Source organism: Dipodomys spectabilis, unplaced genomic scaffold, assembly GCF_019054845.1.
Source record: "Dipodomys spectabilis isolate Male_0828 unplaced genomic scaffold, ASM1905484v1 ptg000137l, whole genome shotgun sequence".
Taxonomy (NCBI): Eukaryota; Metazoa; Chordata; class Mammalia; order Rodentia; family Heteromyidae; genus Dipodomys; species Dipodomys spectabilis.
Window position 1 is genome coordinate 8,843,998 of NW_024870814.1, and position 72,089 is coordinate 8,916,086.

The 72,089-nt window shown below is 39.6% G+C and overlaps 2 pseudogenes; both read right to left on the reverse strand.

Moving 5' to 3' along the window:
• Positions 1-17,204: 17,204 nt before the first annotated feature.
• LOC122116779 lies at positions 17,205-49,992 on the reverse strand (annotated as a pseudogene).
• Positions 49,993-66,088: 16,096 nt separating this feature from the next.
• Positions 66,089-72,089, reverse strand: part of LOC122116780 — a 16,346-nt pseudogene continuing 10,345 nt past the window's right edge.

The window sequence follows — 72,089 nt, forward strand, 5'->3', positions numbered from 1 at the left end:
CCACTTATGCATGCCTGTGAAGGAAGTCTGAGGTCACCCTGGGCTGGGTCCATGTGGTTACAAGAGCTGGTGCAGAAAGGCACGCACCACATTGCAAGTCTGGGGTCCTTTGCTACTACCAACACAGTCACTGCAGCCTCAAATTTGGTTGGGCTGCTTCTGCAGGTTGGGGAGAAAGATGCAGGGCCAGCAGTCTAGGGTGCTTGCTGCTGCTGCTGCTTCTGCAGCTGTCCGGCCTTGGCTGACAATGCCACTCCAGCCTGGGCTGGGCCACTTGTGCAGGCTGGTGCATGGAGGCTCTGTGCTCTGCAGCAAATCTGGAGTGGCCCAGGGCTGGGCCCAATGCTTAGGAGGGCTGGTGCAGAAAGATCGTGTGTCACGCAGGGAGCCTGGGGTTGTTTGCTGCTGCCACTACTGTGGCCTCTTCTCCAGGCTGGGCTGGCCTGTTCCCACAGATGGATGTGGAGAGGCAGTGTGCTGCACATCTGGGGCCTTTCATCACAGCTGCCACTGCCAACGCCGCTGCTGCCTCTGCTGTTGATGACTGCTGCTCCAGGCTGGACTGGGCTGTTTATGCCTTAGTTCCAACCCAAGTACCACCAAATTGTTCCACTTCACAGTGTATTTGTATAAGTTTCAAGTCTCTTCATCTATGGCTACAGCAGATTTCAGCCCTGTGTTTTCACTGTCTCACATGTCTTCGAATCTCATTTCAGGACAGTTCACAACAATCTCCTCTGACTTTGACCATGCATACCCAGATGCTTCATCTTTTTTCTCCTCCTCACATTGTCAAAAATTATCATATAAAAGGGAGAATTTCATTTTGTTCTCTTCCTCCTTTTCATTTTCTGCCTCTTCCTTCTCTCAATGACTCCATTTTGAGCAAGTTAAATATATAACACAAATGGAAAGCCACTGTAAAATTAGATGATTTAAAAATAATCTGTTGGTCCATTTAATTTACCATTCTACAAGATTAGGAATAAGATAATAGTTGTATAGTAGTTAAAAATATTTTAAAATTCTACAACTATTCATGATCATTCAAAAACCTTTCATGTCTAAGGAGGACAGAAATAATGGAAAAACACCTTACTGGTTTAAACCATATATAAAATTTATGACAAATATCATACATAGTATTGAAATAGTTTGACCTTTTCCCCATCAGATTGTATTAAATGCTGAAATGCTTACTATCACTCCTTCACATACAAAATTATACAGGATGTCTTCCTCCAAATTCTATAAAGCAAGAAATAAAACAAGACATTAAATTGAGAAATAGAGTAGCAAATTATCTTTATTTGCTAATAAGGAGTATAAAAATAAATTAATGGAAATAATAACAACTGTGTAAAGTCTGTGGAAACACAGTGAATAGAGAACTACCCCGGTTGGATGGAGGGAGACATAGCTACTTGAAAATATTTCCATATTCATAAATGGAATACAACATCATTTTTCTGTTTCTGTAATTTAAAATATCGAATTAACACAATGCAAAAGTAAAAATCCTCAAAGGAATATTTAAAGTATAATTTCCATGGCAATTCAACAAACTCAGGATATCCCAGAATGTCTTTAAGTTCAGAAATCTGGCATTATGTCTTCTGACTTTCCTTTCCTTCTTTGCTTTAAAGCTACCATAGTTCAATCAGTGTACTGGAAGTAGGTGCAAACATAAAATAGTCAAGTGACAGCATAAAGAGTGAGGAAATACAAATGATCTTACTTTTGTGTACAACTCCTTAATAATGAAAATAAAAAGTCAAGAGTTAGGGACCAAATGGCTGACTCCTCTAATCCTAGCTATTCAGGAGGCTGAGATCTGAGGACTGATATTTGATGTGAGCCTTGGTAGGAAAGTCTATGAGACTCTATATACAATTAAGCAACCCCCCCCCAAAAAAAAAAACAAGTGAAGCTGTGGCTGGAGTGGTATAGTGCTAGCCTTGAATACAAAAAGCTCAGGACAGCACCTAGGCCCCGACGAGCACACACACAAAAACACATCAGGAAAAGGACCAAGCAGTGCACAACAAGGTGATTTCTAACAAAACAGTAGAGTGGGCATTAGCTTGTTGTAATCATTGTTTTTCTGTGCATGTGCAGCTTCTCTCATCATTTACTTCTGGAAGCCATTTTCACCAGTATTTCCTAGAGAGTTTCTGCTTGAGGAGTCCTCACGAAGATGGAAAGTTAGAGTTTGCCTTAGAATGCACTGAAACCTGCAACAGACACTGGGGTGGAGGGGAGGATTGAAGTCACCTGTCTGGACATACAAGCAGTTGAGAGCATTGTTACCCACCCCTGTGCTTCTAGACTGGCCAAAGTAAGGACCTAGGTGAGGAGGCTTCCAGTTTCACAGGTAGATGATCTGGGGTCTGAAGGAACAGCAGAGAATACTTCATTTCTGTATTTAGCTTTACTCAGTAATGTAACCCAATCTTTGAATGGAAGTAGCTTAGAATAAATTTCTTGTATTCGATATAATCAACTTGGATTAGCTAGCATCTTCCTACTTTCCAAATGAACCTCAATTATTGCTTTCACAGACTCCTCCCATGCTGTGAGTTATGTGCTCTATTGAATCAGCAGAAGCAATGCCATGTTTGTATTGCTAACAGCCAGTGTAGAGAGTATTCTGTCCAATCACCAAATATTGCAGTGACCCTCAGAGAAGAGTCTGAGAAGCTGTGTCAGCAGGTGGAGGCAGCCTAGCCTCTCACTTCTGCTTCCCTGGGAGGTTTATGTTATGACTTGTATCACTGTGTGAGGAAGTTTATCATACTGCAGACAGTAATAAGTGGCAACATCTTCAGGCTGTAGACTGCTGATGGTGAGAGAGTAATCTGTTCCAGATCCACTGCCACTGAACCTGGATGGGACCCCAGAGATCAAACTGGATGTGTAATAGATCAGTTGCTTAGGAGCTTTCCCTGGTTTCTGCTGATACCAGGCTAAATACTTGTTAATGCCCTGACTGGCCCTGCAATTGATGGTGACTCTGTCTCCTGGAGATGCAGACAGGGAGGATGGAGTCTGGGTCATCTGGATGTCACATCTGGAACCTGGCAGTGGAAACATAAAAACAAATATCCACCTTGATAACCATGGTACAAGAGGCTTCCCTGAAGTAGGAGGCAGCCCCAACTGTACTAGTCTGAGTTAATCCCCAGCATTGTCCTTCCTTACCTGGGAGGCAGAGCAGCAGGAGCCCCAGGAGCTGAGCAGAGGTCCTCATGTCCATGCTGTGTGCTGACTGGGACTGACAGCTGCACAGGGTGTGAGCAGCCTATGAAGATGTGTTCAGGGCAGTGGGCTGTGCTCTGAGCACATGGAAATCCGCTGGTTGCGGGCAGGGCTGGGCACAGCTGCAGGACTGGCTCAAGTCAGTGAGTCAAAACAAGCCTTGAATCCACAGGTGTCCCAGACCAAACAAGAGAAACATAAATTTGCCTGCAGAGAATGTGTTTGTCCTCAGAGAACATTTGACTGTAGAAGACATTTTTAATTTTATTTTCAAAACATAATACACAGAAACAACTGACGTAACCAAATATTTTATAATTATATTGAAACATATTCTTGTTTCTACTTAGATCTTTTATTCACTCTCAATAATTCTGCCTGGAAAAAAACCCACATTGTGTTCTCCATATGAAGTAATTATACATTGACAATTCTTTTCTTTCTTTTCCACGTTCATCCTTCTCTTCTCTTCTTGTCTCTTCTCTTCTCTTCTCTTCTCTTCTCTTCTCTTCTGTTCGCCCTTCTTCCCTCCCTCCCTCCCTCCCTCCCTCCATTCCTCCCTCTCTCCCTTCCTTCCTTCCTTCCTTCGTTCCTTCGTTCCTTCCTTTTAGTTTAGATTTTTGTCCATGGGTATTGAACTCAGGGTCTTGGTGCTGTCCTTTAGCTGTATACTTTAAGGTTAACATTCTACCACATGAGGCACACTTCCATTTTGTCTTTTTAGTTATTAATTGGATATAAGAATCTCAAGGACTTTCTTATGCAGGATGACTTTTAGCAATCATTCTCGTATCTCGTGCTCAAGAATAGGTAGGTTGATAGTTATTAGCCATTGGCACCTGCAAAAAATGCTTTCTTTCTTTTCTTGTCTCTCTCTCTGTATATATACTCTTCCTGGGATATGAACTCAGGACTGGGTTCCATCCCTTAGATTTTGGGCTCATATCTAGCACTCTCCTAAACCACTTAGCCACAGCTCCACTTGCAGATTTTGGATGGTTAATTGGAAGTAAAAGTTTCATGGACTTTCCTCCCTGGGCTGTCTTCAAATTGCAATCCTTGCAACTCAGCCTATTGAGTAACTAGGATTTCAGGCATGAGACATGGTGCTCAGTGGTCTAAGTTCTTTAACTAAAGAGATAGTATGAGACATACTGAATGTATTGAAAAACATTTTGTGGTAGTTTTAGTAACGGCTATGACAATATAAGTTGAAGCAATTTTTGCAGATACATTTTTACTCTGATTTCTCAATAATGACTCACAAATATGTCACCATTGAAACTTTAGTTGTCTTCTATCCTCAGTACTAAATAGACAGTATTTTATCTTAATCTAAGACTTTTCATATTTTGTCACCTTTGTGCCATTTGACATTACCTCTCACAGTTCGTCAGCATGAAGTGATGTGTTCATGCTGGGCATGATTATTTCAGTGAAAATCACTGCTACCCAACCATACATGCCTCTGTCATTATCCTCTCCCACTGAGTGGAAACACCATGCCTGCTCAGGTATAAGTATCTATGCTTGCATCTCTAGGATAAAGTTCATATCTCTAGGAGAGGGGGGTGGTAAGAGAGACAGAGAGAGGAGAGAGACAAAGAGAGACAGAGAGAGACACAGAGAGACAGACACAGAGAGAAATAGAGAGACAAACAGAGACAGAGGAAGAGAAAGAGAGAGACAGAGACAGAGACAGAATGTCCCTTCTGAGGGATCAGATAAACTCATAAAGAAGACAAAGTGTACATAATGTAAAACAGAGGAAAAAATAGAAATAACTGCATATATGACATCAGAGGACAAAAATGAACTAAAGCAACAATGATATTCACTGGACACTATTTTGGAAATGAAATTTACAACTTGTGGGGAATAGTGGGGATGGATAAGTGGGAGAAAATGAGACAGGAGGTAAGAGTTTAAAAAGAAATGTACTCATTCTCTTACTTATGTAACTGTAATGACCTGGTTCATCACCATTACAATAAACAAAAGATTTTTTTAAACAAGTCCAGCTCTGATCACCCTGAGCATGTGACTTCAGGAAAACAAACAACAAAAAATAACAATGTCATGGCAAAAATGTCTCTGAAGAAACGTTGGATCTGGATAAAACATAAATAGAAATTTGATCAATGTCATGCCTTTTCCTTGGACATCTCAATCCAGTTTCACACGAAGAGGAACCATCTTTGCCTTCATCATGCACACCCCAGAGTCTAGGAATTCTGAGAGTCTTAGTGGTGCATCACAAGTATCTAAGTAGCGTGAAGAAGGCAGATGCCATGGACAACTTACTGTGGTGAGGTTGGAACAAGTCAGGACCAAAATGTAACTATGAAATTGTTATAATTGTTCATGTGGTTTTAGGGAGTGTGGAGATGTGAAGGTTGAGCTAAACTTTCAGGTACTGGAAGAAAGTGGAGATTTGGATCAGGAACCTCTGTCATTCTTGCTCTGGGCTATAGAAGAAGCAGTCACCCTCCAGAGTGATGAAGCTGAGAATCTGGGGTTACAAAGGTCCTTCCCTATGGTGGCCTTGGATTCAGTGAAGGAAAATGCTCACCACTCCCTGGAATTGAACCCAGCTGAAAGGGCATGACCAGGTTGAAAGACTGAGTCATCAGGAGCTCAGAGATTTGCCTGCTCTGTGGGACTGTCTGACTTCCCTGCTGTTCTCACCAATCATAAGGAAAATTTGCAAATGTCCCTCTTGCAGAGTCTCCTCTCAGCCAGCATGTCTTCTGCCTAGACACATCAGGAGGACGTGTTGATCAGGTTGTAAAATTTACATCTATTGTGTGTCTTGCTCTTTGCTGAGGATTCTGAAAAACAGGTTCTGGGATAGCACTAAAAATTCAAAGTCTTTCCATTTCCAGTTTCTTCCACATATACTCAAATATCTCTTTCCTGAATCTCTTTGAAGGTGAGGACTTCAGTGTGTTCTGTCCTACTGAGAATCCACACTGCCAGTTCATGCTGACTCTGCACACATGGCTTGTAATACCCCAGAGGGCCAACTTGTTCTTAAACATTTGGTCTCCCATTGAACTGGAATTCTTACTTCATTCCCAGAATCCTGGTGAAAAGGAGCACTATTTTCAGGGTGTGCTTATTACAGATCAATTAAAGTAGAAAATATTCAGAAATCCACACATGGAGAACCATGGCAGTATGAGTAGTATTTCAGGAACATGTTCACCATGATAGCTATGCAGTGAACTTGCCAGCCTCAGGCAAGCATTACTCCTGCTCTCCACCATCTTTCAAGATCTGGACTCCAGGACTTTGCTGATTGTGAGATTGGCCTGCCCTCTGGTGGCTGACTTGTGACAGAGCAATATCCAGGATTTTGAGTCTGGCAAACCAGTGTCTAGACTGTGAATCTTTCCTCCAATATTCACAAAGTTGGTCCTATTCCATATGTCTCAAGGCCTGATTCCATAGAGAATTCAAGTGAGTCCTGTCCTCACACATTTTACAGCAGTTCAAGAAAAAAACTTTGAAGTTCTCCATGAATTCTGAGTATTGAATGGCCATTGTGTAGTTGTTGGACCAGGATGTGTGTCCCCTATGCCACTTCTAAGACGTGATTTTGGTAAAGAGGAAGGGCTTCTGAGTGCTACTGAAGATTACACTGATGGGCTGATGGCTCTGCCTCAAGTCTTACAATCCCGCCTCATGCTCTGAGTCACAGAAACCATTATTCCTCTTACTGTGTCTTGGTGTTGACAAAGGGAATCAATTAGCTGGGAACACACACATCTATGTTTTCAACACTACATCCTTCCATTATAGGCTGTATCTTTTTCCGTATGGACCAATTGTAGCAGTTGCCTTGACTTGCATTTGAAGTGGAGTTTGCAACATTAGGATCACATAGTGGTACTCAGGAAGCAAAGACTGGTCAAAGGCTGGTCAAAACAGCTGAATTTTTTGATTTTTTTTCCAGTGGCACAACTTGTTTATATCACTCACATTAATTTATTTGTCTGAATTATTAAAAAGAGATACTATGATATCAGAACAGAAGGAGGAAATAATAATATTTAATAGACCATAATTAAAGAGCTTTTTGGGAAGAGAAAAGGCTTAGCTTCTGAGTCTTGTGGTCAACCTGAAAATGAAATATTTTTCTGGAATGTCCCTTGAGGCAGATCATGAAAAGTCTATGCTAGGGGCGAAAGGAAAAAAATGGAAATCAAAACTTTCATACTTTGGCATTTTAAAAACATTGGGTTTATGTTGGTGCAGTGACTTATAACTGCAAACCCAACTTCTTTGATCAATAGAGATAAGAAGGATGACAATTTGAGATCTGTTTGATAGATTAGCACCATTGACATGAAGTTTTGTATCAGATCAATGGGAAAGATACACTGAGAGCATCTCAGACATTGGCTAAACACTCATCAAAAGGTTGGAAGTTCTTTTTTTATTGTGAACATACTGTACAGAGGAGTTACAATTACAGGGGCAAGATAATGAGTACATTTCTTATCAAGCATTGCAGCCTCCTCCTTTGTTTACCCTTCACATCCCTTCCCAGCCTCCCACTGTCCCCCCCCCAATCCTCCTCCCCCCCCAAAGTTGTAAAGTTTGTTTTCAACATGACAACTTGTACTTCTCATTGTTGCAACGGGTCCACCTGTATCCTTAAACGACTTGTTTTTCCCCTTCTCCTCCACAAATTATACCGACATCAAATATAGTGAAAGCAGGGGTTATACTGTGGGGGAGGGACATACAAAGCAACAAAGAGATAATCTTATAAATGCATTAGAAACAAATGCATAAAAGAAAAAAAAACATTTAAATACATATCTAAGGGTTCATTTTCATAACATCACATTATCTGACCTTTTCTGCTTGACTCATACATATACTAGATATTGCAAATAAGGGAGAGGCAGATCATGAATGGTCTATGCTAGGGAGGAAAGGAAAGAATGGAAATCAAACTCAATGTTATGTATAATGATGCTTCATACTTTGGTATCTTAAAAACATGGGGTTTATGTTGATGTAGTGACTCATAAGCCCACCTCCTTTGATCAATAGAGATATGAAGGATGACAATTTGAGATCCGTTTGATAAATTAGCACCATTGACATGAAGTTTTGTACCAGAGCAATGAGAAAGATACACTGAGAGCATCTCAGGCATTGGCTAAACACTCATCAAAAGGTTGGAAGTTCTTAAAAGTGTGAACTCATGTGAAAAACTTCCCCTTGAGAAAAGATCTCCTCCATGCAACAAGCTCATAGAGGGACTTCTGGAAAGTCATTTCACTGGGTTTCATTCCACCAGAATCTCATTTGCAGGCAAGCTTGGGCTATTTGCAGAAGAGAGGAAGAGTAAAGAAGGCCCAGGAATAAACCCGCATAGCTATAGCCGTCTGAATTTTACCAGAGTCAAACCTACACTGGGGCAAAGAGAGTCTCTTCAAAAATTGGTGATGAAGGGGCTGGGAAATTGGCTCAGTGGTAGAGTGCTTGCCTCACATGCATGAGGCCCTGGGTTCGATTCCTCAGCACCATATAAGCAGATAAAAACCAGAAGTGGCATTGTGGCTCAAGTGGTAGAGTGCTAGCCTTGAGCTGAAAAGCCGAGAGACAACGCCCAGGCTCAGAGTTCAGGCGCCATGATCAATAAAAAATTAGTGATGAGATAACTGGGTATGTACATATAAAAGATGGAACCTACTTTCCTAATCTCACCATTATAAAAGTCAATTCAACGTGGATGAAAGATACTAATGTGAGACATGAAACTATAAAACTACTATAGGAAAATCCTTGAAGAAAAGGGCACAGGTGTTAATTTTTAAACAGTACTCCTGTTGCCCAGGAAATAACGGGAAGAATTGATATATGGGACTGCATTAAATTTAAATGATTTTGCCTATTTGTAGGGAAATATATATATAATAGTTATAAGTATATATGTATGTAGATATGTAAGTATATATAATATTTATAAGTATATATGTACATAAGCATATGTATTCATATATATGTGAGAACTGGGACATGAGTATATATGAGTATATGTATAGAAGTGTATAGATAAATATATAATATTTATAAGTATATATGTATACAAGTATATATATGCGAGAACTGGGACATGAACTCAGGCTTGGATGCTGTCTCTGATCTTCATTTTGCTCCAGGCTTGTGCTCTATTGTTTTAGCCAAACTCTACTTCTAAGTTTCTTGTAGTGAATTGGAAAGAAGTTTCCCCAGGATTTCCTGCCCAGGCTGGCTTCAAACCTTCATCCTCAGATCTCAACTTCCTGAGTAGCTAGGATTACAGGCTTGAGTTATGGGCACACAGCAGGAAAATAATTTTTACACCACATAATTTATTTTCAATTTTTATGTGTTGTAGTATTATTTTGCATCTAATTTGTTTTATTAAGAAAGTTCTTTCAACTGTTTGTTGCTGTGTGACATCACAAACAACTTGTGATATTTCATATGATTTCCAGCTTTTTATAGTTTCCTCCAAAACTTAATGAATTTTTTTTGTATGATCCCAGATTGTTAGACAAAACTGAGATTCAAATTTAAGTGAATTCTAGTGCCATGACTTAGGGGGAACATTTTGAGAGTTTAGGTAAAAGGCACCATCCTGGGAGGTCAGCTATCTCAATCCATCTTTATGATCCTTATGATTTCCTTTTGAAGCCCATTTTTGAAATCTCCTTTCCTTCTCTAGTTTCTTGCAGGATTGTGTCATTACAGGACTTTCTATGAGATTTGGAAAATAGGAGAGAATTTATTATTTCTTCACACAAGCAGAATGACCTCTATTCAGGAATTAAGAAAGTAGTGATTAAACTCATTTCCTGTATTAAAACAATTCCTGCCAGGCTCCAGTGACTCACACCCATGGCTCACACCTGTAATCATATCTGCTCTGGAGTCTGAGATCTGAGGGTCGTGATTCAAAGCCAACCTTGCAGGAAAGACTATGAGATTCATTATATATATATATATTTCGTTATTTATTTATTTTATTGTGAAAATACCATACAGAGAGGCTACAGTGACATGGGCAAGGTAACGAGTACATTTCTTATCAAGCATTGTTGCCTCCTCATTTGTTTCCTCTTGCCATCCCTTCCCATTCCCTCCCCCCTACCCCGTTTTCCCCCCTCCCCCCCAACAAAGTTGTAAAATTCGTTTTCTTTTTTTTTCTCTGAATTCTGTAGTAATTTTATTTTTATTTTTTGAGGAATCACCATGATTTTTTTATTGTGAAAATACTGTATAGAGGGGCTACAATTATATGGGCAAGATAATGACTCCTTTTCTCATCAAGCATTGCTGCCGCCTCCTTTGTTTCCCCTTCCCATACCTCCCCATCTCTCCCCCCTACTTCCCTTTTACATCTCATTGTTGCAATGGGTCCACCTGTATTCCTATTTAAACAATTTGTTTTTTCCCTTCCCCTCCACAAAGTCTACCAACATCAAATACAGTGAAAACAAGAGTTATACCATGGGGGAGATACATACAAAGCAACAAATAAATAATCTTATAAATATGTTAGAAAAATTGCAAGAAAGAGTAAAAAACTTTTGATTCCTTATCTTATGGTTCATTTCGCCTAACATCATCTTATCTGACCATTTCTGCTTGTCTCAGACATATACTAGTTATTGCAAATAAGGGAAACCATGGGACCTATGTTTCTTGGGTCCTGGATTACTTCACTTAATATTTTTCCTAAGTCTTTCCATTTCCTAACAAATGGGGCAATGTCATTCTTTCAGATGGAGGCATAGAATTCCATTGTGTGTGTGTGTGTGTGTATATATATATATATATATATACACACACACAGACACACACACAGACACACAGACACACACACACAGACACACACACACACACACACACACACACACACACACATATATATATATATATATATATATATATATCACATTTTCTGGATCCATTCATCTACTGAGGGTCATCTGGCTTGGTTCCATATCTTAGCTCTGGTAAATAATGTGGCAATAAACATATTTGTCCTGGTAGCTTTAGTATGGTCTTGTTTGTGTCATTCAGGTAAATGCCCCAAAGTGGTTTTCTGGGTCATAGGGGAGCTCTATGTGGAGTCTTTTGAGGAACCTCCATACTACTTTCCAAAGTTCTTGAACAAGTTTACACTCCCACCAACAATGCAGTAAGGTTCCCTTTGGCCATATCCCCTCCAGCATCTGTTGTTATTAGAGTTCTTGATTATAGCTATTCTCACTGAGATGATGTGATATTTCAATGTTGTTTTGATGTGCATTTCTTTTATGGCTAAGAAGGTTGAGCATTTCTTCATGTGTATATTGGCCATCCTTTTTTCCTCTTCATAGAAGTTTCTCTTCAAGTCTTTAGCCTACTTATTTATTGGGCAGTTGTTTCTTTGAGGATTTGTTGTTGGAAAGGATTTAATTTTTTGAGTTCCAGGTATATTTTAAATATGAGACCTTTGTCTGTTGTATGGCTAGTGAAGATCTTCTCCCAATCTGTGAGCTTTCTCTTGATCTTGCTAGCTATGTCTTTTGCCATGCAGAAGCTCTGCAATTTCATGCAGTCCCATTTGTCCAACCTTTCTTTGATTTGTTGTGTTTCTGGGTCTCCAATTACCCACCAGAAAAACTGAAGTGGCACTGTGGTTCAAGTGGTAAAGTGCTAGCCTTGAACACAAGAAGCTCAGGGAAAGTGCTCAAGTTTGAACAGAGTTCAAGCCTCAGGACTGACAAAAAAATTCCTGCTTGGAGAATCTTGCTTTTTTACTGTATGAATACCAAATGATGCCTTTATATGAGAAGCTACATGGCATGGCCATGTCTGTGCTTCTGGGGTAGATGAGGAGAAAAAAAGAGATACAGAGGAACATATGTAGAAATTTCAATGAATAGCTTATAGTAGCCAGATGCTGATGACTCACACCTGTAATCCTAGCTCAGGAGCCTGAGTTCTGAGGATTGTGGTTCCAAGCTAGCAAAGGCAGAATTATTCCAGTGAAACTCTTATCTTCAGCTAATCACCCCAAAACTGGAAGTGGCATTGTGGCACAAGTAATAGTGAGCTAGCTGTGAGCACAAAGAGGTTTAGGGGCAGTTCCCCGGCCCTGAGTTCAAGTCAAACAATTTACTAAAAAAAAGCGTGCACTGGTGTTTATAGCCAGACTGCATATGATGCATATGTGAATCTCTGTCAGCAGGGAGAGGCAGGAGGAGGAGCAGCTGGAGCAGCCCAGTCTCTCACTCTCTCACTTCTGCTTCCCTGGGAAGTTTATGTTCTGGCTTGTATCACTGTGAGAGGTCTACTATAATATTGGTGACAGTAATAAGTGGCAACATCTTGAAGCTGCAGGCTGCTGATAGTAAGAGTGAACTCTGTTCCAGATCTACTGCTACTGAACCTAGATGAAATCCCATGTTGTAAATTAGATGCTCCATATATCAGGAGCTTTGGTGCTTTCCCCGGTGTCTGCTGATACCAGTATAAGGAACTGCCAATTCCCTGACTAGCCCTGCAAGTGACCATGACTGTGTCTCCTGGAAATGCAGGGAGGATGGAGTCTGACTCATCTGGATGTCATATCTGGTCCCTGACATGGAAACATAGAATAAAATATCCACATAAATGCACATGATTCCTGAGTATCTCACAGAGAACCAGATAGAATTGACTACATTGAGCTGATGAACTTTCCATTGCTGTCTTTCCTTACCTGGGACCCAGAACAGCAGGAGTCCAAGTCCCAGAATGTGATTTGAGGCCCTCATGTCCATGCCGTGTGCTGACTAGGACTGACTCCTGCACTGGGTGTGAACAGCCTATGAAGAACTACTCAGGCTGTGTGCTGTGCTCTGGGCATATGCAAATGTAGGGGCTGGGCATCACTGGACACAGCTGCAGGGCTGGCTCACTTCAGTAATTTCACACTGGTCAGGTGTACAGACATGTAACAGGATGCACCAGGGCAGCCAGGGCTCTGCAGGCAGTGCTCTTCTCCCAGAAGCCATTTCATTATAGCAGATGTTTGGAAGACTATAATTCTAGCGCATAATACAGGAGCATTAGATGGAGTAACTTATCTAATAGTGTGATGTAATGCAGGAACATATCCTTGTTTGTAGGGAACACACAGAATAGTCTTCATGGATGAGCTATTCAAATTTTAACTCCCTCTCAGTAATTTTTTTTATTTTTATGTTTTTGTGTTGATAATGCGGCTTGATATTTAGGTCCTGAGTGCTGTCTGTAAGCTTATTTGCTCAAGGCTGGCTCTCCACCATGTGAGTTATACATCCATGTCCTCAAAAAATTCTTATGGGAAAAAAACACTTTGTGTTCTTACACAGTTTATGAATTTAAACATCTTACTCTTTTAAAGTGCAATGATAATTTACTGGAAGAAGTCAGAGGAGAAGGAGAAGCACCATAACTGTTACAATGTGACTCACTGAACAGCTCTACCATCTTCTAAAACTGTAAGAATCTTTCCTGTTCTGTATTAAATGGGCTACACAGTTTTCTTAATTAGGAATATTCTATGTTCTGCAAATCTTCGGCTATGTGTTCTGATTCTATTTATCGCCGTGAAAGTGTGACTAGTGATGTCACACCGGTACACTTTGGCAAACATCTCTGAACTCTCTGCCCATCTTCTCCACTCACCATAAATGTCTCCAGTGTTTGTTTTTCTTGTTAGATTTTGGATTCTTTTTATACTCAGTCGTAGTGAGGAGGGATATCAAACTGACCCAGACACCCAGACACCTGCTTTGTTGTGGGCACCTCTAGGAGAGAATCTGGATCTCTTGTTAAGCCAGGGCAGGTAGATTAACATCGAGAAGGGTCTTGAATACGGAGAAAAGTTGGACATACACTTGACCATTTAAAATGTCACTTCTGGGGGCTGGGAAGGTGGCTCAGTGGTAGAGCGCTTGCCTTGCATGCATGAGGCCCTGGGTTCAATTCCTCAGCACCACATAACCAGAAAAATAAAGCCGAAGTGGCACTATGGCTCAAGTGGTAGAGTGCTAATCTTGAGCTGAAGAGCTGAGGGACAGTGCCCAGGCCCAGAGTTCAGGCCCCACGCCCGGACCCCTTCCCCCCCAAAAAGAAGACTGTGTCAGGAATGAGCACATTCAGAATTTCCTCAGTGCTGTTGAGAGGATAGGTGGTGGATGCATACCTGAATCCCTCATGTTAGTGAGACTAACCCAAAGGTATTTGCAGTCATTTTCAACAATAGATAGTAAATAGTTTGCAGTATGTCTTTATTGGTCCCATTCCCTTTTCTGCATTTCTTCCTTCCTTCCCATTTTCCCACTGGTCATAAATTGTGGAGACTAAAAAACCTCTTAGAACCAGTGACTGAGTGTAGTGTGAGTGAATGGTGCATGTGGAGAATGTCTCATCAGAGAACTGCTGGTTTGTGTGCTGGCCTCATTCTGTTTACACAATTCTGAGAGATTGACATTACAGAGCAATCCTATACAAAGACAGGATGAGTGGGGGCTCTTTAGTGAGTTTCAAATTTCCTATACCTTTAGATCCTTTTATGTACCTTATGGATGGTGCTTTTTGGTCTGTGAACAAATCTGGCCCAATCTAACACGTCTCTTACACACTGAACGTGGAGGACAAGGCAATTTGGGAAATTGAAGGGAACTGTCTCATATTATCTTTATCTCTCTTGTCAATATGAATATATGTGCTGAGTAGTTTTCCTATGCATGTTGTCCACTGGATAGAATTGGCAATACATATCCAAACTGTATCAGAATCTTTGATATTTGATATATCCTAAAACATTCATCAAAGCATTATGTTTGGATGACAACTTTTATTTCTCAAACATGAAATATTAATGACCACATTTTGTGTCTTAATACATCTTTTAACATAATGACATAGTCCTAAAACAAATATTTGAATGTAAAGTTGGAAAAGGTTAAAAGTAACAGCATTTTATTTTATTTATATGTATTTTTATTGTAAAGATCCTATACAGAGGCATTACAGTTACATGAGTAAGGTAATTAGTACATTTCCTATTGAGCATTGTTGCCTCCTCCTTTGTTTTTCCTCTACCATCCCTTCTCCCCCTCTACTCTGCCTCCCCCCTCCTTCCTCTCACCCCTCCTCACACCTGAAGTTGTAAAGTTCCTTTTCAACATAGTGTCTTGACCCATTGTCAACCTGTATTCCCATTTAAGCATTTTGTTTTTTACTTTTCCCCTCCTCAAATTAGAAAAATATATATACAAGATGCAGAGCACTGGAATCAAATACAGTAAAAACAGGGGTTATACCGTGGGAGAGGAACATACCAAAGAAACAAAAAATTCATGTAGTACATTATAAATACGTTAAAAACAATAGCAAGCAAGAAAAAAAAACAATTGTGTCCCTGTCTTGAGGTTCATTTTGCTTCACATCATCTTATATGGTCATATGTACATAGCTTTTGACCTTTTCTGCTTATCCTGAACATATACTAGTTATTGCAAATAAAGGAAACCATAGGACCTATGTTTCTTTGGGCCTGGCTTACTTCACTTAATATAATTTTTCCAAATCTTCCCATTTCCTAAAACATGTGGTGATGTCTTTCTTTCTGATGGAGTGTGTGTGTGTGTGTGTGTGTGTGTGTGTGTGTGTGTGTGTGTGTGTGTGTATGTTTACCACATTTCTTGATCCATTCATCTACCTAGGGGCATCTGGGTTGGTTCCATATCTTAGCTATGGTAAATAGTTCTGCAATAAACATATTTGTGCTGGTAGCTTTTGTATGGTCTTGTTTGTGATCATTTGGGTAAATGCCCAAAAGTGGGATTGATGGGTCATAGGGGAGATCTATGGGGAGTCCTTTGAGGAACCTCCATACTGCTTTCCAAAGTTGTTGAACAAGTGGTAACAGCATTTTATTCTAGCAGATACTGGAAGCTGAGAAAAGCAGACTTCATGGACATACCAAACCAATTCCTCAGCAGATCTGATAATAGTAAAATGTACTCTTTTTTCAAACTGAGGTAAACAATTCATACTGCCAACTTTGTATGAAGTTTGTTACAGTCTTCTCCTGCTCCTTTGTATCCCCCATACTGTAGGTTTCTGATAAAGACCTCATTGTGGTGTAGTGACCATTCATAACTTCTTTTTGTGTTGAGGAGAGCTGTTCATCTAAAGATTCTTTTGTCCACAGCCTAGGCTAGGATCTGGAAGGATCTACTGCTCTGTCTCTAAATCTTCATTGGCAAGCTTTTTGAAGACAAGTCCTCCAAAATCATAATAAGAATTGATTCATGAAGCACAAAAGAGATAAAGATCTGTTTGAAACTAATGGACAGGATATGGAAAAACAAAGGCTGGGCATGAGGACACATTCTTGAAGCTGGAGTTGGTGACGAGTGATGAGGTCCATCTAATGCCTGTCATGCCCTTCAGGATGAATAATAGGTTAAAATATACCCCAGTCTCTCCTGGGTAGTGAATTCTCTGATGAACCAAAGCAGTCATTCTTCTGGGATAATATACATAGTGTGGAAAACAAAGTTATGTATACACACATACATATACATTCTCTTCTAAAACTCCTTAAGACAACCTAATAGAGTGATCCATAGAAATGTACAAGTTCATCCTAGTTCCTATGTTTATAATATAGTTACAACACTTTTTTTCTAGAGAACCTTTACATGGAAAGAATTGTCTCAGTGAGTGCATAGTTTCTTTCACATTTGTGTTCTTGTTGTTTTGGTCTTCTGTTGCTTGATGAAAAAAATGACCAAAATAAAAATAACCATAATTGTGTGAAATTTCATGTTAAATATCAACATTGTCTTCAAAGTTCTTAAAGTCCTAAAAATGGTTGCATGTGTTTCTTTTTTTCCTTGAGTTTCCTTCTACTAGTGGGGATGGATGTCCATGCCCTGTCTGCCCACACTGTCTACAGAATTCAGCACTGTGGGGATCAGTGCTGACATGGACATTCCAGGGTGGGTAGTGTGCTCTCTGTGCATCATCATGGTTGGGTCGATGGGATGGCTTGGCAAATATGAATGCAGTGGGTGTCTCTGTCTTAACTGAGTAGGGTACGGGGTCATCTGGGGAGGAAAGTAACTTGGCTGAGTCATAATCACTCTCACAGGACCATCCTGAGAAATGTAGTCCCTTGGCATGCTCTGCAAACTTCCTCCTTGCCTTGTGATTGCTTTCCATGGCAAAGGTGACATGCAGTGCTATTGCCCACCCATGCCAAAATTCATGTCCATGCAACTCATAGGTCCAGTAGGTCGGACCTCAGTAGGCTAACCCAGGAACTGTATGCTGCTCCTGGGCTCACTTGTTTTGACAGGCTGGTTTTGTGCTGCATTGTCCCCTGGCCTCAATAAACCAGCTGCATACTTGTAGAATTATAAGTCTTGTGTCTTGCACTAATTGTTTCTTCTGATCTTCAGAAAGGTAGGGATGTATGAGGTGCTGGAAGAGTTATGATCTCATATTATTTGTTGCTACTTTGGGAAAATGCTTTTTTTCTTCCCATGTTTTTGTCCTTGTCTGGATGAGCACTGTTACCTGTCCAGGTGAAGCTACACTGTTGTCTAAATCATCCCCTTGCTCACTACTGTTGTGTCCACTCTGGGAAGCATGGCCCCACCTGAGTGTCATGGGGTGCCTGCTGAGTGGGGGGAGGCTGCATCTTCATGATGTTGAGGAGGGTTAAGGGTTATGGTCAGTGAGATTGGTGGAGGAGACTGACACTTCTTCATTGTGTGACTTTGAGCTGCCATCTCTTTCATCAATGATGAAGTTGATACTCATTTTCCCCTTCAAACTGCTAAAGTACCAGTGTCAGAGGTTATCATACAGCTCATGGACTTTTACTACCTGCAAAAGATGAAACGTTCATACCTGTATTGCTGTATTATCAAATTATCCAGCCCTGATTTTGATGAAAAGAGGGGCTTTTTGGTTGTGGAACTGCTTGGTGAAGGCTGCGATGTCCTCCTTGAGGGAGTGGGAGGGGTAGATGTCCCTGCTGGTGACACCAGGTTCCCAAGAGTGCAGATTGTCAGCTCACTCTTCTCAAAGAACAGAGTTAACATGGGGAACAGGCACTTCCCATCAATTGTATCCTTGTCTTGCTTCGTCGATTTTGACAGCTGACCTCATGCTGGCCTATATGACATTGGGGCATGCCCTCTAGTGCGGAGTGATCTTCCAGGTCTTCTCTTTTGTTCCCATTTATTTCTCATAGACACTTCTAAGTTGGTGAACAGTTTGTTAGTTAATTGTGTGCTAGTTATCCTGAAGATATTTGATTTGTGTCCTCTGTCCAAATTCAAATTTGAGTGTAATTACTCTCAGGTTACTCACAACTAGAAAGGTAATGCCAATTATTCATGTTAATCAGGAGATGAAACGACTGTGAAGGGTTTGGAATTCTAGTCATAAGTATGTATCTGTCCATATCCATGGGGCTCATATCTATCATTCTCACTACTCAGAGGAAGCTGAGATCGAGAAGGTCAAGGTTTAAATTCATGCTATGCAGAAAATTCTCCAAGACTACTCCAAAATAACCAGCAAAAAATGAAAATATGAAGCCTTGAGCTCAAACCCCAACATACAGACTGAAAACTCTGCTATGGTCAGGAAGTGAGCTCTCAGAGACCAGATCTGGCTTACATGTAGAAACTCCACAAAGAAGTGTTTGAACTTGGATGGCAATCTTATTTGAATTTTTAATGTGTTTTATTGCAGGCAAACATAATTTTGCCAGCAGAGAATGCGTTTCTCCTTGGAGCCCATTTGACTAAAGAAGTCATTTTTAAGACAATTTTCAAAATGTTTAGTGCACAGAAACAACTGATGAAACAGGATATTTCATAAATATATCGATACATTTTCTTGTTTCTTCTTATATCTTTAATTCATTCTTAGTAATTCTTACAGAAAAATCATTTTGGTTTCTCTTTACCAAATAATTATACATTCATAATTATTTTCTTTCTCTCTCTCTTACCTTTCTTCCTTCCTACTTGCTGTCCTGCCTTCCCCCTTTCTTTCTTTTCTTTCCTTCTTTCCTTCCTTCCTTCTTTCTTTCCTTCTTTCTTTCTTTTCTTTCCTTCTTTCCTTCCTTCTTCCTTCCTTCCTTCTTTCTTTCCTTCCTTCTTTCTTTCCTTCTATTTTTTTGTTAGTCATAGGGCCTGAACTCTGGGCCTGCGCACTATCCCTGAGCTCTTCAGCTCAGGGATAGGATTCTATCACTTGAGCCATAGTGCCACTTCCGGCTTTTTTCTGCTTATGTGGTGCTGAGGAATTGAACCCAGGGCCTCATGCATGCAAGGCAAGCACTCTACCACTGAGCCACCTTCCCAGCCCTTTTTCTTTCCTTCCTTCCTTCCTTCCTTCCTTCCTCCCTTTGTTCTTATGTTTCTTTGTTTTTCCATCCCTTCCTACCTCTTTCTCTCTTTCATTTTAGCTTAGTTTAGTTTTTGTAATTGAGGCTTGAACTCATGCTTTTCCCCTTAATGTTAATCCTCTGCTACATGAGCCATACCTCCATTGCTGCCTTTTTATGTGGTTAATTGGAGTTAAGAGTCCCATGGAATTTTTTGAACAGGCTGTCTTTGAACAACCATTCTCATATCTCACACTCCTGAGTAGATAGGTTGACAGGTATTAGCCATCTCCACCCGGCTAAAATGTTCCATTTCAAGTGTGTGTGTGTGTGTGTGTGTGTGTGTGTGTGTGTGTGTGTGTGTGTGTGTGTGTACTCATCCTGAGATATGAACTCAGGGCATGGGTGCTGGCCCATAGATTTTTGTGTTCAAAGCTAGCATTCTGTTATAATACATTTCTTATCAAGCATTGTTGCCTCCTACTTTGTTTCCCCTTCCCATCCCTTCCTATCTCCCCCCCAACCCCCTGCACCCCTCCACACCAAAGTTGTAATGTTTATTTTTCTTTTTTGGGGGGAGGTGGTCTGGCTTACTTTTATCTTACTTTAACTTTTTATTGTAAAAATACTGTACAAAGGGGTTACAATTACATGGGCAAGATAATGTGTACATTTCTTTTCAAGCATTGTAATCTCCTCCTTTGTTTCCCCTTCCCATCCTCCCCCTAACCCCCCCCACCCAATTGTCACCCCCACCAAAGTTGTAAAGTTAGTTTTCGACATAATGACTTTACATCTCATTGTTGCAATGGTCCACCTGTATTCCTATTTAAATGATTTGTTTTTCCCTTCTCCTGCACAAATTATACCAACATCAAATACAGTGAAAACAGGGGTTATACCGTGGGGGAGAGACATACAAAGCAGCAAAGAAATCATCTTATAAATATGTTAGAAATAATCACAAGAAAAAGGAGATAATATAAAACATACTGAATGCATTGAAAAGTATTTTGTGGGAGTTTCAGTCACAGCAATTAGAATATAAGTTGAAGCAATCTTTGCAGATGCAGTATTACTTTGATCTTCAATGATGACTGACAAATTGCTAAGATTGAAACTTTAGTTTCTAAATAAACTGGACTTTTTCTTAATCTGAGACCTCTCATATTTTGCCACCTTTGTGCCATTTGATATTTCTCCTCACAATTCACCAGCATAAAGTGCTAAGTTTTGTTGCTGGACATGATTATTTCAAAACAATCACTGCTACCCAACCATTCTTGCCCTTGTCTTTTATCCTTTCCAAGTGAGCAGAAAGAGTGAGGAGAAAAGAGAGAGGAGGTAGGAGAAGGGGAGAGAGGAGAGAGATAGTCAGACAAACATACTCAGAAAGACTACTTGTCAGTTTTGATCTCTTCTCAAGCCAGTAAAGATGTGCTGGAAGGAACACCTTGGATCTGGAGAGTAGAAACTTGATAAATCTGATATCATATCTTGCTTTTTTCTTGGACACTCAGAGCAGTTTAAAAGCAAGAGGAGCCATCTTTCCTTTCATCATGCACACCCCAGAGTCTAGGAATTCTGAGAGTCTTGGTGATATATCACAATATATCTAAGTAGGATGATGAAGTCAGATGTCATGGACATCTTACTGTGGTGAGGTTGGTGAGGTGAGTATGAACTCATTTTTCTAATTATGTGGTTTCAGTGAGTGTGGAGATGTGAAGGCCAACCTTAACTTTAAGACACTGGAATAAACTAGAGGGGTTGGGATCTGGAGCCTCTGTCCAGGTCTGACATTCTTGCTCTGGGCTGGAAAATAAATAGATTCCCTCCAGAGTGATGGAGCTGAGAACCTGGGGTAACAAAGGTTCTGCCATGTGGTGGTCTTGGATTCCGTGAAGGAAAATACTTACCACTCACTGGAATTGAACCTAGCTGAAAGGCCATGGATCCTACAAGAGAAAAATCTGCCCCAGACCTTAGGCTTGGCATTGATATGGGGTCTTAACAGCAGGACAGAATGGGAGGAGCATGCAAAGCATCTGGAAAGGGCCAAGCTTAGCTTCCAGATTAGAGCCATTTGCCTCTTCTTTGTTTCAGTAGAGTTACTCAACACCAAGTGGTTATGGGAGAAAATACCTCACCTTAGCCTGACTGCATACTTTAGTGCCTGTAAACTCCTAACTCATCTATCAACTAGAATCAGCCAAAAACTCTTTAACATAATCTGTGGAGAGGAGTATAAATGATGATAGTCTTTTTCTCTATCAAGCACTAAGGCTTCCAGGTGCTTAGTGCTTGATTGGATGAGGTTTAAACTAAGAATGGGCCAGAAGTTAATACTGCACAGCCATCTTACATTTGCTGTTGAGTCATCTTTCATGAGGGCCTTGAAATTGCCTCATTTGTTAATAGAATTGGTAAAAACCATCACTCTATTGGCCACAACAGCTTGTGTGTGTGTGTGTGTTTCAATAGCACAGGAGAAGTGGGCCTTATCTGACCCCAGAGTAAATGGCATTATCTCCCTGAAGATATTATTATCTATAACTCTATATTCAGGTTCTTACTCCATAAATTTAGAGAACCACATTCATTGCCCTGGTCCATGAGGAATCCAGGTTGTATTTTCTTGCTCCTCCAAATTGTGGTAATTGGGTATCCATGCTTTGTCCAAGGACATCTGCATGTGCACTCAGAGCAGCACTTTGCCTGTAGCTCTGGATATCATTCCTCCTTTGCTTTCCATCTGCTTTATGTATCTCCATAAAAGTTTATTTGTACTATTTCAATTCCAGAACTTCTTTGCACACTCAAGATAAAGGACTTCATTCATAATCAGAGTCCACCTGTTATCATGCAGGGCCTAATTGAAAGCTGGGTTAGGATCATGACCCCATATGCTTAGTGACTGTGTGGTGCCAATCCAGTTCCTTAGCCTGTCTTTCCCTCAGTGTCCTCATCTGTGTAACGTTAGAATAATTTACTGAAGTGAGAGTGCAGCTCAAGTGGGAGAATGCCAGCCTTGTGAGCTCAAAGCCTGAGTTCCAATCCCAGTACCAGGAAATTGACCAGTTTCAGAATACATTCGTGTGAGTTTCAAACATTTCTCATCTGATTACAGTTGATTACAGTCCTGTGTTTCACTTCTCACTTGTCTTTGAATCTTATTTCAGCTTACTTTACAACAATTTCTTCTGACCAACTTCCTTTCACCTTCTCAAATTGTCAACCTTAATGTTAAGAAAGGGAAATTTCATCTTTTTTTAATTATGAAAATACCATACAAAGGGTTTAGAATTACATGAGCGAGGTAATGTGTACATTTCTTATCAAGCATTGTTGCCTCCTCCTCTGTTTCCCCCTACCATCCTTATCTTTTTTCTTCTTCCTCTTCTTCCTCCTCCTTTTCTCCCACCTCCTTCTCTCAAGGACTCCATTTTGAGCAGTTAAATATATTGCACAAATGGAAAGCCATTTTAAAATAAGATGATTTTAAAAATAATCTATGGTGATCTACCTAATTCACCATTCAAACAAGATTAGGAACAAGATAATATGAGTTTAGTAGTTGAAAATATTTCTAAAAGTCTACAGCTTTTCATGATAATTCAAAAGATATTTATATTTAAGGAAGACAGAAATAATGGAAAAATACCTTAATGGTTTGAAGCATATGCAAATTCTATGACAAAGATCACACTCAGTCCTGAAATACTTTAACATTTTTCCATTAGACTGCATTAAATGCTGAAATGTTTACTATCACTTCCTCATATACAAAATTGTATAGTATGACCTCCTCCAAATTCTATGAAGCAAAAAATAAGAGGAGACATTAAATCGAGAAATTAAGTAACAAAGCATCTTTTTATTTGCTGATGAACTTTGTACCAATATATTGAGGAGTATAAAAATTAATTATTGGAAATAATAATACCTTCTTCAAATCCATGCAAACACAATGAAGAGACATTTCTAGAATGCAATGGAGAGTAGATTGCTGTAATTATTGTTTTGTGTGGCCATTTCTCATCATTTACTTCTTGAACCATTTGCACCAATATTTTCTATAGAGTTTCTGGGTGAGGAGTCCTCACGAAGATGGAAAGTTAGAAGCATTGGCTTTAGAATGCAAGTAAATCTGCAGTCACTAGGGTGGAGAGGTGGATTGGAGGTTACCTGTCAGTTCTACAAGCAGTTGAGAGCATTGGCACCCACCACTGGGTGTCTAGACAGGACAAGGACCTAGGTGAGGAGGCCTCCAGTTTCACATGTAGATGATCTGCATCTGAGGGTACACCAGACAGCATTCCATTTCTGTGTCTAGCTTAACTGATTAACATAACCCAGTCTCAGATTGGCTGTAGTTTATATAATTTTATTTTATTAGAAAATATAAAATCTGCTTGGATTAACTAGCATGTCTCAACATTACAAGTGAATCCCAAATAATGCTCTCACAGAATCCTCCTGTGATGTGATCTGTGTGCTCTATTGAATCAAGAGGGCATTGTCATGTTTGTACTACTGCATAGAGAGCCAGAGTAGAGAGAATTCTGCCCAGCCACATCTACCAAATCTTTGAGTGACCTTCAGAGTCTGTCTGTATTTGAGAAGCTCTGTCAACAGGTGGAGGCCCCAGGAGGAGTAGCTGGAACAGCCTAGCCTCTCACTTCTGCTTCCCTGGGAGGTTTATGTTGTAACTTGTATCACTTTGGGTGGGTAACTCTTACCCTGTACACAGTAATATATGGCAAAATCTTCAGTCTGCAGGTTGCTGATGGTGAGAGAATAATCTGTCCCAGATCCTCTGCCACTGAACCTGGATGGGACACCTGATTCTAAATTAGATGCTTTGTATATCAGGAGCTTGGGAGCTTTCCCTGGTTTCTGCTGATACCAGGATAACCAACTGCTAATGTCCTGACTGGCCTGGCACTTGATGGAGACAGTGTCTCCTGGAATTGCAGACAGAGAGGATGGAGTCTGGGTCATCTGGATGTCACATCTGGCACCTGGCAGTAGAAACATAAAAACAAATTTCCACCTTGATAATCATGGTACAAGGGGCTTCCCTGAAGTACCATACAACCCTGACTATACAAGGCTGGGTTAATCTCCAGCATTTTCCTTCCTTACCTGGGAAGCAGAGCAGCAGGAGCCCCAGGAGCTGAGCAGCAGTCCTCATGTCCATGCTGTGTACTACTGGCACTGACTACTGCACAGGGTGTGAGCAGCCTATGAATAAGTGCTCAGGGCAGTGGGCTGTGCTCTAGACACATGAAAATCAGCAGGGGTGGGCAGAGCTGGGTACAGCTGCAGGATTGGCTCAACTCAGTGAGTTACCACAGGCCTTGTGTCTACAGATGTCTCAGAGGACAGAAAAATAAAGTGCCTGCAGAGAATGTGTTTGTCTCTAGAGACTTTTTGACTGTAGAAGACAGTTTCATGTCATTTTGAAATGTATAATGCACAGAAGCAATTGGTCTACCAGGGTATTTCTTAAATATATTGATATATATTTTGTTTCTTCTTAGATCCTTTATTCACTCTAAATAATTCTTCCTGGAAAAAAATCACTTTGTCTTCTCTTTACCAAGTACATATACTCTGAAAATTGTTTTTTTCTTTCTCTTTGTTTCCTTCCTTCCTTCTTTCTTTCTTTCCTTCCTTCTTTTTTCCTTCTTTCTTTCTTTCCTTCTTTCTCTCTCTCTTTCTTTTTCTCTCTCATTCTTTCTTCTTTCTTTCTTTTCTTTCTTTTTTTCTTCCCTCCCCCCTTCCATTCTTCCTTCCTTCCTTCCTTCCTTCCTTCCTCCTTCCCTTCCTTCCTTCCTTCCTCCTTCCCTTCCTTCCTTCCTTGGTTGCTTGTTTTTTCCATTTCAGTTTAGTTTTTTACCTGAAGCTTCAACTCTGAGTATTGTCTGTTAGCTTTTTCCCTGAAGGTTAATGTTCTACAATATGAACCACACATCAATTTCTGACTTTTTGGTGATTAATTGGACATAATATTCTCATGGAATTTCTTGTGCAGGCTGGCATTGTACAACCATTCTCATATCTCACATTCAAGAATAGGATATAAGCACCTAGCTTATATCCCCCACCTCTCTGTGTATTAATCCTGGGATATGAACACAGGGCCTGGGTGCTGTTCCTTAGATTTTTGTGCGCAAGGCTAGCACTCTGCTATACCACTTTAGGCATGGCTCTACTTCCAGATTTTGCATGGTTAATTGGGAATAAGGGTCTCATAGACTTTCCCGCCTGAGCTTGCTTCAAATTGGAATCCTTGGATCTCAGCCTACTGAGTAGCTAGGGTTACAACCATGAGGCATGGGTGCCTAATTATTTAATAGCTTTTTAAATAAAATTATTGTTTTGATCAAAAATGGAAGTACAGAGGCCTTACAGTTACATAAGTCAGAAAGTACATTTCTTTTTGAGCAGTGTCACCCCTCCCCAACAGATCCTCTTCCACAACAAGTTATATAGTTCTTTTCCAAGGTAGTGTCTAGTGAGTGAGTCTGATAAGTTAGTTTACCCTTTGTACCACTGTTTCTGTGTGTTCCTTTCCCTTCCCCAAATCAGATAAAATGTACAAGACAAGCAGGTCATGAATCAAAAAACAGTTAAAAGGGGGAAAAATGAAGAAAAATAGGAAAAAAGAAGTGAAAACAGTACAATTTTAAAAAAACCTTGTGTTGCCATTTCTTCATGTTCATTTCCATAAGCGTCATTTTATTTATTTATAATTTTAGTCAGTCATGGGGCTTGAACTCTGTGCCTGGGCGCTATCCCTCAGCTCTTCAGCTCAAGGCTAGCACTCTACCTCTTGAGCCACAGTGCCACTTCTGGGTTTCTGAGTGGTTTATTGGAGATAAGAGTCTCATGTACCTTCCTGCCTGGGTTGGCTTTGAACTGCGATCCTCAGATCTCGGTCTCCTGAGTAGCTATGATTACAGGAGTGAGCCACTGGCATCTGGCTAAGCATCATTTTATAGAATCATGTGTACATAGCTCTTGATCCCTTGTGATTCTCTCCTAAGAATATCCTCCTTTGGTCTCATTCTGTGAATATTTATAGTCCTGTTGAATTAATCATTTCCAGGAGTATTTTTTTATCTTTTACTATCCATTGGGCTTACTTGTAGATTTGTAGGCACATTCTAATTATTACAAATGAGGGAAAACATGCAGCCTATGTCACTTTGGGTCTGGATTACTTTGCTTAATATAATATTTTCCAACTCTTTCCATTTCCTATGACTGGGGCAATGCCATTCTTTCTGATAGAAGCATAGAATTCCATTTCGTTTACAGGCCACATTCTCTTGATGCATTTATCCACTGAGGGGCATCTTAGTTAATTCCATATTTTTAGATATGCTGAACATGATTGTGATAATGATCTGGTTTGTGGTCATTTTTATAAATGCCCAGGAGTGGGATTTGTAGGTTCTTGGGAAGCTCTTTTTTCATTGTTTAACTTAGTAATGTTTTATTATTTATTTATTTTAAATAAAAAATTATTGTAAAGGGGATGAATGTGGTGGGGTTTACAGTTATATAAGGAAGGTAATGAGTACATTCCTTTTTAAGCACTGTTACCCCCTTCATTCATGTGTAGTTTTTTAAGGAAAGTCCATACTTCTTTCTTGAGTAGTTTAACAACTTTATATCCTTGCCAACAGTGTTGTAGTGTCCCCTACACTGAATGTGTTGAAGAGTATTTTGTGGTAGGTTTAGTCACTACCTTTACAATATATGTTGAGGCAAATTTTTGTGGATGCAGTTTAACTTTGATTCCTAAATAATGACTCACAAGTTTGCCTGTATTGATACTTCAGGTCTTCTATCCCTAGTATCTAAATAGACTGCAAATTTCCTAATCTGAGACCTCTCATATTTTGCTACTTTTGTACCATTTTGTATTACTTCTCACAGTTCATCAGGATAAAGTGGTAAGTATTAATACTGGACATGATTACTTCAACAAAAATCACTGGTACCAAACCACACATGACTCTTTCTTTATACTTTCCCAATGAGTGGAAAAATCATGCCTTCTCAGATACCAGTGTTGCTGTTTGCATCTCTAGGAGAGCGAGAAAGAGAAAGAGAAAGAGAGACAGGGATAGATAGAGAGAGAGACAGAGTGACAGAGAGAGACAGAGAGAGAGACAAAGAGAGACAGAGAGGCAGAGAGAGAGACAGATAGAGACAGAGACATAGAGACAAAAAAAGAGAGTCAGTCTTAATCTCTTCTCAAGCCAGTAAAGGTGTTACTGAAGAAATACCTTGGGTCTGGAAAAACATGTATAGAAATTTGATCAATCAGATATCACATCAAGCCTTTTCCTTGGACACCCTAGCCCAGTTTCTCAGAAGAACCCTCATCATGCACACCCCACAGTATAGAAATTCTAAGAATCTTCATGATGCATCACAATGCATCTAGGTAGGATAAAAAATGTAGATGTCATGGACATCTTACTGTGGTGAGATAGTAAAAAGTCAGGACCAAATGATGAGTATGAAATCATTTTTGCAATTATTCATTTGGTTTCTGCAAGTTTTGAGATATGAAGGCTGAATTAAACTTTCAGGCACTGAAATAAAATGGAGAGATTTGGCTCAGGAGCCTCTGTCCAGGACTGACATTCTTGCTCTGTGCTATAAAAGAAGCAGTCACGCTACAGAGTGATGGAGTTAAGCACCTGTGGGCAACAAAGGCCCTGTACTGTGGTGGCCTTGGATTCAGTGAAGCAAAATGTTCACCACTCACTGTAATTGAACTTAGAAAAGAGGCCATGAATAGGTTGAGAGTCTGAGTTATTCAGAGCTCAGAGATTTGCCTGCTTTGTGTTACTGGATGACTTTGCTGCTGTTCTTATTCAATCATGAGGAAAGTCGGCAACTGTCCCTCATCCAGTCTCCTCCCAGGCAATGTGTCTTCTCCTTAGACACATAAGGAGGACATGTGGATCAGGTTGCAAATTTTACATCTACTGTGTGTCTTGCTCTTTGTTGAGGCTTCTGGGAAACAGGTTCTGTGATACCACTAGAACTTCAGTCTTTTCATCACCAATTCCTTCCATGTACACTCAATTATCTCTTATCTGAATCCTAGAAGGTGGGGCCTTCATGGTGTTCTGTCTTACTGAGAATTCTCAAGGCCAAGTCCTGCTGACTGTGCACACATGGCTTGTCGCCCCTCAGAGTGCAGCACTTGTTCTCACATATCTGGGTCCACCATTGAACTGGAGTTCTTCCTCCATTCCCAGAAACCTGGTGAAAAGGAGCATCATTGTCAGGGTGTGCAGATCAAGAAAATTACAGATCAAAAAAATTAGAAAATACTCAGAAACACACACATGGAGAGTCATGGCAATGTGAGCCTGAGGTTCATGTGCAGCATGCCATCTGTGCTGGGAACTTACTAACCTGAGGTTCCTGTTGACAAGGAGGGAGAATCACTCCTGCTCTCCATGCCTTCCAAGATATGGACTCAGCTTTGATGATTGTGAGGGTTGCTTGCCCTCTGTTGGCCTCCTTGTGACATAGCAAGCTATAGGATTTTGAGTTTGGCATACCAGTGTCTAGATAGTGAATCTCTTCTCCTATATTCACAAAGCTGGTTCATTCTATCTGTTTCAAGGCCGGGTTCAGTAGGAAATTCAAATGACACCTCTCCTCAGACATTTTCTATCAGTTCAAGAAAAAACCTATAATTTCACTATGAATTCTGAGTGTTGATTTGCTACAGGGTAGTTGGTAGCCTAAGATGTGTCTTTCCTATGATACAACTGACATGCAAATTTGGTAAAGAGGAGGGGATCCTGAGTGACACTGAAGGGTATAATGGCACATGTAGGGCTATGTCCCAGGTCTTACAATCCGTCCTCAGGCTCTGCATCACAGAAACCATTCTTCCATACCACTCATTGACTCCTGGTATTGAGAAAGCGAGCCAATTAGCTGGGAAAACGGTGCAATTTTTGCTTCCAACACTACCTCCTTTCTTTAAAAGCTGTATCCATCATCTGATTCCTCTATAGGACAATCATAACAATTGCACTGACTTGTATTTGAACTGGAGGTTGAAGCATTCAGATCAACATAATAGGACATAGCAAGCAAAGACTGATCAAGACTTGGTTCCAGGTGAATTTTGTGGTTTCACAGTGTCAGGTCTTGTTTATCTCACTAATGTTGACTTACTTGGCTGACTTACCAAAGGATGGAATGACATGAGAATTGGAAGAGGAAGGAAGAAATTTTATTTTATTTTTTTATTTTTGGGTGGTCTTTGGGCTTGAAATCTGGGCATGGGTGCTGTCCCTGCGCTCTTTAGCCCAAGGCGAGCAATCTACTGCTTGAGCCATACTGTCACTTCCAGTTTTCTAATGATTTATTGGAGATAAGTGTCTCACAGACTTTCCTTCCCAGGCTGGCTTTGAACCAGGAACCTCAGATCTCAGCCTCCTGAGTAGCTCCTGAGTAGTAGGATTACAGGCATGATCCACCAGAACCCAGCTAAGACTCTTATCTCTTATTAACTACTCAATAACAACAGTAACAAATACTATTGATCTTGCTAGCTATGTCCTTTGCCATGCAGAAGCTCTGCAACTTCATGCAATTCTACTTGTTCAAGCTTCTGGGTCTCTGCTGAGAAAATTTAAGCCTATGCCAAGGAGACTTCGGGTAAAGTTGTTAAACTACTCAGGAGACCTACGGTTTCTCCTATTCCATCCTGTAATGTTTTCAGGGTGTAGGGTGATATATAAGGATCAAGCTTTAGTTTTATATAGTTTATTAGCCAATTTTCCCCGCATCATATACTGAAGAGGCTGTCTTTCTCCCATTCTATTTTTTTAGTTCCCTTATCAAAGATTAGGTGTCTATAATCTGTGGGTTCCAAACTAGAGAAAACAGCCATCTCCCTCTTTGTGATACTTAAAGCAGATCTCCCTCCCATTGAACTATCCTGGGAGTAGGATCACAAAATCCTAGGTAAAGCAGAGCATTTTTCTGCCTGCTCAAACAAACTGACTTAAGAAACCAACCAAGCCACAGGGAAATCAAACACCACAAGCAGACCAGAGACACCACCAACAGACTGGTTAAGGACACAATGGAGATACAGGATCTTCCCATCCCCCCCCCCCCCCCCAAAAAAAATCAAGAACTCTGCTTTTTGTACCTTTTATAAAATTTTTTAACATTTTTTACTTTTTAAGTTTTAACTTAAAAATTATTTTCTATTCACTTTTATTTTTCTTCCTCTTATAATTTTTACTTTAGGGGTATGTATGTGTGTGCTCTTTTATTCTTTTATTTTTTTGTTTTTTGTTTAGCTCTACTGACCTTTTGACCCTTTTTTCTTTCTTTTTCATTCTTTTCACGTTTTCTTTTCTTTTGTTCTTCTTTGCGTGACTTAATTGCTGTTCTGCTCATCCTCAGATATACCTGTAGTCGATTATTAGACCTTATCCCTCATTGTGTACACACTTAATCCAGAAATTTATTACTCAATTCAAAACCTCCTAGACTTAAACTCCTTAATAGAAGTACTACCTCTTTATACCTGTATAATATTTTAAGCATTTTTATTTTTAATTTTTCATGTCTCCTCTCTATCTCTCCCCTTCTCTTATCCTATGCCCATTCTTCTCTGAATATTATGTTACTAATTTGCAAAATTTGTAAGTGTTTAACTTTTTAATTTTTAATTATTGTTTTTCTATTTTTTCTTGTCTCTTTTTTCTTTCCCTTTCTTATTTTTTCTCTCTCTACTACCATTCTATCCAATCTATTTCCTGCTTTGAGATTAGGGTTTAGTTTATTTAACTCTCCCTCTACTTTTCCACATCCTTCTATTCCAATTTTTACCCAATAAACCTAATAATTTCTGGCTTGCCAAATTCTCCTTTGCTGTTCGTAGCTCATTAATACATAGTTGTTTGATGTTGAATAGATATATCTGTTGAACTAGATTGTATCTGCAGACTTTTGACTGTGCAGCTACAGACTTTGGTTAATGCTTGCCTTAAGATAGTGTTCTAAGGCTAGGAAGGTGGCTCAGTGGTTGAGCCTTGCAAGCCCTGGGTTTGATTCCCCAGCACCACATAAGCAAAAAGAAAAAAGCCGGAAGTGATGCTGTGGCTCAAGTGGTAGAGCGCTAGCCTTGAGCTGAAGAGCTGAGGGACAGTGCCCAGGCCCCAAAACCGGAACTCCTAAAAAAAGATAGTGTTCTAACACAAACCTGGTGTTACTTTCATCCCAAATGGGCAGAACAAGCAGGAAAAACAGAAGAAAAATGGCAAGTCTAGGTATCTCCACTCCCACTCATGATAATCAGGGGACAGAGTAGATATTGAATAATCCAGAGGAGAGCTCCCAAAAAGCTCTACAAACATTAGTGGTAAACATGGTAAATGAAGAGATGGAGAACCGGCAAAAGACTCAGTGTGAGCATGATAGGGAGAGAGAGGAGGCAAACCAAAGGTCAATATAGGAGTCTGATGAGCGTGAGGAAGCTACTCAAAGATTGATACAGGAATTTTGTGAGCAGCTTGAGAACACTCAAAGAGAAATAAAGGAATGGTTTGAGCAGACTGAGATCAGTCAAAGAGATAGACAGGAATTGCAGGAGCTGGCCAAGAAAGTCAGAAACGGCGTATGCAGGCTGAGAACAGTCAGGAATTGCGTCAACGTGAGGAAGCTAATCAAAGAGTAATATAGGAATTGAGAGAGCAGAATGAGAATACACAAAGATCACTAAAGGCATTCATGGAATCCATAAAAAGACAGCTGAAAGAAGTCAAGGAGAACACAAAGGGAATGCTGAATGGAATACAACAGAAGCTATGGCAGTCCAAGGAAATGATAACCAATCAACTAAGTGATTTGAGAATAAACACTGAACACCAAATTAAGGAAGTAAAGAAGTTCATACAAGATCTAAAACAAAGCTCTAGTAAACAATTTGAAGCCATCAAAGCTGACCAACTAGAAGGAAAAGAAATAAAAAACAAAGTAGAAAGTCTTGATAGTAGATTAGACCATGCAGAAGATCGAATCTCGGGGATTGAAGAAAGCCTAGATATTATAGAGAAAGAACATCCAACCATCCAAGACGAATTAAAGGAATATGATAGATCTATTCAACACTTGGAAAACGCCATCAGAAAGCCTAATCTGAAGATAATGGGTGTAGAGGAACACCTAGAGACAGAAGATAATGGTCTAGGAAATTTGTTTAACAGGATCCTAGCAGAGAACTGCCAAAACATGCAAAGAGAGGCCTACTCAGATACAAGAAGCTTTTAGAACTCCAAATAGAGCAGATCAGAATAAGACATCCCATCATCACATTATAATCCTCACAGGATCAATTCAGACCAAGGAAAATATCCTTAAAGCTGTCAAGGAGAAAAGTTCAATCACATATAAAGGGAAAACAATTAGAATCACCTCAGATTTCTCAGCAGAGACAATCAAACAAGAAGAACCTGGAATGATGTATGTCATCGCCTAAAGACAAACAACTATCAACCAAGAATACTGTACCCAGCTAAACTCTCCTTCATAACTGAAGGCCAAATAAAAACCTTCCATAGCAAAGAAAAATTGAAACAATACATCTCCACCAAACCAGCCCTACAAAAGATTCTTAAAGATGTTCTACACATAGAAAACCAGCAAGACCACAATAAAAGCCAAGAAACCGCACCCAAACTGAGAGTCCCAGAACCATAGGAAGAACCCAGTAGTTGCCACAGCTCCCAAGAAGGTGCATAAAATGGCAGTAACTCCCAAATACCTCTCAGTCCCATCTCTCAACATTAACGTACTTAACTATCCAATTAAGCGACATAGACTGTCTAGTTGGATTAAAAAGCAAGATCCTTCTATCTGCTGCCTTCAGGAGTCACATCTTGCCCATAAAAACAAACACATTTTCAATGTGAAAGGCTGGAACAAAAATCTACCAAACAAACAGCCCCCATAAACAGTCGGGAGTTGCAATCCTAATATCAGATAAAATAGACTTCAAATTAAAATTAGTGAGAAGAGATAAAGAAGGTCGCTACATACAACTTAATGGATCTCTCCTTCAGGAGGATATTACATTTCTAAATATCTACTCACCAAAAAAAGGAGCACCCAAATATATCCAAGAAACGCTACTTTCCCTCAAATCCCACATAGATCCAAAGACATTAATTGTTGGGGACTTTAACACACAAATTTCCCCACTAGATAGATCAACTTGCAAAAACTCAACAGAGAAACCCCTGATCTAAACAACTGCATAGATCAACTACATTTAACAGACATCTACAGAATATTTCACATAGGAACATCAGAATACACGTTTTTCTCAGCAGCACATGGAACATTTTCCAAAATTGACCACATTTTAGGCCACAAAGCAAACTTGTCCTAATTCAGAAACATTGAAATTATACCTTGCATTCTCGCAGACCACAAGGGAATAAAATTAGAACTCAACACCAAAAGCCACCAAAGAAAGTCCTGTTACACATGGAGGCTGAATAACACACTTCTGAATCACAAGTGGGTCATCGAAGAGAATAGAAATGAAATTCAATTGTTCATGATATTCGACAAAAATGAACACACAAATTACCAGCTCCTCTGGGACACAGCAACGGCAGTACTCAGAGGCAAGTTTATAACTCTGAGTTCCTACATCATCAATTTGGAGAGATCTGAAACCAACAATTTATTGAGACATCTGAGCCTCCTTGAAAAAGAGCAGCAAGATAAACCCAATCCAGTAGAGAGAAAGAAATAATTAAAATTAAATCAGAATTAAATGAATTAGAATCCAAAAACCTTAGAAAAAATCAACAAAACAGAGTTGGTTCTTTGAAAGAATTAACAAAATTGACAGACCCTTAGCAAATCTTATTAGAAAAAGAACACACCCAAATAAATAAAATCAGAGATGAGAAGGGAAACATCACCACAGAAACAACCAAGATTCAGAAAATTATAAGGGGATATTTCTCAAACCTTTATGCTAATAAGTTTGAGATCTTCGCAGAAATGGACCTTTTCCTAGCAAATTTCGACATGCCCAAACTAAACCAAGATGAGTTAAACCATCTTAACAGGCCCACATCAAGCATTGAAAAAGAAAAAGCAATAAGAGACCTTCCGTCTAAGAAAACCCAGGACCAGAGGGTTTTACAGAAGAATTCTGCAAGGCCTTCAAAGCCGATCTCACACCAATACTCCTCCAACTCTTCAATGAAATTGAAAGAGAAAGTTCATTACCGAACTCATTCTATGAAGCCATCATAACCCTCAGCCCAAAACCAGCAAGGGACTCATCAAAGAAAGAGAACTATGCACCCATTTCTTTGATGAACATCGATGCAAAACTGCTCAACAAAATTTTGGCCAATCGACTTCAACAATTCATCCAAAAAATCGCACATCATGATCAAACAGGGTTCATTTCAGGGATGCAAAGCTGCTTCAATATATGCAAATGAATTAATATAATTCATCACATCAACAGGAACAAGGATAAGAACCACATGGTTAACTCAATAGATGCAGAAAAAGCATTTGACAAGATCAAACACCCCTTTATGATGAAGGTTCTGGAAAAATTAGGTATCCATGGAACATTCCTCAATACAATAAAGGCTGTATATGGCAAACCTACAGCCACCATTATAGTTAATGCTAAAACGAAAGCCATTTCCCCTTAACTCAGGAATGAGACAAGGATGTCAACTCTCTCCACTTCTCTTCAATCTAGTATTAGAATGCCTCACTACAGCAATAAAAAATGATGCAAATATAAAGGGTATCCAAATAGGGAAAGAAGAAGTCAAACTCTCCCTTTTTGTAGATGACATGATCTTGAATTTAAATAATCCCACGGACTGCACTCCCAACTTACTCCAGCTGATTCAAAACTTTGGCAAAGTAGAAGGTTATAAAATTAACCCTCAAAAATCAATGGCCTTTCTGTATGCCAACAATGAGAAAAGTGTGGCTGAAATGAGGAAAGCAACTCCCTTTGTAATAGCCCCACAAAAAGTAAAATACCTAGGAATTACCTTAGCCAAAAAAGGGAAGGACCTCTATGATGAAAACTTTAAAAACCTGAAGAAGGAAGTCAAAACAGAACTTAGAAAGTGGCAAAAACTTCCATGCTCCTGGATTGGAAAGATCAACATCATGCAATACTTCCCAAAACTATCTACAAATTCAATGCGATACCTATCAATATTCCAACCTCATTCTTCAAGGAAATAGAAGAGGCAGTCCAAAACCTCATATGGAACAATAAAAGACCCCGAATAGCAAAAATGATCCTCAACAGAAAGAACAATGCTGGAGGAATATCAGTACCAAATTTCAAAATCTACTATAAAACCATAGTAATCAAAACAGCTTGGTACTGGCACAAGAACAGACTTCAGGAACAATGGAATAGAATTGAAAACCCAGCAATGAACCTAAAGTATAGCCATCTAACTTTTGATAAAGGAGCTAAAAAAATAGAATGGAAGAAAGACAGACTCTTCAGTAAATAGTGCTGCAAAAATTGGTTAACTAGTTGTAGAAAACAAAAACTAGATTCTTAAATGTTACCCTGCACCATAATCAACTCCAAATGGATCAAAGACCTCAGAGTTAAAGAAGATACTCTAAAAACATTACAGGATGGAATAGGAGAAAACGTAGGTCTCCTTGCAGAGGCTGAAATTTTCTTAATAGAGACCCAGAAACACAACAAATCAAAGAAAGTTTGGACAAATGGGATTGCATGAAATTACAGAACTTCTGCATGGCAAAGGACATAGCTAGCAAGGTCAATAGAAAGACCACCTATTGGGAGAAGATCTTCAGTAGTCATACAATGGACAAGGATCTCATATCTAAAATATACTTTGAACTCAAAAAATTAAATCCCCCAACAACAAATCTTTGAAGAGACAATTGCCCCAAAAATAAGTGGGCTAAAGACTTAAAGAGAAACTTCTATGAAGAGGAAAAAATGATGGCCAATAGACACATGAAGAATTGCTCAACCTCCCTAGCCACAAAAGAAATGCAAATAAAACAACATTGTGATACCACCTCACCCCAGTTAGAATGGCTATAATCAATAATTCTAATAACATCAGATGCTGGATGGGATGTGGACAGAAGGGAACCTTACTGCAATGTTGGTGGGAGTGAAAACTTGTTCAACAGCTTTGAAGAGCAGTATGGAGGTTCCTCAAAAGACTCCACATAGAGCTCCCCTATGACCCAGCAATTGTTCACAAACAAGACCATACTAAAGCTATCAGCACGAATATGTTTATTGCAGCATTATTTATCATAGCTAAGATATGGAACCAACCCAGATGCCCCTCAGTAGATGAATGATCCTGTAACTCATTTGTCAGGTAAAATCAGCCAGACACTATTTGAGAAATAGTGGACAGAATAAATGATTGTAGTCTTATTTCACTACTTCTAGCACCAAAACTTCCAGGTATTTCTTTAGTGTATGACTGGATGTGGTTAAACAAAGAATTGACCAGAAGCTTATATTGCAGATATATCTTACATTTGCTGCTGAGTGATCTTCCTTGAGGGCCTTGAACTTCCTCATTCTTTAACAGAATTAGTAAACAGCATCACTTTATTGGCCACGATAGTGTATGTTTGTGTGTATATATGTATGTATGTGTGTGTCTGTGTGTGTGTGTTTGGTTTAATAGCAAAGAAGTGGGTCTTATATCTGACCCTAGAGTAAATGACACCATTTCCCTGAAGATTTCATTATCCATTACTCTTGCTTCTGGTTTTCTATTTTACAGTAATAACTGTGTTCATTGTCCTGGTCTACAAGGAATCCAGGCTGTATTTTCCAGATTCTCCAAATTGTGTTTATTGGGTAGCCATGCTTTGCCCAAGGCAATCCACTTTGCCTCTTGTCTGTGATTCTAAACATCATTCCTCTAAATCATATGTTTTCCTATGACAGTGAAACTTCTTTGCCTTTCCATTTGTTTTATGTACATCCATAAACCTTTGTTAGTACAATTTCAATTTCAGAATTATGTTTGTATATAGTTCAACTGTTCTCATGTAAGTCCTAGGGTGATGCTAACTAGGTTAGGGACACAACTACATGTGTTTAGTGACTGTGTGGCACCAAGGTAATTACTTAGCCTCTCTTTGTTTCAATGTCCTTATATGTGTAACTCTGAGAATAATTTTACAGGGCTGAGAGTGCAGCTCAATTGGGAGAATGCCAGCCTAGTGAGCTCAAGGCCCTAGCTCCAACCCAAGTGCCACCAAATTGACCAGTTTCATAGTGAATTTGTATGAGTTTGAAGCCTCTTCTTCTATGGCTATGGCAGATGGCAGTCCTGAGTTTTCATCGTCTCACATGTCATTGAGTCTTATTTCAGCACAGGTCACAACACCTTCCTCTTTGATCATACATATCCAGATGCTCTTTTCTCCTCCTCATATTGTCAAAGATTGTCTTATAAAAGGGAGAATTTAATCTCGTTCTCCTTCTCCTCCTCCTCCTCCTCCTCTTCCTCCTCCTGCTCCTCCTCCTTCTCTTTCTTCTATTCCTCCTCTTCCTTATTCTTTGCTCAAAGACTCCATTTTGAGCAGGTTAAATATATTCCACAAATAGAAAGCCAGTTTAAAATAAGATGATTTAATTATAATCTGTTGATCCATATAATTAACCATTCTAAGAAGATTAGGAACAAGATAATAGCTGTATAGTAGTGGAAAATATTTAAAAATTCCACATCTATTCATGATTATTCTAAAGGTATTCATGTCTAAGGAAGACAGAAATAATGGAAAAATATCTTAGTGGTTTAAAATATATGTAAACATCTATGACAAATATCATACTCAGTGGTGAAATAATTTAATGTTTTTCCAATCACACTGTATTGAATGCTGAAATGTTCACTATCATTTCTTTACAAACAAAATTATTAAGTGTGTCCTCCAAATACTATAAAGCAAGAAAGAAAAGAAGATATTAAATTGAGAAATGAGGTAGGAAATTATCTTTATTTGCTGATGAAGACTACAAAAATAAATTATTAGAAATAATAAAAAACTATATTAAGTCTGTGGAAACACAGTGAATAGAGAACTAACCCTTTTAGATTAAATGAAACATAGCTACTTAAAAATCTTTCCCTGGGGGGAGTTCCGGGAAGATGGCGGAGGAGAAGCTGGAATCTGAACAAGCTCTTGCATAGAAAACAGTTTCAGAGTTCCAGTGAACAGTCCCAAGCCAGAGAATCACACCAAGTGTGCCATCACAGGACAGAGAGTTAGTCAAGAGAGGGGAAGCCAAGCAGACACATCTGAGCAGCTGCCGCTGCAGCGGCAGGGTCGCAGCGGCGACCACCGCCGCGGAGGCATACCTGAGACGCAGTCCGGGACGAAGGAGCCAGACGCAGCGGTGGAGCGGATTCTACTCAACACCAGCAAGAACCGACAAGGAGCGGACAACTTCATCCTGCACTTTGCAGACCAGAGACTCCGCGTGAGTAGAAGTCCCACTTCCTCACTCCTCTGGGAGCAGAGGAGGGAAGGCCACCCCTCCCTCCCCAGCACCGGTGATCTCCATCTTGGATACCGACAAAGCTCGGAGGAGCAGCTAGCTCCAGCTCAGGCCTTGGAATAGAGCTAGTCATTTGGCAGGTCACAGGAACTTGGCGGCGAGGTGACCTCACAGACTCAGTTCCATCCAGGGAGGGGTCGCCCAGCTCAGGCACCAGCCATTGGAGTGGCTCTCCTCGCTGGGTGGCCAGAGCCAGAGGCTGCCCCTCCCTCTAGCAGCCACCACAATCAATTGAAAAACAGAAACCCTGAGAATGGCTCCAGGCTGGGTGCTGTGAGTTTTTTTTCACAAAATAGCCCCAGGGAAAAGCTACTGTTTGTTGAAAGGCCTCAACTCTACCCAGAACCTAGCCTCATCACTGCATCCCCCTCTTTTGTGATTCTCAAAGCAGATCACCCTCCCAGTAAACTAACCTGGGAGGGGGATCTCAAAATCTTGGGTAAAGCAGAGCATTTTTCTGCCTGTTCCAACAAACTGACTTAAGAAACCAATCAAGCCACAGGACCTCAAGCTGACCAGAGACTCCAACCAGACTCTGGTTACAGACAAAAGGGAGATACAGGACTCTTCCCACCCCTCCCAAAAAAAAAAAAAAAAAAAAAATCAAAGAACTTTTTTTTTCTTCTTCTTCTTTTCTTTTTTTCTTTTTCTTGTTTTGTTTTTTTTCATTTTTTGTTACCTTATATATATATAAAAAATTTTTTTTGCTTTTCTAAAACTTTTATTAATCTTTAATTTTTGCCTCTTCTGAAAAAATAATTGTTTTCCATTAACTTTTTTTTTTTTCTCCTCTTATAATTTTTATTTTAGGAATACGTGAATGTGTGTTTTCTTTTCTTTTCTTGTCTTCTTTCTCTTTTTCTTTCATTCTTAATTATCTTTTTGTTTTTTTTTCTAGCTCTACTGAACTTCTGATCTTTTCTTCTCACTTTCCTATCCTTTCCATCTTTTCCTCTTTGTTCATCTTTATGTGACTTAACTCTTGTCCTGCACATCCTCAGATAAACCCGTAGTTAACCAGTAGACCCTATCCCCCATTGTGTACACACTTAATCCACAAACTTATTACTCAATTCAAAACCTCTGAGACTTAAATTCACTAATAGCAGTACTTTATACCTATACAATATTTTAAGCATTTTTTTAAAGTTTTTCCATCTCCTCTATGTCCCTCCCTTTCTCTCAACATATTCATATTCCTCTATAAATAGATGGTCTTTTAATCTCTAAAATAACATTAATTTTTACGTTTCTATTTTTTTTTCTGGTCTCTTTTCATTCCCCTTTCCCTTTCTTCTTTTTCTCTCTCTCTCTACTTACATCCTACCCAACCTATTTCCTGCATTGTGATTAGGACATAGTTAACTCTCCCTGTGCCTCCCCACACCAATCTATTCCTATTTTTTACCCACATCTCTTCCTAACCCTAATAATTTCTGGCTTTCCAAATTCTTCTCTGCGGTTCGAAGTCCTTTAACATATAGTTGTTTGATGTCGAATAGATGTATCTGTTGAACTAGGTTGTATCTGTAGACTATTGACTGTACAAATGCAAACTTTGGTTGATGGTTGCCTTAAGATAGTGTTCTAGCACAAAACTGGTGCTATCTTCATCTCAAATGGGCAGAGTAAGCCGGAAAAACACAAGAAAAATGGCAAATTCGGGTATCTCAATTCCCAATCCTGATAATCACGGGTTAGAACAGATAATGAATAATCCAGAGGAGAGTTCCCAAACAGCTCTACAAACACTAGTGGCAAACATGATAAATGAAAAGTTTGACACGGTACAAAGGACTCTGTATGAGCGTGATAGGGAGAGAGAGGAGGCATCCCAGAAGTTTATACAGGAATATCATAAGCGTGAGGAAGCTACTCAAAAACTGATAGAGGATTTGCGTGAACAACTTGAGAATACTCAAAGAGAAAGGGAGGAATGGCGTGAGCAGGCTGAGAACACTCAAAGAGATCTGCAGGAATCCCACGAACGGGAGGAAGCTAATCAAAGAGTAATACAGGAATTGAGAGACCAGGTAGAGAACACACAAAGATCACTAAAGGCATTCATGGAATCCATTAACAAAGAGCTGAAGGAAGTCAGGGAGACCACAAAGGGAATGCTGAATGGAACCCAACTGAAGGAATGGGAGCCCAAAGAAACCATCACCAATCAACTAAGTGATTTGAGGACAAACACTGAACACCAAATTAAGGAAGTAAAGAAATTCATACAAGACGTAAAACAGAGCTTCAACAAAGAACTTGAAGCCATCAAAGCTGACCAACTAGAAGGAAAAGAGATAAAAAACAAAGTAGAGAGTCTTGACAGCAGGTTAGACCATGCAGAAGATCGAAACTCAGGGATTGAAGACAGCCTAGATATTATAGAGAAAGAACATACAACCATACAAGACAAGTCCAAGAAATATGATAGATCTATCCAACACCTGGAAGACACCATCAGAAGGCCTAATCTAAGGATAATGGGTGTAGAGGAACACCTAGAAACAGAAGTTAATGGTCTAGGAAATCTGTTTAACAGGATCCTAGCAGAGAACTTTCCAAACATGCAAAAAGATAGGCCTGTCCAGATACAAGAAGCCTTTAGAACCCCAAATAGACCAGACCAGAATAGGACATCCCACCGTCACATTATAATCCACACAGGATCAACTCAGAACAAGGAAAAGATCCTTAAAGCTGTCAGGGAGAAAAGGGTAATCACTTATAAAGGGAAACCAATTAGAATCACCTCAGATTTCTCAGCAGAGACAATCAAAGCAAGAAGAGCCTGGAATGATGTATGCCATGCCCTAAAAACAAACAACTATCAACCAAGAATACTGTACCCAGCTAAACTCTCCTTCATAACTGAAGGCCAAATAAAAACCTTCCATAGCAAAGAAAAATTGAAACAATACATCTCCACCAAACCAGCCCTACAAAAGATTCTTAAAGATGTCCTACACATAGAAAACCAACAAGACCGCAATAAAGGCCAAGAAACTGCACCCAAACTGAGAATCCAAGAACCATAGGAAGAACCCAGTTTTCGCAGCCCCCAAGAAGGTAGATAACATGGCAGGAACTCCCAAATACCTCTCAGTCCTATCTCTTAATGTTAACGGACTGAACTCTCCAATTAAGCGACATAGACTGTCTAGTTGGATTAAAAAACAAGACCCTTCTATCTGCTGCCTGCAGGAGTCACATCTTGCCCATAAAAACAAACACATTTTCAATGTTAAAGGCTGGAACAAAATCTACCAAGCAAACGGACCGCATAAACAGGCGGGAGTTGCAATCCTAATATCAGATAAAATAGACTTCAAATTAAAATTCATGCAAGAGATAAAGAAGGTCGCTACATACTAATTAAAGGATCTCTCCTTCAGGAGGATATTACAATTCTAAATATCTATTCGCCAAACAATGGAGCACCCAAATTTATCACAGAAACACTACTTTCCCTCAAATCCCATATAGATCCAAAGACATTAATCGTTGGGGATTTTAACACACCACTCTCCCCACTAGATAGATCAACTCGGCAAAAACTCAACAGAGAAACCGCAGATCTAAACAGCTGCATAGATCAACTAGACTTAACAGACATTTACCGAACATATCACCCAGCAGCATCAGAATACACGTTTTTCTCAGCAGCACATGGGACGTTTTCTAAAATAGACCACATTTTAGGCCACAAAGCAAACTTGTCTAAATTCAGAAACATTGAAGTTATACCTTGCATTCTCTCTGACCACAAGGGAATAAAGTTAGAACTCAACACCAAAAGCCACCAAAGAAAGTCCGGTATCACATGGAGGCTGAACAACACACTGCTGAATCATGAGTGGGTCATGGAAGAGATTAGAAAGGAAATTCAAATGTTCATGCTATTCGACAAAAATGAACACACAAAATACCAGCTCCTCTGGGACACAGCAAAGGCAGTACTCAGAGGCAAGTTTATAGCTCTGAGCTCCTACATCAACAAATTGGAGAGATCTGAAACTAACAATTTAATGACACATCTAAACCTCCTTGAAAAAGAGCAGCAAGATAAACCCCAATCCAGTAGACGGAAAGAAATAATCAAAATTAAATCAGAATTAAATGAATTAGAATCCAAAAAAACTATAGAAGGAATCAACAAAACAAAGAGTTGGTTCTTCGAAAAACTTAACAAAATTGACAGACCCTTAGCAAATCTTAGAAAAAGAAGAGAACACACCCAAATTAATAAACTCAGAGATGAGAATGGAAACATCACCACGGAAACAAGCAAGATTCAGAACATTATAAGGGAATACTTCTCAAAACTTTATGCTAATAAGTTTGAGAACTTGACAGAAATGGACCTCTTCCTAGCAAATATTGACATGACAAAACTAAACCAAGATGAGGTAAACTATCTTAACAGGCCCATATCAAGCATTGAAATAGAAACAGCAATAAGAGACCTCCCAGCTAAGAAAAGTCCAGGACCAGATGGTTTTACAGCGGAATTTTACAAGGCCTTCAAAGCAGAGCTCACACCAATTCTCCTCCAACTCTTCAATGAAATTGAAAGAGAAAGCTCACTACCGAACACATTCTATGAAGCCATCATAACCCTCATCCCAAAACCAGGCAGGGACTCATCAAAGAAAGAGAACTATAGACCCATTTCTTTGATGAACATTGATGCGAAACTTCTCAACAAAATTTTGGCCAATCGACTTCAACAATTCATCCAAAAAATCATACACCACGATCAAACAGGATTCATTTCAGGGATGCAAAGCTGGTTCAATATACGCAAATCAATTAATATTATTCATCACATCAACAGGAGCAAGAATAAGAACCACATGGTTATCTCAATAGACGCAGAAAAAGCATTCGACAAGATCCAACACCCCTTTATGATGAAGGTTTTGGAAAAATTAGGAATCCATGGAACCTTCCTCAATACAATAAAGGCTGTATATGACAAACCTACAGCCAGCATTATACTCAATGGTGAAAAACTAAAGCAATTTCCTCTTAACTCAGGAACAAGACAAGGATGCCCACTCTCTCCACTTCTCTTCAATCTAGTATTAGAATGCCTAGCTACAGCAATAAGACAAGATGCAGACATAAAGGGGATCCAAATAGGGAAAGAAGAAATAAAACTCTCCCTCTTTGCAGATGACATGATCTTGTATTTAAAGAATCCCATAGACTCCACTCCCAAATTACTCAAGGTGATTCAAAACTTTGGCAAAGTAGCAGGTTATAAAATTAACCCCCAAAAATCAATGGCTTTTCTGTATGCCAACAATGAGAAAAGTGTGGCTGAAATTAGGAAAGCAACTCCATTTGTAATAGCCTCACAAAAAATAAAATACCTAGGAATTAACTTAACTAAAGAAGTGAAGGACCTCTATGATGAAAACTTTAAAATCTTGAAAAAGGAAATCAACACAGAACTTAAAAAATGGCAAAACCTCCCATGCTCCTGGATTGGAAAGATTAACATCGGGAAAATGGCAATACTGCCCAAGGCTATCTACAAATTCAACGCAATACCTATCAAAATTCCACCCTCATTCTTCAAGGAAATAGAAGAGGCAATCCAAAAATTCATATGGAACAATAAAAGACCCCGAATAGCAAAAACGCTCCTCAACGGAAAGAACACTGCTGGAAGAATATCAATACCAAATTTCACACTCTACTATAAAGGCATAGTAATCAAAACAGCTTGGTATTGGCATAAGAACAGACCTCAGGACCAATGGAATAGAATTGAAAACCCAGAAATGAACCTACAGACCTATAGCCATCTAATCTTCGATAAGGGAGCTAAAACAATAGAATGGAAGACAGACAGCCTCTTCAGTAAATGGTGCTGGCAAAACTGGTTAACTACATGTAGAAAACTAAAGCTAGATCCTTATATATCACCCTGCACCAGAATCAACTCCAAATGGATCAAAGACCTTGAACTCAAAGCAGACACTTTGAAAACATTACAGGATGGAATAGGAGAAACCCTGGGTCTCCTTGGCTCAGGCCGAAATTTTCTGAATAGAGACCCGGAAACACAACAAATCAAAGAAAGGTTGGACAAATGGGATTGTATAAGGTTGCAGAGCTTCTGCAGGGCAAATGACATAGCTAGCAAGATCAATAGAAAGCCCACGGACTGGGAGAAGATCTTTACTAGCCATACAACGGACAAGGGTCTCATATCTAAAATATACGTGGGACTCAAAAAATTAAACCACCCAACAACAAATCCTCAAAGAAACAACTGCCCAATAACTAAGTGGGTGAAAGACTTAAAGAGAAGCTTCTCTGAAGAAGAAAGAAGGATGGCCAATAGACACATGAAGAAATGTTCAACATCCCTAGCCATAAAAGAAATGCAAATCAAAACAACATTGAGATATCACCTCACTCCAGTTAGAACAGCAAAAATCAAGAACTCTAACAACAACAGATGCTGGAGGGGATGTGGACAGAAAGGAACCTTACTTCATTGTTGGTGGGAATGTAAACTTGTTCAACCACTTTGGAAAGCAGTATGGAGGTTCCTCAAAAGACTCCACATAGAGCTCCCCAACGACCCAGCAATCCCACTTTTGGGCATTTACCCAAATGATCACAAACAAGGCCACACTAAAGCTACCAGCACAACTATGTTTATTGCAGCATTATTTACCATAGCTAAGACATGGAACCAACCCAGATGCCCCTCAGTAGATGAATGGATCAAGAAGATGTGGTATATATACACAATGGAATTCTATGCCTCCATCAGAAAGAATGACATTGCCCCATTTGTTAGGAAATGGAAAGGCTTGGAAAAAATTATATTAAGTGAAGTAAGCCAGGCCCAAAGAAACATAGGTCCCATGGTTTCCCTTATTTGCAATATCTAGTATAGGTATGAGTCAAGCGGAAAAAGTCAGATAATGTGATGTTAGGAAAACAAAACCTCAAATATGTATTTTAATGTTTTTGTTTCTTTCATGCATGTGTTTCTAACGCATTTATAAGATTATTTCTTTGTTGCTTTGTATGCCCCTCCCCCACAGTGTAACCCCCGCTTTCACTATATTTGATGTCAGTATAACATGTGGAGGAGATGGGGACAAACAAGTCGTTTAAGGATTCAGGTGGACCTGTTGCAACAATGAGAAGTACAAAATGTCATGTCAAAACCAGCTTTACAATGTCGGTGGGGGGGAGGAGGGGGGGTATGATTGGTTGGGAGGGAGGGGGGAGGCTGGGAAGGGAGGTGAAGGGTAAACAAAGGAGGAGGCTGCAATGCTTGGTAAGAAATGTATGCATTATCCTGCCCATGTAATTGTAACCCCTCTTTACAGTATGTTCTCAAATAAAATAAAAGAAAATTAAAAAAAAAAAAGTAGCGATCATGCTATAAAGAAGTTTATTAATTCCCTAGGCACTGGGGGGAAGGGGAAATGTAGTTGTGGAGATAGGAGGGAAGGGATGGTAGGGGAAAAACAAAGGAGGCAGCAATGTTTGATAAGAAATGTGCTCATTACCTTGCTCATGCGATTGTAACTACTCTGTACAGTATTTTCATAATAAAAAACTTATTAAAAAAGAATTTAAAAATAAAAAAAAAATCTTTCCCTGTTCATGAATCAGAACACAACATCATGATAATTTTCTCTAATTAGAAATGTAGAATTAATACAATGCAAAAATAAAAAAATCCCTAAAAGAATATTTAAAGTAGGTAATGTAAATCTAGAATTCCCATCGCAATTCAACGAACTCAGGATCTCTCAGAAAATCTTAAGTTCAGAAATCTGGCATTATGTCTTCTGACTTTATTTTCTGTGAAGACTCAGGGTCTAGGTTGAGGGGTCAGAATGATGCAGGCTGCAGCCTCAGGATTATCTGAGGACTGTGTTTAGGATTGGGAAATCTCTTGGAATGCCAGGCTAGAGAGGGAAAATGTTCTCTCTCCCTATCTCAAAACACATGTCACAGACTCCTGGGAGCTGAGGAAGTAGCTCTTCTGTTTGCTTAAGCATAGAAGAACAACTGGTCAAGCATTTTCCTGAGATTGGAGAAGTGGTTTGAGCTTGCTCTAAAATAGTTTAGATAATAATATACCTAGACATTGTCTCTTAGGTCAAGTAAAAATGTTTCTGGCAAAGATTATGCTTGCTTGTCTTTAAATACCCACTAACAATAAAGCACAGCATGCAGTGGCAATTACTGTTTGCACGCTGCATCCCCTGTGTCCTGGTAATTTCGTGACCCTTACCCAGGGACCTCAACACACTAGACGTTGACAATTTTCCTTCTTTGCTTTAAAGCTACCATGGTCCAACTCAATAATAACAATGAAGAATAGCCGGGAGCTAGAAACTCTTAGGTAAATTAAGTCAACAGCTGAGGAAAGATTGCAACCCATGGAATTCAGGCAGGGGAAAGGTTTATTTTGAGCTGCAGGCTGCCTCTGGTCACCTTGGAAGTCCACACAGTCAGAGAAAGGGGATTAAATCACAATTAGGTCAGGATCTATTAAGGCCAGGGGAAGAAGATGGCATGGCACACTGAATGAGGATGTGGACTCAGGGAGGGGAGGTGGTGGCTGCCTCCAAGTGTGCCAGTTACCTAGGTGATGCAGGTAATGGGTGGAGACTTAGCCAAGGGGCAGGAGATGTCTGCTCTGCTTTCCAGGGCAGACCTTACAGGGACCAATGGCTCACTCCTGTAATCCTAGCTGTTCAGGAGGCTGAGATCTGTGGACTGAGATTTGAAGTCTGTCTGGGTAGGAAAGTCGGAGACTCTTATATCCAATTCAGCACCAAAAAAGCCTGAAGTGGAGCTGTGGCTCGAGTGGTAGAGTGCTAGCCTTGAGCACAAAAATCTAAGGTTAGCACCTAGGCCCTGAGTTCAAGCCCCAGGACAAGCACATTAAAAAAAATCAGGAGGAGCTGGGAAGTTGGCTCAGTGGTAGAGCGCTTGCCTTACATGCATGAGGCCCTGGGTTCGATTCGTCAGCACCACATAAGAAAAAAGCGGGAAGTGGCACTGTGGCTCAAGTGGTAGAGCACTAGCCTTGAGCTGAAGAGCTGAGGTTCAGTGCCCAGGCCCAGAGTTCAGGCCCATGACTGGACCCCCCCACAAAAAAAAATCAGGAAACCAATCACCAGTAAACAACTTGATGATTTCTAACATAGCAATGGAGTGGTGACTAGATTGCTGTAGTAATTGTTTTGCTGTGGTGTGCTACTTCTCTCATCATTTTCTTCTGGAAGCTATTATCACCAGTATTTTCTGTAGAGTTTCTGCATGAGGAGTCCTCATGAAGATGGAAAGTTAGAAGAGTGTGCATTAGGGCAGGGAAGGTGGCTCAGTGGTGGAGCGCTTGCCTTGCATGCATGAGGCCGTGGGTTCAAACCACATAAGAAAAAAGAAAAAAATGGGAGTGGCGCTGTGACTCAAGTGGTAGAGCGCTAGCCTTGAGCTGAAGAGCTGAGGGACAGCACCCAGGCCCAGAGTTCTGGCCCCACGACTCCCCCCCCCTCAAAAAAAGAAGAGTGTGCTTTAGAATGCACTGAAATCTGCAGCAGACACTGGGGTGGAGGGGAGGATTGAAGTCACCTGTCAAGATTTACAAGCAGTTGAGAGCATTGGCACCCACCCCTGGGTGTCTAGATAGGGCAAGGACCTGAGTAAGGAGACTTCCAGTTTTTAAAGTTGGATCATCTGGGCTTGAGGAACACCTGAGAACACTCCATTTGTGTGGTTAGCTTTATTCGGTAATGTAACCCAATCCTAGAATGGCAGTAGCTTAGAATAAATTTCTTGTATCAAATATAACCAATTGGATTAGCTTGCTTCTTTCTACTTTACAAATGAACCCCAGTTAATGCTCTCACAGACTCCTCCAACCTGATCACTTCTGTGCTCTATTGAATCAGGAGAGGCATTGGCATGTTTGTACTGCTGCAAACAGAGAGCTAGAGTAGAGAGAAGTCTGCCCAGCCACTTCTACCAAATCTTCCAGCGACCCTCAGAAATGCATCTGAGAAGCACTGTCAGCAGGTGGAGGCTGCAGGAGCAGCAGCTGGGGCAGCCTAGTCTCTTACTTCTGCTTTTCTTTGAGGTTTTTGACATGACTTGTATCACTGTGGTAGGATAGCTGTCATACTGTTTACAGTAATAAGTAGCAAAATCTTCAGGCTGCAGGCTGCTGATGGTGAGAGTGAACTCTGTCACAGATCCACTGCCAATGAACCTGGGTGGGACACCGGATTCCAAACTGGAGTTTAGGAGCTTTCCCTGGTTTCTGCTGATTCCAGGCTAAATACTTGCTAATGCCCTGACTGGCCCTGCAATTGATAGTGACTGTGTCTCCTGGAGATGCAGACAGGGAGGATGGAGTCTGGGTCATCTGGATTTCACATCTGGCACCTGGCAGTGGAAACACAAAAACAAATATCTACTTTGATAATCATGTAATAAGAGGCCTTCATTGAAGTACCAGACAGCCCTGACTATATTAGACTGGGTTGGTTAATCCCCAGCATTGTCCTTCCTTACCCGGGAAGCAGAGCAGCAGGAGCCCCAGGAGCTGAGCAGGAGCCCTCATTTCCATGCTGAGTGCTGACAGGGACTGACTGCTGCACAGGGTGAGTGCAGTCTATGAAGAAGTGCTCAGGGGGTGGGTTGTGCTCTGGTCACATGGGAATCAGCAGGTGGTGGGCAGGGCTGGACACAGCTGCACGATTGGCTCAACTTTGTGAGTCACCACAGGCCTGGCTTCCACACCAGACAAGGGTGACATGAATTTGTCTGCAGAGAATATTTTTCTCTCTGGAGGGCATTTGACTGTAGAAGACATTTTAAATTCTATTTTCTAAATGTATAATGCACAGAAACAACTTATACAGTACTCTCTCTATACATATATATTGAAACATATTCTTGTTTCTATTTAGATTTTCATGCACTATCAATAATTCTGGATAAAAGTCACTTTCTGTTTTCCATACCAAGTACTTATACACTGAAAATTGCTTTCTTTCTTTTCCTCTTTGTTTGCTTCTTCCTTTCTTTCCTCTTTGTGTATTATCTCCTTCCTTCCTTCCTTCTTTCCTTCCTTCCTTCTTTCTTTTAGGTTTTGTACTTAGTTTTTGAACTCAGTTTCTGGGTGCTGTCCATTAGCTTTTTCCTTCAAGTTTAATGTTCTACCCCATGAGACAAACTTCCATTTCTGGTTTTTTTGTTATTAGTTGGATATGAGAATCTCATAGAGTTTCTTATGCAGGCTGTCTTTGAGCAACCATTCTCATAGCTCATGCTCAAGAGCATATAGGTTGATAGATATTAGCCTTTGGCACCTGAATAAAATGATTCATCTGTCTGTTTGTCTATCTGTCTGTCTGTCTGTCTCTATGTGTGCACTCTTCTTGAGGAATGAACTCAGGGTCTGAGTACCCTCTCTTAGATTTTTGTGCTCAAGGCTACCACTCTGCTGTACTGCTTCAAGATTTTGGATGGTTAATTGGAAGTTAGTGACTTATGGACATTCTTGCCAGGCTGGCTTTAAATTTCAATCCTTGCATCTCAGCATACTGAGTAGCTAAGATTATAAATGTGAGGAAAGGTACTTTCAGTTTTATTTCTTTATCTAAACAGATAAATTGAAACACACTGAATGTATTCAAAAGTGTTTCGTGGTAGTTTTAGTCATGGCCATTACAATATAAGATGAAGAAATATCTGCATATCCATTTTTACTCTGATTTCTGAATAATGACACATAAATTTACCCTCATTGAAACTTTATGTGTCTTTTATTCCCAGTATCTAAATAGACTGTATGCTTTCTGATTGGAAACCTCTCATGTTTTGTGCCATGTACTATTACTTCTCATATTTCATCAGGTTGAAGGGGTATGTGCTGATGCTGGACATGATTATTTCAACAAAAATTACTGCTACCTAGCCATACATTCCCTGTCTTTTATTTTCCCAAATGAGTGGAAACATCATGTCTGCCCAGACACTAGTATGGCTGTTTACATCTCTTGGAGACAGAGAGAGAAAAAGAGAGAGACAGAGGATAGAGAAGGAGAGGGAGAGAGCTAGGGAGGGAGGGAGAGAGAGAGAGAGAGAGAGAGAGAGAGAGAGGGGCTCTTGATTTGTTCTTAAACCAGTAAAAATATCCCTGAAGAAACATTTTGGATCTGGATAAAGAATGGATGGAAATTTGATCAATCAGATATCATATCATGCCTTTTCCTTGGACCTATCCAAGTTTCACAGCAAGAGAAGCCATCTTTTCCTTCATCATGCCCACCCCACACTGTAAGAATTATGAGAGTCTTAGTGACACAGCACAATGCATCTAAGTGGGATGAAGAAGGCAGATGTCATGGACATCTTCCTGTGGTGAGGTTGGAAGAAGTCAGGCCCAAATGGTGACTATGAAGTAATTTGGCACAATTCGAGCCCAAAAGGTGACTATGAAATCATTTTGCTAATTATTCATGTCATATCATCAAGTGTGGAGATGTGAAGCCTGACCTCCACTTTCAGGCACTGGAATAAACTACAGAGATTTGGATCAGGAGCCTCTGTCCAGGTCTGACACTCTGGCTGTGGGCTATAAAAGAAGCAGTCACCCTCCCGAGTGATGGAGCTGAGAACCTGGGGTAACAAAGGCCCTGCCCTGTGGTAGCCTTGGATTCAGTGAAGGAATATTCTCACTACTCACTGGAATTGGACCCAGCTGAAAGGCCATGACCAGGTTGAGAGACTGAGTCATCAGAAGTTCAGAGTATTGCCTGCTCTGTGGCGCTGGCTGACTTTCTGTTGTTCTCACTAGTCATGAGGAAAGACATCAAATGTCCCTCATCTTAGTAACTTCTTACACAGTTGGTCAATCATGTATAAATTTTATGTCTATATTATTTCTTCAACATTGTTAAGGATTCTGAAAAACAGCATCTGTGACAGCACTAAAATTTCAAATTCTTTCCATCTCCAGTTGCTTTCACATACGTTCATAAGTCACTTCAGTTACCTTGCACTGAATCTCTTAGAAGGTTAGGCCTTCAGTGTGTTCTGTCCTACTGAGAATTTACAAGGCCAACTCATGCTGACTGTGTGCACATGGCTTGTGGCACCTCAGAGGGCAGTACTTGTTCTCACACATCCAGTCCACTGTTGAACTGGAGTTTTCACTCCATTCCAAGAATTCTAGTAAAAAGGAGCATCATTGTGTGGGTGTGCTTATAACAGATTGAATAAAGTAGAAAATATTCAGAAACAAGCAGAGCACCAAGGAAATACGACTAGTGTCTCAGACATATGAGCCCCAGGATAACTGTGCAGCAAGCTTGTCAGGCTCAGGTTGCTAAGCACGAAGCTCACTCCTGCTCTGTATGTCTTTCATGATCTGAATTCTGGGGCTTTGTTGCTTGTGAGGTTGGTTTGCCCTCTTGTGGCAAAGTTGTGACATAAAACGCTTTAGGATTGTCAGTTTGGGGTCCCAGAATCCAGACTGAGACTCTTTTCCTCCAATATTGACAAAGCAGGTCCTAGTCCATCTGTTTCAAGACCAGATTCAGTAGGAAAGTCAAAAAACTCTTCTGATCAGGCATTTTATAGCAGTTTAAGAAAAAAATCGATTGGTTTCCCATGAATTCTGAGAATTTAATGTCTACATGGTAGTTGGTGGCCTAGAATGTATGTGTCCTATGAGATGCTAAGATGTGATTTTTTGGCAAAGAGGAGGATTTGTTGAGTGACAGTGAAGGGTACAATGGTGGTCTGAGGGGCTCTGGTCCAGTTCCAGGTCTTACAATCCAGCCTCATTCTCTGTATCACAGAAACTGATTTGCCATACAGCTCATTTCCTCATGGTCCTGAAAAAAGGGAATCAATTAGCTGGAGAACTGACTAACACCATTGTTTCCTTTCTTTCTTTCTTTTTTTTCTTGTTTCGTATACAATTTTATTTTAAAAGAAATAAGTTATTCTGGAAACCTAAAGTTGTAACTCACTTGACCAGATTTCCTTGAAATGCTCTTCTAGCCCAATAATGCTACGGGAAGATTATCATTTTCTTTTTTTTAATTTTTATTTTTTATTGTGAAAATACTGTACAGAAGGATTACAATTACATGGGCAAGCTAATGAATACATTTCTTATCAAGCATTGTAACCTCCTCCTTTGTTTCACCTTCCCATCCCTTCCCATCCTCCCTCCCGCCCCCACCACAATCCTCCCCACCCAACCTCCCCCAGCAAACTTGTAAAGTTTGTTTTCAACATAATGACTTTTACATCTCATTGTTGCAATGGGTCCACCTGTATCCCTATTTAAACCACTTGTTTTTCCCCTTCCCCTCCACAAATTATAACAACATCAAATACAGTGAAAGCAGGGGTCATACTGTGGGGGAGGGACATACATAGCATCAAAGAAATAATCTTATAAACGTGTTAGAAACAACTGCATGAAAGAAAGAAAATTGAATACATATCTTAGGGTTCATTTCCCTAACATCACCTTATCTGAACTTTTCTGCTTGACTCAGACATATACTAGATATTGCAAATAAGAGAAAACATGGGACCTATCTTTCTTTGGGCCTGGCTTACTTCATTAATATATTTTTTTCAAAGCCTTTCCATTTCCTAACAAATGGGGCAATGTCATTATTTTTAATGGAGGCATAGAATTCCATTGTGTATATATACCACGTTTTCTTGATCCATTCATCTACTGAGGGGCATATGGGTTGGTTCCGTATCTTAGCTATAGTAAATAATGTTGCAATAAGGATAGTTGTGCTGGTAGCATTAGTGTGGTCTTGATTGTAAACATTTGAGCAGATGTCCAAAAGTGGGATTGCTAGGTCATAGGGGAGCTCTATGTAGAGTCTTTTGAGGAACCTCCATACTACTTTCCAAAGTGGTTGAACAAGTTGACACTCACACCAACAAGCAGTAAGATTCCCTTCTGTCCACATTCGCTCCAGCATCTGTTGTTATTAGAGTTCTTGATTTTAGACATTCTACCTGGGGTGAGGTGGTATCTTAATGTTGTTTTGATTTGCATTTCTTTTATGACTAGGAAGGTTGAGCATTTCTTCATGTGTATATTGGCCATCCTTCTTTCCTCTTCAGAGAAGATTCTTTTTGAATCTTTAGCCCACTTGTTTATTGGGCAATTGATTATTTGAGGATTTGTTGTTGGGGGATTTAATTTTTTGAGTTCAAAGTATATTTTAGATATGAGACCCTTGTCCATTTTATGGCTAGTGAATATCTTCTCCAAATCCATGAACTTTCTATTGATCTTGCTAGCTATGTCCATTGCCATGCAGAAGCTCTGCAACTTCATGCAATCCCATTTGTCCAACTTTTCTTTGATTTGTTGTGTTTCTGGGTCTCTATTAAGAAAATTTTGGCCTCTGCCAAGGAGAGCTAGGGTTTCTCCTATTCCATCCTTTAAGGTTTTCAGAGTGTCTGCTTTGACTCCGAGGTCTTTGATCCATTTTGAGTTGATTCTGGTGTAGGGTCATATATAAGGATCTAGCTTTAGTTTTCTACAATTAGTTAACCAATTTTGCCAGCACCATTTACTGAAGAGGCTGTCTTTCTTCCATTCTATTTTTTTAGTTCCCTCATTGAAGATTAGGTGGCTATAGGTCTGTAGGTTCATTTCTGGGTTTTCATTTCTATTCCATTGGTCCTGAGGTCTGTTCTTGTGCTAGTACCAAGCTGTTTTGATTACTATGGCTTTATAGTAGAGTTTGAAATTTGGTATTGCTATTCCTCCAGCACCATTCTTTCTGTTAAGATTGTTTTTGCTATTCGAGGTCTTTTATTGTTCAACATGAATTTTTGGATTGCCTCTTCTCTTTCTTTGAAGAATGAGGTCGGAATTTGGTAGGTATTACATTGAATTTTTAGATAGCCTTGGGAAGTATTGCCATTTTCACAATATTGATATTTCCAACCCAGGAGCATGGGAGTTTTTCCCATTTTCTAAGTTCTGTTTTGATACTCTTTTTCAGGTTTTTAAAGTTTCCATCATATAGGTCCTTCACTTCTTTGGTTAAGTTAATTGCTAGGTATTTTATTTTTTGTGGGGCTATTATGAATGGAGTTGCTTTCCTAATTTCAGCCACACTTTTCTCATTGTGGGCATGCAGAAAAGCCATTGATTTTGGGGTTTAATTTTATACCCTGCTACTTTGCCAAAGTTTTGAATCAGCTTAAGTAATTTGGGAGTGGAGTCTATGTGATTCTTTAAGTACAAGATCATGTCATTTGCAAAGAGGGAGAGTTTTACTTCTTCTTTCCCTATTTGTAGCCCCTTTATGTTTTCGTCTTGTCTTATGGCTGTAGCTAGTCATTCTAATCCTAGGTTGAAGAGAAGTGGAGAGAGTGGACATACTTGCCTTGTTCCAGAGTTAAGAGGAAATGGCTTTAGTTTTTCACCCTTAAGTTGAATGCTGGCTGTAGGTTTGTCATATATAGCCTTTATTGTATTGAGGAATGTTCCATGGAAACTTAATTTTTCCAGAACCTTTATCATAAAGGGATGTTGGATCTTGTCGAATGCTTTTTCTGGGTCTATTGAGATAACCATGTGGTTCTTATCCTTGCTCCTGTTGATGTAATGAATTATATTTATTGAGTTGTGTATATTGAACCAGCTTTGCATCCCTGAAATGAATCCTGTTTGATCGTGATGTATGATTTTTTGGATGGATTTTTGAAATCAATTGGCCAAAATTTTGTTGAGAAGTTTTGCATCAATGTTCCTCAAAGAATTGGGTCTATCGTTCTTTTTCTTTGATGAGTCCCTGCCTGGTAATGGGATGAAGTTTATGATGGCTTCATCGAATGTGTTCTGTAGTGAATTTCTCTTCTAATTTCATGCAGAGTTGTAGGAGTATTGGTGTGAGCTCTGCTTTGAAGGCTTTGTACAATTCCGCTGTAAAACCATCTGGTCCTGGGCTTTTCTTAGATGGCAGGTCTCTTATTGCTGTTTCTATTTCAATGCTTGATGTGGGCCTGTTAAGATGGTTTAACTCATCTTGGTTTAGTTTTAGCATACCAATATTTGCTAGGAAAAGGTCCGTTTTTGCCAAGTTCTCAAAATTATTAGCATAAAGTTTTGAATATTCCCTTACTATGTTCTGAATCTTGGTTGTTTCTGTGGTGATATTTCCATTCTCATCTCTGAGTTTATTTATTTGAGAGTGTTCTCTTCTTTTTTTCTGATAAGATTTGCCAATGGTCTGTCAATTTTGTTAATTTTTTCGAAGAACCAACTCTTTGTTTTGTTGATTCTTTCTACACCTCTTTTGGATTCTAATTCATTTAATTCTGATTTAATTTTAATTATTTGTTTCCATCTACTCTTTTCGGGTTTATCTTGCTGCTCTTTTTCGGTTTTTTGTTTTGTTTATTGCGGAAGGGGTTTGCTGCTCTTTTTCAAGGAGGTTCAGATGTCTCATTAAATTGTTGGTTTCAGATCTCTCTAATTTGTTGATGTAGAAACTCAGAGCTATAAACTTGCCCCTGAGTACTGCGTTTGCTGTGTCCCAGAGGAGCTGGTAATATGTTTGCTCATTTTTGTTGAATATCATGAACATTTGAATTTCTTTTCTAATCTCTTCCATGACCCACTCGTGATTCAGCAGTGGGTTGTTCATCCTCCATGTGTTACTGAACTTTCTTTGGTGGCTTTTGGTGTTGAGTTCTAATTTTATTCCCTTGTGGTCTGAGAGAATGCAAGGTATAACTTCAATGTTTCTGAATTTGAACGTTTACTTTGTGGCCTAAAATGTGGTCTATTTTAGAAAATGTTCCATGTGCTGCTGAAAAAAAAATGTGTATTCTGATGCTGCTGGGTGAAATATTCGGTAGATGTCTGTTAAATCTAGTTGATCTATGCAGTTGTTTAGATCTGCGGTTTCTCTGTTGAGATTTGCCAAGTTGATCTATCTAGTGGGTAGAGTGGTGTGTTAAACATCCCCAACAATTAATGTGTTTGGATCTATGTGGAATTTGAGTGAAAGTAGTGTTTCTTGGATAAATTTGGGTGCTCCGTTGTTTGGCCAATAGATATTTAGAATTGTAATATCCTCCTGAAAGAGAGATCCCTTAATTCATATGTAGCGACCTTCTTTATTTCTTCTCACAAATTTTAGTTTGAAGTCTATTTTATCTGATATTTTATTGCAACCCCCAACTGTTGATGGGGGCCGTTTGATTGGTAGATTTTGTTCCAGCCTTTAACATTGAAAATGTGTTTATTTTTATGGGCAAGATGTGACTCCTGAAGGCAGCAGATAGAAGGATCTTGCTTTTTCATCCAACTGGACAGTCCATGTCGCTTAATTGGAGAGTTAAGTCCGTTAATGTTGAGAGATTGGACTGAGAGGTATTTGGGAATTCCTGCCATGTAATCCACCTTCTAGGGGGCTGCAGCAGTGGAGTTCCTGTTATGATTCTTGGATTCTCAGTTTGGGTGCCGTTTCTTGGCCTTTATTGTGGTCTTCTTGGTTTTCTATGTGTAGGACATCTTTAAGAATCTTTTGTAGGGCTGGTTTGGTGGAGATATATTGTTTCAATTTTTCTTTGCTATGGAAGGTTTTTATTTGGCCTTTGGTTTTGAAGGAGAGTTTACCTGGATACCATATTCTTGGTTCATAGTTGTTTGTCTTTAGGGCATGGCATACATCATTCCAGGCTCTTCTTGCTTTGATTGTCTCTACTGAGAAATCTGAGGTCATTCTAATTGGTTTCCCTTTATAGGTGATTAATCTTTTCACCTTGACAGCTTTAAGGATTTTTTCCTTGGTCTGAATTGATCCTGTGTGGATTATAATGTTAAGGTGGGTTGTCCCATTCTGGTCTGGTCTATTTGGAATTCTAAAAGCTTCTTGTATCTGAATAGGCCTATCTTTTTGCATGTTTTGGCACTTCTCTGCTAGGATCCTGTTAAACAAATTTCCTGGACAATTAACTTCTGTTTCTAGGTGCTCCTCTACACCCATTATCCTCAGATTAGGCCTTCTGATGGTATCTTCCAAGTTTTGGATAGATCTATCATATTTCTTGGACTTGTCTTGGATGGTTGTATGTTCTTTCTCTATAATATATAGGCTGTCTTCAATCCCGGAGATTCGATCTTCTGCATGGTCTAACCTATTGTCAAGACTTCTACTTTGTTTTTTATTTCTTTTTCTTCTAGATGGTCAGCTTTGATGGCTTAAAATTCTTTATTGAAGCTTTGTTTTAGATCTTGTATGAACTTCTTTACTTCCTTAATTTGGTGTTCAGTGTTTATTCTCAAATCACTTAGTTGATTGGTTATGGTTTCCTTGGACTGCCATTCTTTCTATTGGGTTCCATTCAGCATTCCCTTTGTGGTCTCCCTGACTTCCTTCAGCTCTTTGTTAATGGATTCCATGAATGCCTTTAGTAATCTTCTTGTATTCTCATCCTGCTCTCTCAATTCCTGAATTACTCTTTGCTTAGCTTCCTCACATTCACTCCATCCCTGTAGTTCTCTTTGAGTGTTCTCAGCCTGCTCATGCCATTCCCTTTGAGTGTTCTCAAGCTGCTCACATAATTCCTGTATCTGTTTTTGAGTAGCTTTCTCACGCTCATGATATTCCTGTATTAACATTTGTTTTGCTTCCTCTTTCTCCCTGTCACGCTCATATAGAATCCTTTGTAAGTTTTCAATATTTTCCTGTATTGACCTTTGGTTTGCCTCCTCTCTCTCCCTATCATGCACATACAGAGTACTTTGTATGTTTTCAACCATTTCATTTACCTCATTTGCCAGCAGTGTTGTAGAGCTATTTGGGAACTCTCCTCTGGATTATTCATTATCTGTTCTTTCCCTTGATTATCATGAGTGGGAGTTGAGATACCCTAACTTGCCATTTTTCTTGTTTTTCCGGCTTACTCTGCCCATTTGGGATGAAAATAACACCATTTTTGTGCTAGAACACTATATTAAGACAAGCATCAACCAAAGCCTGTATTTGCATTGTCAATAGTCTGTAGATACAATCTAGTTCAAAAGATACATCTATTCAACATCAAACAACTACATATTAATGGTCTATGAACCGCAAAGAATTTGGCAAATGAGAAATTATTAGGTTTAGGGAGAGATGTGGGTTAAAATAGGAATAAAGAGATGTGGGAAGGCACAGGGAGTTAACTTAACTAAGTCCTAATCTCAAAGCAGGAAATAGGATGCATAGGATGAAAGTAGAGAGAGAGAAAAAAAGAAAAAAGAGAAAGGGAAAAAAGAGAAAAGAAAAAATAGAAAATAGAAAATTAAAAATTAAAAATTGCAATGCTTTACAATTATTCAGATTTGAAAACGAAATATTCAGAGAAGAATGTGAATATAATGAGAGAAGGGGAGGGATATAAAGGAGATGTGAAAAACAAAAATAAAAATACTTAAAATATTATATAGGTATATAGAGGTAGTACTGCTATTAAGGAATTTAAGTCTAGGAGGTTTTGAATTGAGTAATAAATTTGTGGATTAAGTGTGTACACAATGGGGGTTAAGGTCTAATAATCAACTATGGGTATATCTGAGGATGTGCAGAACAACAATTAAGTCACATAAAGAAGAACGAAAGAGAAAAGGTGAAAAGAATGAGAAAGAAAGAAAAAAAGATCAGAAATTCAGTAGAGCTAAACAAAGAACAAAAAAAATTAAATTTGTTAAAAGAAAAAAAAAAAAAACGCACACACACATATAACCCTAAAATAAAAATTATAAGAGGAAGAAAAAAAGTCACTAGAAAACAATTTTTTTTTCAAGAAAGTTAAAAATTTTTTTAAAAGTTTTAGAAATTATTTTTTTAGAAGGTACAAAAAAAATATTTCTTTGATTTTTTTGGGAGGGGTAGCAAAATCCTGTATTTCCCTTGTGTCCATAACTAGCCTCTTATTGGAGTCTCTGGTCTGCTTGTGGTATTTGATTTTTCTGTGGCTTGGTTGGTTTCTTAAGTCAGTTTGTTTGAGCAGGCAGAAAAATGCTCTGCTTTACCCAATGTTTTTTGATCCTCCTCCCTGGCTAGTTCAATGGGAGGGAGATCTGCTTTGAGTATCACAAAAGAGGGAGATGGCTATTTCCTCAAGTTTGGAGATGCTGTGATGAGGCTAGGTTCTGGGTAGAGTTGAGACCTTTCAGCAAACAGTAGCTTTTCCCTGAGGGGCTAGATTGTGAGAGACTCACAGAGCCCAGCCTGGAGCCATTCTCAGGGTTTATGTTTACTGAATTTCAATTGATTGTCAGAAGCTGCTAAAGGGAGGGGCAGCCTCTGGCTCTGTTTACCCAGTGAAGAAAGCCACTCCTGGGGCTGGCGCCCCGCTCAGTGACTTTTCCCTGGGGGAGCTGAGTCTGAAAGTTCAGGTTAGGTTCTGGTGACCTGCTAAATGACTCTAGTTTTCTTCCAAGGCCTGAGTTGGAGCTAGCAGCTCAGCTGAGCTCTGTCAGTATCAAAGATGGAGATCTCTGGTAGTGTGGGGGGAGGGGGAGGGATGATCTTCCCTCCTCTGCTCCCTGAGAAGAAGTGAGGACGTTAGACTTCTACTCATGCTGAGTCTTGGTTCCTGGATCGTCTCTGGTCTGTGAACTGCAGGATGAAGATGTCTGCTCCATGTCGGTTCTTGCTGGTGTTGAGTAGAATCTGCTCGCCTGCCACATCTGGCTCCTTTGTCCCGGACTCTCTGTGTTGCAGGTTTGGCGGCTACGGCTGCTGTCACCACTGCTGCCACTGCAGCGGCAGCTGCTGGCAAATGCTCAGATCTGTCTCCTTGCCTGGATTTTCTCTCTCTGGCCAAGCTCTCTGTACTGTGATGGCAAACTTGGTGTGATTCTCTGGCTTAGGACTGTTCACTGGAACTCTAAAACTGCTTTCTATGCGAGAGCTTGTTTAGCCTCCAGCTTCTCCTCCGCCATCTTCCTGGAACCCCTAATACCATTGTTTTCAACACTCCCTCCATCCCTTAAAGGCTGTCTTGATCATCAGATTCCTATATGGGTCAATTTTAGCACTTCTATTGACTTGCATTTGAGCTGGAGTTTGCAACATTAGGACACCCACAATGGAACTCAGCAAGTAAAATTGGTCCAAATTTGATGATAACCAAATTTTGTGATTTTTCCCAATGTCTTGTTTATATCACTAATATTAATATTAGTGATATTAACTTATTTGACTGATTTACTAGAGGATGGAAGCAAATCAGAACAGAAGGAGGAAGTAATAATATTTAATAGACCTTAACTAACGATCCTTTAGGAAGAGCAAACTCTTAGTTTCTGAAGCTTGTGGTCAAATTGAAGATAGAAATAGTTTTCTGGGAAGCTCCTAGAGACAGAGCATGAAAGGTCTATGGTAAGGGTAAAAGGAAAAAATGGAAATCAGACTCAATATTATGTAGAATAATGTTTAGAATTTTGACATTTTATAAGTATTGGGTCTGTATTGGATATCGTTGATCCTAATTGCAAGCCTAATTACTTTGATCAATAGAGATAAGAAGGATGACAATTTGAGACCAATTTGAGAGATCAGCAACATTAACAAGAAGTTTTGTGTCAGAGCAATTGGAAAAAAGAGAACATCTCAGGAATTGGTTAAACTCCTATGGATAGGTTGTAAGATTGTGGAAGGGAGAACTCATGTGAAAAACTTTCCCTTGAGAAACAATTTCCTTCAGGCAACAAGCTCATAGAGAGACACCTGGAAAGTCATTTCACTGGGAATAATTTCACCAGAATTTCATTTGCAGGCAAGCTTGAGCTACCTGGAGACCAGTAGAACAGGAGAGAAGACCCAGGAATAAATCCACATAGCTATAGCCATCTGAATTTTACCAGAGTCAAAACATACACTAGAGCAAAGAGATTCTCTTAAAAAGTATTGATGGGAAGCCTGGGTATGTACATATAAGAAGATGGACTCTACTCCCCTATTCTCACCATTACAGAAATCAGTCTGGACTGGATCAAAGATATGTGAGATGTGACACTTTGAAACTACTATAAGAAAAATACTTGAAGATTCAGGTGCAGGTAATTAGTTATAAACATGACTTCTGTTGCCCAGGAAATATGGGCAAGAAATGACACATGAAACTGCATACATTGTAAATGTTTCTGCCTATCTGTAGAGAAATGTATATATATACACACATATCACACATATACACATGTAGTACTAAGGCATGAAATCAGGATTGGGCCCTGTCCCTAGCATTCTACCTTTGTAGACAAGTTCCAGTTCTGAATTTTTAGTAGTTAATTGGAGAGAAGATTCTCACAAGCTTTCTTTCCGAGGCCCATTTCAAAGCTCCTTTGTCAAATCTCATCCTCCTGAGTTAACTAGGTTTACCGGCATGGGTATTGGCACACAGCAGAAAAATAATTCTGTTTTAGAAAACATTTTATTGCAAAGATGCTGAACAGAGGGGTTACAGTTACATGAGTAAGGTAATGAGTACATTTCTTGTTGAACATTGTTACCCCCTCCTTTGTTTTTCTCCTACTACTCCTTCCCTCCCCACTTCCCTGATTTCCCCCTACCCCGCCCTCTCTCCCGAAGTTGTATAGTTTATTTCCCACAGAGTGTCTTGTGAGTCTCATTGTTACAATGGGTCATCTTGTGTCCTTGTTTCATCATTATGTTATACCCCTTCCATTCCTCAAAATAGATAAATGTATATACAATATCCAGAGTACCAAAATAAAATACAGTGACAACAGTGGTTTTACATAGGGGGTAGAACACAGAAAAGAAACAAAAGAAAAACACATAGTACATTTAACACAACAACAACAAGGAAAAGCCTCTTGTGCTCATATCTTGGGGTAGGAAAATAATTTTTTTTGACAGTTGTGGGGTTTTAACTCTGGGCCTGGGCACTGTCTCTCTGCTCTTCAGCTGTAGGCTAGCATTCTACCACTTGCGGCTCAACCCCACTTCCGGGTTTTTCTTCTTATGTGGTGCTGAGAAATTGAACCCAAGGTCTCCCGCATGCAAGGCAAGCAGTCCACCACTGAGACACCTTCCTAGCCCCTGAAAATAATTCTTCAACAAAATAATTTATTATCCATTTTTAAGTGTTGTGGTACTTTTGCATCTGACTTTTTATATTAAAAAAGTTCTTTCAATTCTTGTTGATGTATAACTTCATGCACAACTTGCAATATTTCATAAAATTTCTAGCTGCTGATAGTTTCCTCCAAGACATAGTGAAGTTTTTTCCCCTATGATCCACTAAAAGAGGAGGTGAAGGAAATTCAGTAAATTCTGTAAAGTGTCTCATATTCTCCTACCCCTCTTGGCAATATGAACACATGTCATGAGTAATTTTTCCACTGGAATATTGTCCACTGGATACAACTGGCAATACATGTCCAAGCTGGATTTGTTGATATTTGACCTATCCTAAAACATTAAGTAGAACATGTTTGATGACACACTTTTTTCAAAAATAATGTATTAACTTATTCATTAAAATTTTTTTTATTGTAAAAATAATGTCCAGAGGGGTTATAGTTACATGAGCAAATTAATGAGTATATTTCTTATTGAGCATTGTTGCCTCCTCATGCCCCTATCATCTCTTCCCTCCCACCTTCACCATTTCACTTCCCCCTCCCCCTGAACTACGGCACCTAAATTGTAAAGTTAGTTTTTCAACATAGTGTCTTTTACATCTCATTATTGCAATGGGTCAACCTGTAATTCCTATTTAAACAATTTTTATTTTCCCTTACCCTCCCTAAATTAGGCCAACATCAAATACAGTGAAAACAGGGGTTATCCTGTGGAGGAGGAACATACAAAAAATCACATGGTTCCTTATAAATATTTTAGGAACAATAGCAAGAAAGAATAAACCACTTGTGTCCCTATCTTGGGGTTCATTTCACTTAACTTTTGACCTTTTCTGCTTGTCCCAGACATATACTAGTTATTGCAAATAAGGTAAACCATGGGACTTATGTTCCTTTTAGCCCGGCTTACTTCACTTAATATAATATTTTCCAAGTTTTTCCATTTCCTAACAAATGGGGCAATGTCATTCTTTCTGATGGAGGCAAAGAATTCCATTGTATATATAAATTTACCACATTTTCTCGATCCATTTATCAACTGAGGGGCATCAGGGTTGGTTCCATATCTTAGCTATGATAAATAATACGGCAATAAACATAGTTGTGCTGGTAGCTTTAGTATGGCCTTGTTTGTGATCATTTGGGTAAATGCCCACAGTTTTAGATTTAACACCTTTTCAACATAATCTCACATTCCTCAAATAAATATTTTAGTGAAACTATGACAAAGCTTAAAGGGAATGGTATTTTCTTCTAAGGACGATCAAGTGCTGAGAAAACCTTTCATGAACATATAAAACCACACATTCTTTTCTATTTTCCAACTAAACTAAATATATAGAATATCTAACCTGAAACAATCCATAGACCCAACTCTATGAATTTTGTTACTATCTTCTCTTGCTCCTTTGAATCTTCCGTACTCTAAGTTTCAGATAAAGAAGTAGTTGTGGTGCAGTGAGCATTCAAAACTTCTTTTTGTGTTGAGCAAAGATGCCCATCTAAAGATTGTTTTGGCCCCAGCCTAGACTAAGAACTGGAAGGATCTCCTGCTCTGTCTCTAAATCCTCATTGTAAGCTCTTTGAAGATGAGTCCCTCAAAATCATAATAAGAATTGATTCATGAAGCAAAAACTATATAAAGATCTGTATTGAAACTAACAGACAGGTTATGGAGGAAGGAAAGCTGGGTATGAAAACATTCTTTTTAAAAATATGTTTTTATTGTAAAAGTACTGTATAAAGGGGTTGGTTACATTTACATGAGCAAGGTAATGAGTACATTTCTTATCAAGCATTGTTGCTTTCTCCTTTGTTTTTCCTCTACCATCCCTTCCCTCCCACTTCCACAACTACATTCCCCCCTCCCAGCCTAAATTGTAAAGTTCATTTTTCAACATAGTGTCTTGTACATCTTGCTGTTAGAATGAGTCAACTTGTACCCCAATTTAAGCATTTTGTTTTTTCCCTTCCCCTCCCCAACTTAGAGAAGTGTATATACATTCTTGAAGCTGGAGTTAGTGATGAGTGACAAGGTCTATCCAAGGCCTGTCATGCTCCTGAGCATGACCCAACAGTCATATAATATAAAATATATCCAGTTTCTCCTGGGCAGTGCATTCACTGATGAACCAAACAATCATCCTTTTTTTTAAAAAATAGTCATTCTTTTGGTAACAATATACATAGAAGAAAACAAGTGTGTGTGCGTGTGTGTGTGCATGTGTGTGTATGTGTGTATACACAAACACCTGTATCTCCATATACATATATGTTCCCTTCTATAACAATTTGAGGCAAGATAATGGAGTGATCAATAGAAATGTACAAGTTTAACTTAGCTCTTATTTATATATTACTCTAGTTATAACTCTTGGAATCTTTTCCCAGAAGATCTTTACCTAGACAGAACTTTTTCAGTAAGCCCATGGTTTCTTTCACATTTGTGTTCTTATTGTATTGGTCCTTTGTTGCTTGATGAAAAATGAGAAAAAGAAAACATAATATCAATTGTCTGAACTTTGATGTTAAATGTCAACATTCTAATATGTTACTGATTGTCCAATACAAAGCTCTGCATTGTTTGACCTTCAGGATTATATTCAGCCAGGCTCACTTGCTTAATTTGATTGTCCATCATAGGCTGCACTATTCTCCTCCTGGCATTAATAAACCAGTTGTGTACTTGAAGAATTATGAGTCTTTTGTCTTGTATGAATTGTATCTTTTGCTCTTCAGAAAGGTAGGAATATGTGAGGTACTGGAAAAGCCAGGCTCTCATAACATTTGTTGCTAATCAGGGGAAAATATCTCTTTTGTTGCAGTGCTTTTTCCTTGTTTGGATGGTCATTGTCACCTGTGCCAGGTGAAGTTTCACTGTTGTCTAAACCATCCCCTTGCTCATTACTGTTTTGTCCACTCTGGGAAGCATGGCCCCACTGGAGGGTCCTGGGTGCCTGCTGAATTGGGGGAGGTCATATCATCATGATGTCGAGGGGTTAAAGGTTATGATCAGCAAGATTTGTGGAGGAGACTGAAAGTTCTTCACGGTGTGACTTTGAGCTGACATCTCTTTCATTACTGATGGGTTTGATGGGCATTTCCCTCTTCAAACCACTATTATTCCAGTGGCAGAAATTCTCACACAGTTCATGGACATTTTCTACCTGCAAAAAAAAGGTGAAACCTTCATATTTGTATTGCCATATCATCAAACTATACAGCTTTGGATTTGATGAAAGGAGGAGTTTGTCTGTGAGGCTGTGCTTGGTGAAGACTGCAATTTCTCCTGGAGGGAGTGGGGAGAACAGATGTCCCTGATAGCCATGCAAGGTTCCTGAGAGAGCAGGTTGCCAGCTCACACTTCTCAAATGCCAGAGCTAACAGAGAGAACAACAGCTTCCTATAGATTGTGTTTTGCTTCAAGTCATCATTGATTGCTGACCCCATGCTGTTCTATATAAAATTGGCATATGGGACATGCACCCCACTGCTATTTGGTCTTCCAGGTCTCCCTCTCTCCTGTCCCTGTTTATTTCCTATAGAGAGTTCTAAGATGGTGACTTGCTTGTGGGTTATGCTGAAGAAATTTGAATTGTTCTCTCTGTGTCCAAATTCAAATTTAACTGTAACTGCTCTCAGATTACTCACAAATAGAACGGTACTCAAGCATTCATGCAATTCAAAAGATTAAATGACTGTTAAGTGTTTGTAAGTCAAGTAATAAGTAGATATTTGTCCAGATCCATGGGGACCAATGTCTCATGCCTATGATCCTCACTACTCAGAGGAAGCTAAGATCTAGAAGTCAAAGTTTGAAGTCAGCCTAGGAAGAAAATTCTTCAAGACTTCATCTCCAAACTAACCAGTAAAACGTCAGGCTGGAGATGTGGCTCAAGTGCTAGAGTTTCAGCCAAGCAAGTAAGTAAGAAGAAGAATGTGAGGCCCTGATTCAAACCCCAGTACATGAGCTGAAAACTATACAAGTGCAGGAGCTGGACTTCAAAAGACCCACCCAAGTCCACATGGACAAACTCCACAGAGACATGGTTTTTCCTGAATGACACATATCTAACTTTTTGACCATATTTCATTGATGTTTAGGAAAATGGAGAGAATTCTAGAACACTTTTATTTCCATCTACACACATTTCTTAGAATAAATCTACCTGCAAGGAATTTTGTTTTCGGACTCACCAACGCAAGGATTCTGTGACCACTTTGTAGATAACATGAAGCTCACATAGAAGACAGTGACAGAAGGTTGCTGCAGACTTTAAACCTCATAGGTTTCAGTATCTAAACCTGAGATTTCTTTGTGCTCTGTTGATTTAAAAACTACCATGTTTTTGTTTGTTTGTTTGTTTTGGTCAGTTGTGGGGCTTGGACTCTGGTCCTTGGTGTTCTTCCTGAGCTCTTTAGCTCAAGGCTAGTGCTCTACCACTTGAGCCACAGCCACACCTATGTATTTCTGGAGACAAAATTCTCATGGACTTTCATGCTCAGGCTAGCTTTGAACCATGATCCTCGGATCTCAGCCTCCTGAGTAGCTAGGATTTCAGACATCAGCCACCGGCCTAGCTTTTACCACATGATTTTCATTCTACTTCAGAGGAAAAAAGTTTGGAAGGAGATGAGAACAGTTGTTAGAGATGAATACTACCTACTCCTCAGGAGAAATAGATGCTCAAGTACCTTAAGCCTACCAATGTTAACACGTGTATCCAAAAGAACTTGGGAGATGTGATTTAGTTAAACATTACCAAACAGGAAGGATATCTTGAATAATCTGATTCAGTCTGAAGTCATCCCAAGGGTTCTTATATTGTTGAGTAAGGAATATCAGAGAAAGGAGGTGGTGGTGTAAAGGATGGGTCAAGATGTATTAAGAGAGGTCAGATCTGAGAATTTGAGAAGAAGTCAGCACTGAAGGTGAGAAATTGGATTCTTTTTCATAGAGCCAAGAAAAAGAATATAATACTCCTGAGTCCTTATTTTTTCTCCTTCAGGGTCTGTGAAGATGATTGTACCCCACTGGACTTGCATACTCTACTAAATTATTCTGTAGCGAATAAGGAAATGTTAGTAGATGGTGGGAAGGTGGTACATGAGAATAATATCAGCATTCATGGAGATATCAAGTTCCAGAGTTGCCTAAGTTATATGGCAAGTTCCAGTAAAAATAAGCAAGCAAGCAAAACTAACAAAACCAAAGAAACAAAAATTTCAGTTGGGACAATTTTGTATTGTGGCTCTACAGTATTTGAGCTATGCCTTGGAGCTTTTTGCCTTGTTGTGTATCTGTTACTATGTCTAATTATTAGATGTATTGACAGCTGTGCCATAAGCTTGCAATGAAAACACTATAGAGTACCAGATGATGGAGTTGCTTTCCCTGTACAGAGCAGTTTCTGAGCAGTCAGTCTGTGACTGTTGGTTGAAGTAGACGGGTGGTAGAGTGAATTCAAGTGATGAGAATAGTACTAGAAATCAACGAGGCAAAATTTCTAAGTGGCATCCTTTCTAATATATGAAAATGATGGGATGCTGAGTTTTTAAAAATGTTATTGTAGAGTTGATACACAGAGAGGTTATAGTTTCATGAGTCAGGTTCAATTATTATTGAACCATGTCTCTCCTCAGTCACTCTCCTGGATTTCTGCTCCCATCCCCACCCACAATTTATCCAGTTCATTTTCCATACAGTGTCAAGTAGGTATCACTGTTGTATTTGTTCATCTCTATTCTACCTTTTATGTGCCTCTCTTAACCTCCCAAATGCAAACTAACAAGACAAAAGGAAAGGAAAATAAAAGCAGCAACAATGGCAACTAAAGAATATCTCTTGTTTCCTTTTCTTGGAATTCATTTCATAGAATAGCATTTTATATGATCATTTGTACATCGCTGTTGAGGCTTTGTGTACCACTCCTATTCATATCCTCCTTTGGCGTCTGAATGTTAATGTCTAGATTCCTATATAATTGATCGTGTCCCAGTGTGTGTGCACACACATACATATGCATGATTTTGAAATCAGTTCTGAACTTATTGTAGTAAATGACTTGTGGAAGGTAAATATTTAAGATATTTTGGAAGAGGAAGGATGATGAACAATCCTCAGTAGACTGCGTTCATGAAGCTGCTCAGCAAGAGGCAGCAAAGGCCAACATTCCATCACCTCCAAACTGCTCTCCTGTGCTGGTGTTCAACTGAAGGGCTCTTGCTGCTCTGCTCTTAGTTGGGTTTTGAGTTCAGGGATTACTCTCCACCATTTGAATGATGCCTCTATTTCCAATTTTCTCCATGGATATTTGGAGATGAGAAAATGTCAGATTTGTTTTTTTCTCAAACTTCAACCTTGCGAGTATATATGAGTATAAATGGTAAGCCATTGTTGTCTGGCCAACTTGCTTTTCTTTCTTTTTGTTTTTTGGTAAATAATTTATTTTCCAAGTTTTCAACTTGATCCGAGAGAGTTGTGAATCTCTACATGAAAACATGGGCCATTTAATATCAACCTACCATGAATGAAACATTTCTCTTCAATCAATACATTAATTGAACATTTCAAAATGGAAAAGGTGTTTTTTAAACAGGGTCTTGGTTCTGGAATATCACACAGAGTTCTACGCCAATGTAGTTAGCTGCTCCTTTTCAGGGTCCATGTAAGTTGTTGCTAGTCCTTTTTGACTTCTAGATATTGGGCTCCCTTCCAAGGCCCAGAATGTCTTTATTTGTGTATTAACTTGCTTAATGATCATTCTGTGTCCTAACTTCGCACCTCTATTCCTGCCTGTCCTTCTCATTCAGAATTACACATTTCTAACCCCTTAAGGAATGTTTTTAGTTGAAGACCAGTATACCTTCCAAATTTGCTTTCTGTTGGGCTTCCCTTTCCCAGAAAATATCATTCTAAATTCTGTGGTTTCAAAGGTTCAAACAATGCAATCGTCATGTTGATTTTCTTTTATTCCGGCAATTACCTCCAATTTGACAGAAAATAAATATATGTATAGCATGATGAGCTCTGGCCATCTTTCAGCACAGTCAAGCAGAGGTTAAAAGCCTGGATGTGAAGAATATCCTATATATATATAACAGTTATTACAAATAAGAAAAACCATGCAGCATATATTTCTTTGGGTCCGGATAGAAATGCAACTAGGTAAATTGAAGGCATGAGTATTGAGAGATGGGAAGAAGAATGAAATGGGTGTCATTGAACAAAATGCACTGATAAATTGACATGATACATTGAAATTCCCTTCCACAAGTTCATAAAGATACTAAAAAAAGAAAAATAAAAGAAGCAGAAATAAAAGTAAGGGATACGATTTACTCTGGTTAATTCACCATGCTTGTGAGCTTTCTGTTACAGTAACTACACAACACGTTTGAAGAAGTCTATTTTGGCTCATAAATTTGTAAGTTCCCGTCCTCTTGTTGCATAAAAGATGGTGAGGAGAGACTGCAAATAAATGCAGAAACAATGTTCAGACCTGAAATGATTTATTTTTCAAGTATATGAAATTTACACTTCCATTACTGAAAAGAAAGATAAACATATTCCATTGTAATTGACAAGACAGGGATATTATAGGAAATGGACACAACACAGACACTTTTCACTCCTCTCACTCAAGTTTTGTCTAGTAGATTCATGTTTGAGGTTAGGATACGTCATATCCTTTCCTCAGATGTCATAGCCCAACATGAATATATCTTGTTATTGCAGCATCTGGACAAGGAATGGAGGACAAATGAAACCAGTGCCATCTGCTTCTTAGTCTTTTCAGAATGCATTCAGACAGAGTGTGTTAAGAAACCCTCAAAAACCTTCTGGGAAGATGGCTGAGGTGATGCTGGAGGCTAAACAAGCTCTCGCATAGAAAGCAGTTTTAGTGTTTCAGTGAACAGTTCTAGGCCAGAGAATTACACCACGTGTGCCATCACAATACAGAGAGTTTGACCAGAGAGGGAAAATCCAGGCAAGAGGACAGATCTGAACACTTGACAGCAGCCGTGGCTGTTGCTGCTGCGGTGGCTGTGGCGTTGGCCATAGCTGCCATACCTACAACACAGAGTCTGGGACAAAGGAGGCAGATGCAGCAGGCAAGCGGATTCTACTCAACACCAGCAAGAACTGACAAGGAGCAGATTTCTTCATCCTGCAGATCATAGACCAGAGATGATCCAGGAACCAAGACTCCAGCATGAGTAGAAGGCTGACATCCTCACTCCTTGTCAGGGGGCAGAGGAGGGAAGGCCACCCTCCCCCCCACATACAGAGATCTTCATCTTTGATACTGACAAAGGCCGAGCTGAGCAGCTAGCTCCAACTCAAGCCTTGGAAGAAAACAAAAGAGCCATTTAGCAGGTCACAGGAACCTAATCTGACCTGCCAGGCTCAACTCCACCCAGGAGAAAGTCACCCAGCCTAAGCAGAGAGCACTCCACCTACGGAGGAGTGACTTTCTTCACTGGTTAAACAGAGCCAGAGGCTGCCCCTCCTTATTGCAGCCTACACAATCAATTGAAGTTCAGTAAAA